This window comes from Odocoileus virginianus, chromosome 16 (genome assembly GCF_023699985.2).
Source record: "Odocoileus virginianus isolate 20LAN1187 ecotype Illinois chromosome 16, Ovbor_1.2, whole genome shotgun sequence".
In the NCBI taxonomy this organism is placed as follows: Eukaryota; Metazoa; Chordata; class Mammalia; order Artiodactyla; family Cervidae; genus Odocoileus; species Odocoileus virginianus.
In genome coordinates, this window is record NC_069689.1 from 14,539,170 (window position 1) to 14,611,258 (window position 72,089).

The 72,089-nt window shown below is 43.5% G+C and overlaps 1 non-coding gene across 1 annotated transcript; it reads right to left on the minus strand.

Moving 5' to 3' along the window:
• Window positions 1–36,976: 36,976 nt before the first annotated feature.
• LOC139038872 (U1 spliceosomal RNA) lies at window positions 36,977–37,138 on the minus strand. The gene has a single exon (XR_011492009.1). It is a non-coding gene; the product is annotated as a U1 spliceosomal RNA (small nuclear RNA).
• Between the last annotated feature and the right edge of the window lie 34,951 nt (window positions 37,139–72,089).

Below are 72,089 nucleotides of genomic sequence, written 5' to 3' on the forward strand. Positions count from 1 at the left end.
CCAGCACCCTTCCCCCTGATTCTGAAGAAGGTTTTCAGCAGACTGAGTCATAGCCGGTAGGAAGGATCAGGCAACACCCCCAGCCCCCGACCAAACAGGCCATTCCACTGCCCCCAGCCAGGAGTTTTAATAGAGAGGATAAATGATCTGAATCTTCAGTGCCAAGAAGCATTTAAGTTTAGGGCTTTCCGAGACAATATGCAAAATGATAATGCGAGTGGCCATCAATCATAATTATTTTAAAATTCAATAAACATTTAGTGAGTACTTTCTTTGTGTCAGGGCACCGTGCCAGGGGCTGAAAAAGCCTTACTTTATTTAATCCTCTCAATGCAGATATTTAAGAGAGGCACGTGTGTTCACGTTTTGAGGTCACCGACGTTTAGAGAAGTAAATGATGCCGCCTCATGTCCGAGAATCAGGGTGAGAGACAGGGTCCCACGCAGGTACGCCAAGGCTGTGTGCTCCCTTCAGTTATCTGGATGCAGACACCAAGGGCATTAATTAAAAATTAATTAAGAGAGGATGGCATAGCCAAACAGTGGCATTTATTAGAGCAGTATCAGTTCATCATGAAGAGAGGTATCTGAATTAACATATTCAGAGAAGTCTTTTAGATGAAAGGAAAAATCTGTTAGGCTGAGAATAATGACCATGCTTATGACAATAAACACAGCAAAATCTAGCATGTGTTGAGTGCTTGCTCCATGCAGGCACAGTTTTTTGAATCTTTTATAGGTGCTGACTCATGTAATCATCACAAAAATTAAAAGGTAAAGGCACTGCTGCTGTCCCATTCTATAGGTCACAAAACTGAGTCCCAGAATGGCAGAGCCATGAAGAACAGTGGTGATGGCTTTCCTCTTAGAGAATGACGTGATCGTTTAAAGTCCAAAGATGCTTCATCTTTGGTGGGTCAGTGGTTAAGAATCCGCCTGCCAGTGCAGGGAATGGGGATAAGATCCCAGGTCTGGAAGGATTCCACATGCTATGGAGCAACTAGGCCCATGATCCACAATTTCTGAGCCCACGCTCTAGAGCCTGGGAGCTTAATTGTTGAAGCCTGCCTGCCCTACAGCCCATGTTCTGCAACAAGAGAAGCCACAGCAATGACAAGCCGTAAACCTCAACTAGAGTAGCCCTCCACACTCACCGCAACTAGGGGAAGCTCATGGGCAGCAACGAAGACTCGGTGCAGTCAACAATAGACAAATACATACTGCAAAAAAAAAAAGATGTGAAAAGATATTTTCAATATTTATATAATTAAGTGAAATTGGCTTTCTTGTTTGCAAAAGTATTCATCTGAAAAGTGATTTTTTTTTCTCTTTTCCAAACACACAAGCCCCAGACCCTGACAACAAGAACCACACCTTCAGATGGACGATAAGATGGCCATCATTGTCTGCTCCAAGGCTGGGAATAATACTGAATAGCTCGCATCCACAGAGGGGTTGTCACCGATTTCAAGACTTGATATCCATGGAGAACTTCTCAGAGAATCCAAAGGGGGCATCCAGGGAAAACCAAACTGGAACTTTGGAATACATGGAGTTAAAACATGCTTGATCTCATTGATCACAGAAACCAAAGAGGCAGAAGGATTCCATCAATTCAGTGCTTATTACTCTCCATTTCGGGGCTTCTCTGTCTGCCCCATCCCACCTTGCATCCTCTCGGGCCCCTGAAACAGAGGCATCCAAGCCTCTATTCTCTTAATTCTCTGACCTTAGCTAGCTCTGGGGGTCAGGTCCTGTAGATTCCAAATCCTCAGCACCACTTGCAGCTTGCAGACCCCCTTGCTCCAATTTGAAGATATTCTCGAGGCTGTCACCAAGGAACTTTGCACTCTGAATCTGTCATTATCTCTCTCCCAAATATTCAATGGCTCCTCAATGCTTTTCCAGGAAAAAATAATCTTCTTGGCCTGACTTTTGAGTCTCTCCAAGGTGTAGCCCAAATTATGTATTCTATCTTATTTCTCTTTTCCTTTTTTGTTGTTGCTCAAGTCAAACCACACAACTCTCCTTCTCACATTTATCTAAACAAGATTTAGTTTTCTAAATAGGCATCATAAAAATATTACACTGTGGTTCACAATGGACGATTTACAAAATACAGAGGAAAAAGAAAAAAAAAAATTCCACAGTCTGAACATCCAGCTAGAATCCTTAAAATATAATAGGCTGGTTTAAATATCTGTATGTATATGCATGCTAAGTCACTTCAATCGTGTCTGACTCTTTGAGACCCTATGGACAGCAGACTGTCAGGCTCCTCTGTCCATGGGATTCTCCAGGCAAGAATTCTGGAGCGGGTTGCCATGCCCTCCTCCAGGGGATCTTCCTGACCAGGGATCAAACCTGAGTCTTATGTCTCTTGAATTGGCAGGTGGATTCTTTACCACTAGCGCCACCTGCAAAGCCCATATGTGTATATAACATATAAATATCAACATATACAACAAATCTGAGATCACTGTGTAAAAGCAATTCTGTATTCTAGTTTTTTCCATCTAGCAACATTGTATGAGCATTTTGTCATATCCTTAAATATTCTTAACAACCGTTCTCAAGGATTTTGAAGGATTTTTTATTGAAGGAGCTATTTTAGAGCAGTGTCTGGGATTTAGCAGGAGGTACGTGATAAATATTAGAATGTCAGCTCTCATCATTAATATGAGCTAGTATTCTCTGAAAATGGGATATTTAATAATTGTATAACATTTGATTATATGGATATTCAGCCATTAATTTGAAATATCTCTTGTTAAACATTCAGCTTGTTCCTAATGTGATGTTAACATAAACAGTCTTGCAATGAATCTCCACATGTCTGTGCATACGTGCATATGCATGTGTGTATATATGTGTAGGTGTGTGTGCTTCCATGTGCACATATGTATGCATGTCCTGTGTTGTGCTTAGTCACTCAGTTATGTCCGACTCTTTGCAACCCCATGGACTGTAGCCCACCGGGCTCCTCTGTCCATTAGGATTTTCCAGGCAAGAATACTGCTGTAGGTTGCCATGACCTCCTCCAGGGGATCTTCCCAAATTTCTGATCAGAATGTTTGAAGAGCTTTCTGTTGCCCATAAATTTTCTTTTTCCTTCTTCAACCATTCTGAGTTGATTTTTTGCACTTAACAACTTGAAAGATACCTGACCCAATAAAAGTGAAATTGTTAGTTGCTCAGCGTGTCCAACTCTTTGCGACCTCATGGACTGTAGCCTACCAGGCTTCTCCGTCCATGGGATTTTCCAGGCCAGGGTACTGGAGTGGGTTGTGATTTCTTTCTCCAGGGGATCTTCCCGACCCAGGAATCAAACCCAGGTTTCTTGCATTGCAGGCAGATGCTTTACCCTCTGAGCCACCAGGGAAGCCCTGTTAGTTGCTCAGTTTTGTCCAACTCTTTGAGATCCCACAGGCTGTAGCCCGCCAGGCTCCTCTGTCCATGGAACTCTCCAGGCAAGAATACTGGAGTGGGTTGCCATTCCCTTCTCCAGGGAATCTTCCTGATCCAGGGATCGAACCTGGGTCTCCTGCATTTCAGGCAGATTCTTTACCATCTGAGACACCAGGGAAGCTCCATCTGACCCAATGCCTTTGCTCAAAGTCACAAATCTAGAGGGTGAAAATCTGCTTTGCGGGAAGGTTCTACTGGCTTAGTATCCCCCTTTAGTGGGTCAGAGTCTTAAGAGTTTTTGTCCAGGGTTGGGTGCCTAGTGCTGGCTGGGGAGAGGGCAGGGCTGCCGCCTGGCTGCAAGGGTAGAATCCTCCAGAAGAAAAGAATTGCCCCCAAAATGAGGATGTGGATAGGACATGCAAGAGCTTCCCTGGGGATCAGAGCGGGGGGTTGGGGGGGGTGGTTTTGGACAGTGGAGTCTGGAGGCAGGAGGGACATCAATTATAATTTTCTTTTGACCAAGCCTGTGGGTGGGAAGGGAGTGAATGAGGATGTCAAGGCAATCAGGAAGCCCACCAGGAGTTTCTAAGATGCCCAATCACAGGCCTCTTACTTGCACTGTTATCATTTGGCCAATTTGATCAATATAAATCAGCAAGTCTTTATAATTCAATTTTATCCCCTTGATTAACCATGACATAGGGTTTTCTTGATATAAACATGTCGCTTTGTATTTCTTCACTGCAGGCAGAACTGTCTGCATAATGTGCAGGACTCGGTACAAAAGGAGAGTGTGGAAGCTCCTTGTTCAGATTATTAAGAATTTCAAGATGGTGACAGGAAAGAATTAACCCAACATGGGTTAATTTCCAAGCACAAGGCCTGTGCAACTTTCCAGTCACACACATAAAACTGGTCCTGACTACAGGTCATAGTCATGTTTTTGACCATCTTTATATTATCATCCTCCTTTTTCTTGATTTTTCCAAGCTCTTTATATAGCAAGCATATTGATATTTTGCTACGTTCCTAACGAAAGTCATGTTTTCCATAAGAACATGTGGTATTTGTTTAAACAATTAGCTAATAGGGCTGAAGCTGAAGCTCCAATACTTGGGCCACCTGATGTGAAGAGCCAACTCATTGGAAAAGATCCTGATGCTGAGAAAGATTGAGGGCAGGAGGAGAAGGGGATGACCGAGAACAAGATGGTTGGATGGCATCACCAACTCAATGGACATGAGTTTGAGCAAGCTCTGGGAGATAGCGAAAGACAGGAAAGCTTGGCATGTTGCAGTTTGTGGGGGCGCTAAGTCAGACACGACTTAGCGACTGAACAACAGCAACAGTTATTGAGCTTCCTGGATCCTAGGCACAGAGCATTTTGAATAGATGAGGCTCTTGGGGATCAGAGAAATCAAGAGACTCACCCAGTGTTAGAAAGCCAAAGCTGGGACTGGGACCCTCAACTGGCTGACTCCAGGTGAGGCTTTTCAGGGACCATTTCTTGGGCAAAACAACAGCATCCCAGACCCTGGACAAGGTGCTGGGAGGGCCCTGGTCTTTTGGGACTCAGAGCTTGAGGGAGGAAAAAGTATCTCCAAGGGACAGTTACAGTTCACGCAGACAGAAGCAACAGCAGAGGCCAGGAGGCTCTGTGCAGCTCCTGAAACACAGAGCCTGGGTCCTAAGGAGGAGACGGGTGAGTGGATCAGGAAAACCTCCCCAGGACATGCTTCTTTCTACAGACCACTGTCATGGTCAAACTCGGACATCTGTGAATTCAGTAGACTGCTTGAGCTAGAGAAATTGCCCCACAAAATTATTCATTCTATTCTTGGACTTGAGAGATTCACCTTTCATCTACTACTGAACCATTAATTCACCCACCTGTTAATCAATCAATCACATACTCATTTACCTACCCATCCATCAATCCATCCCTCCACCCACTTTCTTCACTTATTCATTTCCTTCCTCATTCATTCCTTCATTGATTTGTTAAAACATATTATTAGGTTCCCACTGTTGCAGAAATGGATTCAGACAACCAGGAAAATGTGTGACTAAAATTAACATTTAAACAAAACAAATTCCAGAAATAAAAAGTTCCTGCCTGTTCCTGATATGTTACCACTGCTCAATCCAGCAAATTAAGAATCATGTGATTTTTAGACACTGTAGCTAAATCAAGTTGAGCACATGTTCATCCAGCAAGTACTTTGATGAAATGATCTCCAAAATATTTTATATTTTCAAGCCCCAAGCACTCTCTCTAATCCACATGGCATCTTCTAGTTACCTACTGTAAAACCTTCCAAAGTCCTTCAGATAATGATCAACATACAGTGTCCTTTTTTATTTTTTTTTAACAAATTACTGTTATTCAAAAACAAAATTAAAGACCCTTCAAGTTATGAATCTTTAACTTAAGGTACTGTAATGTTATTGATAATAAGTCATAAAATAAACAAAGGTAATTTAAAGATTTAAAGATTGTCTCTCCTGCGCTTACATTCAGTTTGACATACACCAGTATTATACTGGTTTTCTGTAATTTAATAAAGAAAAGGTTCAAACATCTCTGATACACCCTCTCAACATAAAATGAGGGGGAAAAAAAGAGCAAAATGTCGTATCAACCTCTTTTAATTGGTATCTCATCTTTACTTAAATTACATGTCAGTACAAACTATTTTAAGGAGAATATTGATATTTTATCCCTATCACTTTTTTTCCTGTGGAAGGAATAAAACATTAAAACAGTGATTATATATGAATCACATCTTATACATCGGAGGTATAATTAGAAAAATAATTTTTACCACTTGTAATACAGTTTTACAAGACAGAGCCACCCTTCCATCGTAAGCTGTGTTTAACTCAAAAAATTCAACTGGATGACTTGTTCCAGAGATGCTGAAAGAAATGACTTCCACGAAACTCGTGTCTTGTGCTACCTGCGTGGTGAGAAGTATCTTTAACCCCATCACTGCATCAGTCAGTCTGGAGGATAGGAAATGGATGCTGTTTTCTCCGAAGTTAGACTGGGATTCTCTGCAGCCACTGAGACCCAGGGCAGGGCTAAGAATGAATGCAGAAAAGAGATCTGAAGCTCCCTAAGGAGGTCAGGTTGGGAACTGATGCCCCATTTCTGTAGATGGAAGACAGAACTCCGGGAAAGAGAAACCATTCTGAGCCCCCTCCTTCAGGGTGACGTGACTTACCTCCCACTCACCAACCCATTCATTCATTCACACAGGCAACTTGGAATGGGTTTCTGTTTCTTTCTGATTTCCCATATTGTTTACATTTTTTCCAATGCGTATTAGCATTTCTACAGAGATAGTGAAGCTACTTTTGTCCTTTAATGAGATTAGGAAGATAGTACAAATCAGAGGAAACAGGAGGCAAAAGGACACGTTTGCCTCAGGTGAAAGGGGGTGAGAATCTAGAGGCAGGGACGACATTGACGCGGGGGGATGGGGGGTGTCGGAATCACTGTACCGGAAGTACAGGGGATCTAGACTGCGCATGCCCCGTGCGCAGGGCTCCATCGCTTTACTACGCAAACGCCCAAACCAGATGTTGACTTAAGAAGCTTTTCCCGGATGTGATCCCAGTATACCTAGGGTTTTGCAAGTATGATAGTCTAATTTGTATCATGATTAGTTATGAAAGCACGACTCGGTCCTGCCCCTCACTCTTATTCCGCAGCAGATCTCCCGACCGCGACGGAGTATCGGGAAAGATTTTAATGTCCGAACAATGCACGTTTGAGTCTTGAGCTTCCTTTACTTCCTTATATTGATATAAGGGGCCTCACAGTGACACCCATCCTACCTCCAAGGGTTATTTCGAGAATCAAATGAGAGCTAACACAAGCAAAACTGTCAGTGCGGCAACTGGCATGTCATAGCTTGTTTATTGTATGTTTATTTTTACTTCTCATTTCTGAGTCTCCACTACCCAACACAATGCCTTGCATAATGAAGGTAAGCAACAAATGTTTGTTGAATTTGGTTGACTAGAGATTGGATCCAATTGCAGAACTCAAAAAAAAAAAAAAAAAGGGAAATCCATACTTTTAAAATTCAGCTTTTAAACCTCCTGGCAAAAGCAGGCTTACTATGTTGACTGATAAAAAAAACAAAAAAACAAAAACTGCTTATTAAGATCCTACTGTGTGTTCCACAAAGTACTGGGGACACAGAGATACCAGAGTTATCAGTCTGTCTCCCCAGAGGTCACAGTCTGATAGGCAAGGTAGACGTCAAATAAATAAATGGCCTCAGGCATTGGAAGGACCAAGGATGTTAGAATAGGGCAAGTTGGGCATAAAGAGGGCAGGGTCAGGTCCCCCTGAAAAACTAAAATTCTTCTCATGACCCACAAGTACACTCACTCCTACTACATCGAGGACATCCTTTCCCACCATCCTGCCTTTGAGCACCATTCTCCCTCTGCTGTCCTCATGCCTGTCCTCAAGGGCCCACCCCAGGGCCTTTGCATCTGCTGTTCTCTCTGCCTGCTCTTTCCTTTACACCTGCATGTCTCACTCCCCCAGAGGCTGATTTCATGTGTCAAGTGGACTGGACCATGTGGTGCCATGATGTCTGATCAAACATTATTGTGAATGTGCCTGCGAGTGTGTTTCTAGATGAGATTAGTGTTTGAATCAGTAGGTTGAGAATAGCCGGTTGCCTTCCCCAATGTAGGTGGGCCTCATCCAATCAGTTGAAAGTCTGGACAGAACCAAAGACTGCGGAAGAGGAAACTCCTCCTGGCTGACTCATTGAGCTGGGACATTAGCTTTTTTATATACTGTCTTCAAACCTAAACTGAAACATCAACTCTTACTGGGTTTTGGACCTATCAGCTTTTGGATGGAACTTATACTGGGACCTCAGGCCTTCAGACTCCAATGAGGGCTCTACCACCAGCTTTCCTGGGTCTCCAGCTTGCCAACTGCAGGTCATTGGATTTGTCAGCCTCCATCATTATGTAACCAATTCTTTATAATAAATCTTATATATATTATGTATATTGGAGAAGGAAATGGCAACCCACTCCACTGTTCTTGCCTGGAGAATCCCATGCACAGAGGAACCTGGCAGGCTACTGTCCATGAGGTGCAAGAGTTGGACACGACTTAGTGACAAAACCATATTATGTATATACACACATATGTACCAGCACATCATACTGCTCACACACATGTGGACACACATCCTATTGGTTCTGTTTCTCCAGAGAACACTGACTGACACATCCTTTTACTTCCCTGCCAAGCATCTAAAATAGCAGCTCTTCCTACCCTCCAGCACTTCCCTGCTCTTTCCCTTCATAAATGACACAACCCAGCACCCCACAGCACATGTATTTGTTTGTCTGTCATTGCCTGGTACCCCTAGTGGAATATCAGTGAGATATCCCATGAGTGAAAGGACTTTACCTGTTTGGTTCATTAATACATACCGAGTACCTGGGATTGTGCCAGGCACACTGCAGGCACTCATAAATGTCTGATGAATGAAGGGCTGATTGAAAGTTGCAGTGGGAGCTGGGCTGAAAAACTTCTGTCATCGTTGTGATTCAGAACAAGTTTGGTCCAGAGATGCACCCCAGTGTTCACAGCAGCACTATGTGCAGTAGCCAAGATTTGGAAGCAACCTGTGTCCATCAACAGATGAATATATAAAGATGTGGCATATATATATATATAAATCAATATAAATTATAGAATACTACTCAGCCATAAAAAAGAATGAAATATTGCCGTCCGCAGCAACAGGGATGAACTTGGAGGGCATTATAATAAGTGAAATAAGTCAGAGAAAGACAAGTACTGTATATCACTTATATGTGAAATCTAAAAAATACAGCATACAGTGAGTGTAACAAAAAAGAAGCAGACCCACAGATACAAAGAACAAACTAGTAGTTATCCCTGGGTGGGGGGAGCAATATAGAGGTGGGGGAGTGGAAGGTATAAACTCTTGGATACAAGATGCGATCGGGTATATCGTACAACACAAGGAATATAGTCAATATCTTGCAATAATTGTAATGGAAAGTAATCTTTAAAATAGTGTAAAAATTTAAAAAATAAGGGTCCAGAGAGAAAGAGATGCTGTTACCTTCTTCCTGGTTCCACATTTCAGGAAGGAAATAAAGTTTGCCAAACAAAACAGATTCCTCAACGATGAAATGGATTGTGGTGTTGGGGCTATTTCTTCTTCCTTTCTTCAGGAAGCTTTAAGGAGAACTCTGTTTATCTTGTTCCCAAGCACTGTCAGGGGTAGGCTGTAAATAGGAAAGAGGACATAAAGTTGATGAGTACTAACCTTCTCTTCCCCACTGAGGCTTCTGCTTGGGCCTGCTTAGCATTTCAATCTATATAAACTCAATGGGCCATACAACCCTCTTTTATATGCACTCACCAATTAACATTATTCTTTAATAGAAAGAAGTTTAGGAGATTTTTTTTTTTAAGTCGGATTCAAAGTAACATGCTTAATCACGAAAACCTGATGCTAATGAATGCAGTGGGATGGAAGGCAGTTTGGGAAGTTATACTCAGCATTTTTATGTTTGTTTTTCAGCAACTTTACAGATGCCTATAAAAGAGCCTCCTTGGATGGCTTGTAAGACCTTCCATGATCTGACCCTCAACTATCTCTGCCACATTCCCCTTACTCCATCTCTGTGGGTTTTCTAAACTCTTGTCACAAAGAAATTTACTGATCCTTTGGCACACTGTTCAACAACATGCTTCATGATTTTTCTGATACCATTCCTTGGATCCTTTATCCCTCTCGGGCCACCAACATGACTTTTAATCCTTCAATATTCATACTCCACACAGACGTCGAATGCCACGGTTGGTCATCCTGGCTCCCCCAGCATGACTCTGTGCCCCTATCATACCTTCCCCTCTGTTTTTCACAACAACTGTTTATTTCCAGGTCTGCCTCACTGTAGGTAATGGAGATATATCATTGGCCTTCCCAGGAGAAACCTCCTTTACCCCACAAAAGCCTCAACTCCCATCTGTGCATCCCTAGCCTCCCCACCTTCAGTTCAAGTGTTCTAGGTGGGGCTGCCCAAGGCCTAAACCAGTCAGTTCTCAGAGACCTACTCTCTGTTGATTGGCTTGAGGATGGATATGTAACCTATGTTGGTCCTGTCAAAGAGCAGTCTTAGGACGAATGTCAGAGCTTGTGCTCAGTTGCTTAGCTGTGTCTGACTCTTTTGCGACACCATGGACTGTAGCCTGCCAGGCTCCTCTGCCGAAGGGATTTCCCAGGCAAGAACACTGGAGTGGGTTGCCATTTCCTTAGCTAATTGCCAAAGCTGCCAAAGGAGAAATTGAAAGGGGTGGGATGAGATCTGGAGGAGCCATTTTGCTATCACTTGGGCAGAATAAGAACAAACAGAAAAGGCACAGAGACTCAGCAAAAAACAAGACCCTACCAACATTTAGTGCCTGAACCCAGCCATGACCAGATCTACCCTTGAACTTTCCAATTAAGTAAGCTGGAAAAGTAATGTCCTTTGCCGTAGAAGCTGTCCAACTGAGATGCCCACCACTGACCATGAGGTTAGAAGCTTCTAGAAGACAGGATGTGTATCCAGTTGACCATAGCATATTCCTACCCATTTAGTATAATGCCTTCCACATAGCAAGTGCTCACTTAATGCTTATTAAATATATTCCATGCACTTTTAAAAATTGCTTTTTAATAACTTGGCTGTGCTCACCAGGTGAAATTGCCCAAGTTTTCATTTGAAGTAATTATGAAATAACACCTTCAACCAATGTAGTGTATAAAAAGTGCTGGTAAGGACATTCTTCTTCATTTAAGGGTTTCTTAAATATTATTTGTCCTGCTTGTGGGAGGAAAAAATATTCAACTGCATTAATTTTTTTGTGTGTTGAATATGAGATGAAGCTCCTAAAGACTAATTTTCCAGATTACTTATTTTATATTTAGTGCCATTAATTCCACATGTGTGAAAAACATATAATTAGGCCCACACTATTAGTACTGAATAAAATTCTGTATTATTCAAGTGTAGTAATAGATAAATTGGCACTAGACTCATGTACACAAATGAGGCTTTTGAACTTTAGTGTGATTTCAATTATCTCACTTTAGCATCAAAAGTGCTCAGCAAAATGCCTAGATTCTGCATCTGCTAAATATTTCTCCACTTCTACCCTTATTCCAGTAAAAGAACCCTCAGGATAAATTGCTGTGGACACAGGACATTTTGCAGTCTGTGAAAGGTGTGTGTTCTTTCACAAGGGATGGCAACAGGAGAGTGGTTCTCAAATTCTGTTTCAGAGAACACTAGTGCTTTGAGATGTTCCTGGAATAAAGAACTGCACCAGGGACTTCCCTGGTGGTCCAGTGATTAAGAATTCATCAGTTAATGCAGGGAACATGGGTTCCATCCCTGGTCTGGGAAGATTCCTACCATCTAGAGCTGGTACTCTGCACCAAGAGAAGCTACCACAATTTGAACAAAGAGTAGCCCACACTCGCCGCAACTAGAGAAAGCCCACCCACAGCAATGAAGACTCTGCACAATCAGAAAGAGAAATGAAAAAAAAAAAAGAACTGCACAGTCAAATGGGTTGGTGCTCCATAGGACACCCCCTTTTAAACTGTCATGAGGCACAGTAGTATATTAAAAGCTCTGAGAAGTCCTGCATCAAGAAACCCACCAATGTTGTTCCAGCAGTGTTCTTCATGCTTTGCTGACCATGGGGACCCTTTTTGGCTCAGGGGACCATTTGACCATTTGACCCTTTTTGTCCCTTTTTAACATTTATCAATGGTTTGGGAGATGGTCCCCTCCCAACTGAATATTAGCTGGACATTTGTCTTCCCTGCCTATTTGTAGCTCCAGGGAGCTGAGCCACCCTCATCTCTTCTGGGCTGATTCCTCAAGATGAACAAGTGTGAAAAAATAAATTGGGGGGGGTAGTAATTATTTGAAGAAAAAATGAGGAATCTGGTCAGCCTGCCCCATAGAACAGAGTTCTCCATTTGTTCTCCTTCTCCCCACGCCAATAGAGAAGGAATGCTTTCTTGAGTGCTGTCGATGCTCTGGTGAGGATGCTGAGTCACGTGCCAGCGGGGCCATCTCAGCCCCTCCTGGGTTTAGTTAACCTGTTCAAGCCCCCAGCCTCTGCCCTCTGCATATCCCAGGCAGACCCTCTCCAACTACATACTCCTATTCACAGGCACTGTCTCTCTTTCACTCCAACATAGAACTCAGGCCTTTTACTGCTTTTCAGGGGAAAAAAAAATGATCCACTGCAGGATGGGGACATGGCTGTAGGTGTGGACGTGTCATAGGAACATGTGCTGAAGGTCGGTCCTTACTAAGTTTGAGCTCTTACTACAGCTCCCCAAGGAAGGTGATCACAGGAAGGATCCCAGGGGTGCACAGGTTTGTGTGGAATCCAGGGAGGGCAGTCCACCCTTACCCACTGGCCGCCGGAAGGGCTTTCCCCAGACCATGACCTTCATTCAACCTCAGTGGACGTGTAGGATTTAGTTATTCCCCTGGGAGTTTGACCCTTCCCTGGTGGCTCAGGCAGTGAAGAATCTGCCTGCAATGCGGGAGACCTGGGTTTGATCCCTGGGTTGGGAAGATCCTCTGGAGAGGAGAATGGCAACCCACTCTAGTATTCTTGCCTGGAGAATTCCAAGGACAGAGGCGCCTGTTTCTTGGAAACTCTCAGCTTCTGATGGGTATCAGCGAGGCTAAGGGAGAGTCCCCACTGAGACTGAACACTGAGCCCTCGCAGGCTCTGTGTTCCTCCAGGGAGGAGTCCCCCAGATGCCAGAGACTCCTGGGACTCTGCGCTGGGGAAATCTTTTCCAGCTGAGGCCCTGATGACTCCCCTTCGGCCTGCTGGCCGGCCCCTCCTCCCGGCCTTCCCCCATCACGTCCACCTGCGGGCATCACCTCTCGCTCAGCACTTTGGCTCCTGGAGGACACGCCCCAGAGAACTTCAGATGGAGCCGGTGAGACGAGCAGCAAGGTCAACTTCCTGTTTCATTCCCCCCAGCACTCAGACCTCCACCCTGCTCTGGCTCCAAGTGAAAGAGCAATTTAATGGTGCTCTGGGATACAAAGGGAAAAAATAAAATTAAAAGAAGACGAGACTAATCTCAAACCAAGAATCTGAAAGTAAGGCCACCAGAGGTCAAAGCATGACATTCAAATTCTAAAATCTGTAGGGAACGAGAACCTACTATATAGCACAGGGAACTCTACCCAGTGCTCTGTGGTGGTCTGAATGGGACGGAAATCCAAAAAAGAGGGGATAGATGTATATGTATAGCTGACTGAAACCAACACCACTGTAAAGGAACTATACTTTGAGAAAAATTTAAAATAAATAAATAAAATTTGCATGGACCTAGTAAGAACTCGGCACAATAAAACTGGACTTTTCAGGATATCGTCCATGGTCAATTGAGTCTATATCATAATGAGGTAGGGGTGACTTACTCTGAACAATGATGGAAAATCAAATATACCCGTGTTCCTTCACCTCCCATTTACAGATAAATTTAGACACATAAAAACTCAACCAAGATATAAAAGTTTATGAAAATCATTCAAGAGCTTTTCATGCATTCACTTACTCATGAAATATTTATGCCATGCCAAATATTTGTTCCAAGCACCATAACTCCCTGTCATGTCCTTATTCATTTTTGTGTCTCTGGTTTTGGGTGGGGGACCACAGGAGAAGGTAGTTCACACAGCAATCACTCATGATGATTCTGAAAGTCAAATGTTAGTTTTCTGTCAAAAATAATACTATGAGAAAATGATACATTGCTCATCAACTCAGATTTCAAAATCTAGGATGATGGTGGAGGGTCAAGAGGCCCCAAATATTCTATCTAAGCATCCTCTTGTCCTTTAGTGGACTTCTTGGGCTTCCCTTGTGGCTTAGCGGGTAAAGAATACGCCTGTAATGTGAGAGACCTGGGTGGGTTTGATCCCTGGGTTGGGAAGATCCCCTGGAGAAGGGAAAGGCTACGCACTCCAGTATTCTGGCCTGGAGAATTCCATGGACTGTAGTCCATGGGATCACAAAGAGTCGGACACGACTGAGTGACTTTCTCTTTCACTTTCCTTTAATTCATCACCATTGCAATGGCTCCTGAGCACACTGTCTGCTCTGTAGCACTTTAGACAAAACATGAATACAAAGCTTCTGGAAGGTTCTATTAAAATCAAAGAAGTTAGACTTTTCTACATAGTGTGCTGGAAAATAAACACAGATACTGCAAGAAACATCAATTCAGCCCAGCGGGTAGGGTCTGGCCTCTGACCCATGACCCTCCGTCTTCCATACCCGGTCCATTTCTCACTCAGTCAGAGGAGGACCATGCTCTAGCATCAAATCACAGTTACTCTGCCTGGTTCCTTGCTTCCTGGCCTGTGCCCGGCTTCATTGCTGTGGGGCCGCATTTTAAGAAATATGCCCCCAGGAACTGCTCTCTGATTTCTCTCCGTGCACATACGGGTTTCCTGTGACTGTTGTGATAAATTACCACCAACTTAGTGACTCTGCTGTTGTTTTGTCCCTCAGTCGTGTCCGACTCTCTGTGACCCCGTGGACTGCAGCACGCCGGGCTTCCCTGTCCTTCACCGTCTCCCAGAGTCAGTGATGCCATCCAACCAGCTCATCCTCTGCTGCTCCCTTCTCCTGCCCTCAATCTTGACCCACATCAGGGGCTTCTCCAGTGAGTCAGCTCTTCGCATCACGTGGCCAAAGTATTAGGGCTTCAGCTTCAGCATCAGTCCTTCCAATGAATATTCAGGGTTGATTTCCTTTAGGATTGACTCATTTGCTCTCCTTGCAGTCCAAGGGACTATAAACAGCATAAATCTATTCTCTCTCTCTTACAGGTTCTGGAGGTCAGAAGTTCAAGGTGAGTCTTACAAGGCTTAAGTCAAGGTGTTGGCAGAGCTGCGTCCCTTCTAGGAGCTCTATGCGAAAATCTGGCCCTTGCCTTTTCCAGCTTACTGAGGTTGCCTGCATCAGTGTCTCTATGATCACACACTTTCTGATTCTAATCCTTCTGCTCCCCTCTTCTAAGGACCTTTGTGATGATATTGGGTTCTCCGGATGAGCCACCATCATTTCCCATTTTAAGAGCCTTATCTTAATCACACCTTCAAATTCCCTTTTGTCAAGCAAGGCAACATAGTCCCAGATATTAGGAGTAAGGATGGATACATCTTTGGGGAGGGGGGCATTTTTCTGCTGATGTCAATGGACAGGGTCAAAGAGAGAATATGAACTGAATGTTTGAAAGTGAAAGTGAAAGTTGCTCAGTCGTGTCTGACTCTCTGCGACCACAAGGACTGTATAGTCCATGGAATTCTCCAGGCCAGAATACTGGAGTGGGTAGCCTTTCCCTTCTCCAGGGGATCTTCCCAACCCAGGAATTGAACCAGGGTCTCCGGCACTGCAGGCGGATTCTTTACCAACTGAGCTGTGAGGGCAGCCCCCCTGAATGTTTGAGTCTCCCCCAAATTCGCATGCTGAAATCCTATCCTGCCCCTGCCAATGTGATGATGTTAGGAGGTGGCGGGTTTGGGAGGTAACTAGGGTTTGATGAGGTCAGCAGGGCGGGGCCTGCAGAATGAGACTAGAGCCTTTGTAACAGTTATTAGAGAGCTTGCTTCTCTGCTCTGTTCTCTGCCTGTGTGGACACAGAGAAAAGCTAGCAATCTGGAAGCGGGAAGAAGATCGTCACCAGAACCCAGCCACACTGGCACCCTGATCTCGGATTTCCAGCATGCAGGGCTGTGAGAAATAAATCTCTGCTGTGTCTATGACCCCAGCCTGTGGTGTTTGGCTAGAGCAGCGCTAATGGACTGAGACACTGTCTATGCTACCAGAGCTTGGCTGACCTTCCAGGCTGACCCTACGTCACTGTCATTTCATTTCTATTTTCCAGCACCCCACAAGGCTGTACTTCCTGGACTCCTTGTTCGTGGGCAAATTCACACGACCAGTTCTGGCCAATGAGTTACAAGCAACATAATGTGTTTTCTCTTCTGGCTGGAGCGTTGAGCTACCAATGTGAGATCTTTGGGAACTCTCTTCTTATCTGGTACCCAGGTGAACAGAAGCCCCTGCAGACCACAGTGGATATACAGTGGGAGTTGGCCTGCTCAAAAAGATACAGGATGTCTGGTTCAATTTGAATTTCACATAAACATGCCATTTACAATATTTTGTTGTTCAGTCGCTCAGTCCCATCTGACTCTTTGCAACCCCATGGACTGCAGCACACCAGGCTTCCCTGTCCTTCACTGTCTCCAGAGTTTGCTTAAACTCGTGTCCATTGAGTCAGTGATGCCATCCAACCATCTCATCCTCTGCCACCTCCTTCTCCTCTTGCCCTCAATCTTAGGGCATATTTGGCATATTTATACTAAAATATGTGCTTGTTATTTTTCTGAAATTCAAATTTAATTGGGCATCCTGTATTTTTATTGGCTAAGTCTAGCACCCCTAAGTGCTGGTGAGAAATGAACCTTTGTCAGCGCACTGAGATTTAGGGGTTATTTGTCACTGCAGTATAGCTTAAGCATTCTGACTGTCACAGGCCACTTGCTGCAGTGACAGACAAGTCACATCACTCTTCTAAGTGCAAGGAGTGTCCTCACCAGCCTACAAGGCCAAAAGCACATCTCAGTCCCCAGCTTTTACAGCACCACAGTACCATGTCTGGCCCATACTGAGGGCATGGCAAGCCACTCCAGTATTCTTGCCTGGAGAATCCCAAGGACAGAGGAGACTGGCGGGCTGCAGTTCATAGGATCTCAAAGAGTTGGACATGAGTGAAGTGACAGAGCACGCACTCACGCACACACAGTATCTAGATGCCTACAAGGCACCACCTGCATCTGTGTCCACTCACGAAGGTCAAGTGGTGATGCCCTTTTCTTATTTTGCAGACAAAGAAAAAAGGATGGGGGTGCATTCTCAACAGTCAAAATTGCCCCATAAATGTCAATATTTCCCCATGATTTTTACTTAAACCTCCTGTGTCCACTTCCACTAGGATCACTTAGCAGGTGAAATGCAATTTAGCACAATTTGATATATTTTGTCAGTTTCAGTTTAATACATCAGTATCTCACAATGCAGGCCAAGAAACCCTGGTAGAGTGTTTTAAATAAGAAAGCACTTTCATATCCACGGTGTGATGAGCCCTCTCCTTGACTGATGAGGGCCACACTTGTTGTAAAATGCTTTTTAAAGCCATCCAAACTGCATCTGACAGTCATCCGATTTAAGTGAGCTTGCAGCTACTGTTGGAAAAACAACGATGCCCAAAGCACAGAGTTTTAACTGAAACTTAAAGACAAGGGAACATGGCTGGCTTCTTTGGACACTCATTTCCCTGGAAGCTGGATAGATGGATCGGAAAAAGCTTTTGAGTGAGGACCATGTTCTTAAGGGCACAGCGAAGCCTCTGGCTGCTGCCCGTTTTAAAGATCTAAGTTTTCAAGCCACATGTGGCAATTTTCATTCCTGATAGAAGTGTCCCTTACTAAAGTGTGAGAACATCTGATGTGATGTGTGGTAGAAATTGTTCTAGATGTGACGCCCAGACAAGCAGGCACAGAGCAACACACGTCACCTTGCAGGGTGTGGTGGCGATGCATGGCGTTGCCTGTTGTGTTTTGTTTTGTCTTGTGTCTTGAAGCTGTAAACATGAAAATCTGAATTGTAGAGGCTCCTGCAGCCCCTCCGACCGCCTCTGCCCCACCCCAACTCTGTGGGGAACAGACAGCATCAGGCTAAAACACCATGGTTCAGCCGATTGTCTTAGGGGATCTTGAAATGCAGAGGAGATGCTTTTAAAAGAATCTGATCCAGGATCTGTTAATAACACGTACTGGGAGCGTCATGGTTGTCAATTTCCTCTATCCTTCTAGGATCAGTTCATCAGATGCTGGTATAAAGACTTTGTATTGAAACGTAGACCTTTAAAAATCATCCAAAAGTTTTAAATCCCCTGACATGGAAATCCAACCACAGATGCTGAGGTCTCTGATTGCCTGGGTCATTTGCCCAAAAAGATGTTGATGAGTCGTTCAAGAAGATGCAACAAACACCCAAGAAATGATGGCAGAACCATACCTTCTGAAGAACATAACTGACTAGTAAGTGGGTTGTTTGTAACAAGGATTTACCGTTGTTCAGTGGTTAAATCATGTCTGACTCTGCGACCCCATGAACTGCAGCACACCAAGCTTCTCTGTTCTTCACCGTCTCTCAGAGCTTGCTCAAACCCATGTCCATTGAGTTGGTGATGCCATCCAACCATCTTGTCCTCTGTCGTCCCCTTCTCCTCCTGTCCTCAATCTTTTACAACATCAGGGTCTTTTCCAATGAGTTGACTGCTTGCATCAGGTGGCCAAAGTATTGGAGTTTCAGCTTCAGCATCAGTCCTTCCAAAGAATATTCAGGGTTAATGTCCTTTAGGATTGGCTAGTTTTATCTCCCTGTAGTCCAGGGACTCTTAAGAGTCTTCTCCAACACCACAGTTCAAAAGCATCAATTCTTCAGCACTCAGCCTTCTTTACGGTTCAACTCTCACATCCCTACATGACTACTGGATAGCATAAACTCTTCCAAATTTAGTGAATGGAGAAATGAACTAGGCTGCTTCAGGCAATGGCTGAATGGCTATATTCAGCCCTTGGATGAAGCCAGTGATTGGGAGAGGCAGAGAGAAGAAGAAAGGGTGACAGATGGAATCAGCAAAGAGTCAGCAAAGGAATGGCAGAAGTACTGTGTCCAGCGTCTGAAAAGCCAAGGATTATAGGACAATTGGAGTTGGAAGGGATTGTGCCAATCAGGTTTATCTGAGCTGCACTGTGCTTAATAGCTCAGTCATGTCCAACTCTTTTCAACTCCATGGACTATAGCCCTCCAGGCTCCTCTGTCCATGGGGATTCTCCAAGCAACAATACTGGAGTGGGTTACCATGCCCTCCTCCAGGGCATCTTCCCAACGCAGGTCTCCTGCATTGCAGGCAGATTCTTTACTGCCTGAGTCACCGGGGAAGCCCAAGAATATTGGAGTGGGTAGCCTTTCACTTCTCCAGGGGATCTTCTTGACCCAGGAATCAATCTGGGGTCTTCTGCGTTGCAGGCGGATTCTTTACCAGCTAAGCTACCATGTTTGTCTAACATACTTGTGAAAACAACCTCAGCTGTGACGTGGGGAAAGCCTACACGTGTCAGGAACCCTGCTGGGTGCCTTGCAAACACTTTCTCACCTAATCCTTTGCAGCAGTTCTACATAAAAGGTCTTGCTTTTCTCGCTGCGTCATTCCTCTCTAGGGGGTGCTGCGCCCTGCTCAATCCCTTCCAAGAACAGGACTCTGCTCACACATGCAGTAGCCGGTTCTTCCGTGGAATGCCTGCTATGCCCAGTTCAGTCAAAGTTCTGACCCCAGCTGGCCATGGAACAGACTGGGAAGGCAAGTAGAGCCTGGATCAGACAGATCTGAGTTCTTTTTAATCCACTTGTTTATTTTACTTTGGCTGTGCTGGGCCTTTGATTCTGTGCTTGGGCTTTCTCTAGTTGTGGCGAGGGGGTCTACTTTCTTGTTGCAAGGCATGGGGTTCTCACTGTGGGGGCTTCTCTTTTTGCAGAGCATGGGCTCCAGGGTGCATGAGCTTCAGTAGCTGGGACGCATGGGCTTAGTTGCCCCCTGGCAGGTGGAATCTTCTGAGACCAGGGAATCGAACCTGTGTCCCCCGCGTTAGCAGGTGGATCCCTAACCGCTGGACCACTGGGCAAGACCCTGACCTGAGTCTGAATTCCAGCCATCTCAGCTATGCAACTCAGAAAAAGTGTCTGTATTTATGTCTCTCTAAGCCTCGGTTTCCCCATTCTTGAAATTGGCCCCCTGCTCCCTAAGAGACAGGTGCTCTGACAACTTGCTGAGATGATGCCGGCAAGCAGGCAAGTTCAAGCCAATCATTCATATTTAACGACTGTGTCATGCTTTGCAGAAAACCACGATAAATGTAGTCCTTCTCATGATATTTCTTCAAGGTAGATAAAAGGACGGTAGCCTTCCAGTGGCCTCCCTGTCTGAGGAAAGCCTATAACTCCTGATTAATGAAAACCCTGAACTGAGTCTTGGCGACCACCTCTTTCCTTCCCATGTGTCACCAACCATCTGTTAAATAATGCCTTCCTGATTTTGCCAGACACTTAAGTCAACTTGTCTGACCTGTTCTTTGTGCAAAATCAGAATGTGTGCCCACCTCCTGTCTCTTATGGTATTTTCTGCATGGTGTTTCCAATGTTGACAATGTCAACCTCAGCTATAATTTCCATTAGTCAGTTTCTAAGGTGTGTTTAAAAAATCTAGACCAGAGCACGTTAATCAAGTTTAAGTCAGGGCTGGGTTTCACAGAAAACCCCATGTGCACGTCTATATGGCTGATAAGAGCCTTGCTATCCAAAATGTGGTCCAGAATCCAACTGCTTTAGCATCCCAGGACCTCATTAGAAATGCAAGGTTGTCCTGGCCCATCTATCTCCTTTCCTCTTCCTGTCCCTTCCCCATTCCAGACCTACTGATTCAGAATCTATATTTTAAACAGATCTTGGGGTGAGCATGAGCCATGCACACACATTACAGGTTGAGAAGTGCTGAGCTAAGAAGCAGTAGTTCTTAGACTTGACTACACTTTAGAATTAACTGAGAAATTTTCAAAAATGTTTTCGGTTCAGTTCCTTATTCCTAGCTAATCTGTTTTAACTTGTCCAGGGCAGTGCTCAAGAGCAAGTCCTTTTTAAAAGAATAGGCAGTGATTCTAACATGTAGCCAGGAAGCGAACACCACCCCACCCCTTGGATCAGAACACTTCCATTAGGATGGGCATGACCTCGTATATCAGGACCACACCAGGCGCCACCCCTTGGATCAGAACACTTCCATTAGGATGGGCATGACCTCGTATACCAGGACCACATCAGGCGCCACCCCTTGGATCAGAACACTTCCATTAGGATGGGCATGACCTCGTATACCAGGACCACACCAGGCGCCACCCCTTGGATCAGAACACTTCCATTAGGATGGGCATGACCTCGTATACCAGGACCACACCAGGCGCCACCCCTTGGATCAGAACACTTCCATTAGGATGGGCATGACCTCGTATACCAGGACCACACCAGGCGCCACCCCTTGGATCAGAACACTTCCATTAGGATGGGCATGACCTTGTATATCAGGACCACACCAGGCGTGCAGCTGGAGGTCACAGGGCTGCCAGTTGTAGAGAGAGAAGTGCCCCAGAAACTGGGGACCTAGAATGGCTTGACGAATATATCCTCATAAACACGCGTACATTTATGCAGTCTCATTAAAGTATAGTCACATGCTGTGTTTATAACGATAGAGTTGCCAAAAAATGGGCGTCAGTAAAACAAATCGTATTGTCACAATGGTTATTATTATTGTAACAAAACTTTAACATTTCTTAGCCCTCTGCCAATGCAATCACAATGCATAATGCATTTGAGATTACTTCCAGCTGTCTCCTACTCCATGAATGGGGACATTTCCTTGCACACAGCATTCAGACGCCGTGTACATTTGCATGATAAGCAGCCATCTTCCCATTCATGAGTAGAGGCTCAGAACTGGAGATGGCCCTTCAGCAGCCACTCTGATGACCTCAAACTTTCAAGGAGGCCCTCTGCCTGAGCCTGATGGGCCAGTACTGTTGGGAGGTGAGTGAGGCATGCGCTAAAGCAGAAAGGATCTCGAACCAGAAAATCACATTTCAAGTTCTTGTTATGCCACCTATAACCCTGATTAAAGTGATGAATTGTGCCCTGATCTGTAACTGAGGTGACTATACTTGTTCTGGGGCTATCCCGGTGACTTACATGGTAAAGAATCTGCCTGTAATGCGGGAGATGTGGGTTAAATCCCTGAGTCAGGAAGATCCCCTTGAGAAGGGGATGGCGACCCACTCCAATGTTCTTGCCTGGAAATTTCCATGGGCAGAGGAGCCTGGAAGGCTGCAGTCCATGGGGTCACAAAGAGTCAGACATGGCTGAGCAAGTAACACAAACACACCCGTACTGACTACCGGAAGTGACTATTGTGAGGCTCAAGTAAAACAGTGCAAACCAAAATGAGTTCTATAGAAGCAGAAGACTCTAATGCTACAGGAGTAGGTACTAAGTGTTGTATTAGTAGCAATAGTAGTGACAATAGCTGTGTTACCACCCCAAAGGGAGGGAGAAGAATCTGTCTTCAAAATCCTTGTCGTTTTCTGGGTTTTTTTTTTTTAAGAGAGAATAGATAGCTAGATGAAGGGATGGAAGAATGGATGGCTGAATGGAGGAAGAGGTAGATGGATGGATGGAAGAGCAGGTGGAGGGATAAATAGATAAAAGGAAAGAAAGAAGGAAGGAATTAATGAATAGATGATGGGTGAACATGTGGATAAATGAATAGCTGGACAGATGGATGGATGGATGGGTGGGTAGATGGGTGAGTGGGTGGAAAGAAGGAAGGAAGGAATAAAGCAAGGAAAAGCAGGTAGGTGGGTGGTGGGGGGATGGGCCGGTAGAGAGTTGGATAGATGATAGGCAGACAGAGGGTGGATAATTGAATTTATAAATGAATGAATGTATACAGGTGAATGGATAGAGGGATGGATGGCTGGAAGGATGATGGGTAGATGGATGGGTGGAGGGAGGGATGGATAGATGGATGGCTGGAAGAATGGATGGGTAGATGGATGGGTGGAGGAATGGATGGATGGATGGGTGGAGGGATGGATGGATGGATGGGTGGGTGGAGGGATGGATGGATGGATGGGTGGAGGGATGATGGGTAGATGGATGGGTGGAGGCAAGTATGGGTGGATGGATGGGTGGATAGATCGAGGCATGGATGGATAAATGGATGAGTGGAGGGATGGATGGATGGATGGATAGATGGAAGAATGGATGGATGGATAGATGGATTGGTGGAGGGATGGATGGATGGATGGATGGGTAGAGGGATGGGTGGATGGATGGATAGATGGAAGAATGGGTGGATGGATGGACGGGTGGATGCATGGATGGATAGATGCGTAGGTAGAAGAATGGATGAGTAGTTGATGGGTGGAGGAATGGATAAATGCAGTGCTGCTTCACATGCAGCCCACCTCCCAGTCTTTCTACTTGGCCTCTCACGACTTTAAATTACTCATCTGAATGCCTTTGGGGTCAAGTACAACCATTTTAGTACAGCCTGCAAGCCCTTTCTTATCTGTCCAAAGCTATCCTCTCCACCCTCACTTGGTTCTGTTCCGCATGCTTTCCCACCACCCCACAGCCTGTGCTTTCCCATCTCTGTTTCTTGGCTGTTACTGCTCTTGACTCTGCAAGCCAAACTAGGTGCCAAGCCCAGCTTCTACTTGGAAGCCTTCCCTGCTTCAGTCAGTCCAAAGGAATCCCTCCCTCCTCTCTCAACATGGTGCCTTACTTGTTTCCATCCCACAGACTGTCTACCTTTCTGCAGAATGTGGATTACCTCCCTCACTGAAAGGAGAGGGAAGGAGCTAGCGTGCAGTGAGCATCTACCTGGGCACCCTCATGCAATCCTAGTACCAACCCTGCAAGGGATGTGCAGGTCTTGTTTTTCCCAAGCAGTGACTCAGGCTCTCAGAGGCTGACTGACTTGTCTGAGGCAGATTAGTGGTGGAACTGGGGTTTGAACCCAGGTCTTCTGACTCCATTTGTCCACCTTTCCCTCCACTATAGTCTAAACCCCTAGACTATCTGGATGATAGGTAGAGGGTGGAGGAAAGAATGTATAAATGGATGAATGGATGCAGTTGGATGGATGGAGGAATGGATGGGTAGATGGACCTGTGGAGGGATAAATGGATACTTACATCATCAGTGATTCACCTGCAAAATGGAGGTAATTCTAGCAGTGAGGTTACACAGCCTTGGAAGAGTACCTGGTCATGTAATGTGCTGTGCTTAGTCGCTAAGTTGTGTCCAACTCTTTGCAAACCCAGGGACTGTAGCAAGCCAGACGCCTCTGTCCATAGTATTTTCCAGGAAGAATACTGGAGTGGGTTGCCATTTGATACTAGAGAGGGTGTTCCAGACTCAGGGATCAAACCCATGTCTCTTGCGTCTCCTGCATTGGCAGGCAGATTCTATACCACTGTACCACTTGGGAAAATCAAGCACTGGCTGTAGATTTCTTTAATTCCTCCAGCAAACTGCCTGTGCTGAAAGTGGAAGTGGGGGTCAAGAAGAAGAGACCAGCTTGGGAGCTGGCTTGGTCTGGATCTGTATCTCTTCTTCTTGTTCAGTTGCTCAGTCATGTCCAACTCTTTGCGACCCCATGGACCGCAGCACGCCAGGCTTCTCTTTCCTCCATTATCTTTTGGACTTTGCTCAAACTCACATTCATTGAGTCGGTGATGCCATCCAACCATCTCATCCTCTGTTGCCCTCTTCTCCTTTTGCCCTCAGTCTTTCCCATCATCAGGATCTTTTTCAATGAGTCAGTTCTTCGCATCAGGTAGTCAAAGTATTGGAGCTTCAGCTTCAGCTTCAGTCCTTCCAATGAACATTCAGGGTTGATTTTCTTTAGAATTGACTGGTTTGACATCTCTACATCATCTCTTATTAGCTGTGTGACCTTGAGCAAGCCACCTTTCCTCTTGGTGAAAATGGTGATGCCACCGATCTTGCCAAACTTTTGCTGGGAACTGAGACTAAACAGAGAAGGTGCTGAGCACATCATAGATGCTCCCCAAACAGGAGCTGATGCTACAATTTTAATCCTTGGGATTTCTGATACCTCAACTTGCGTTAAGTGGGTGCAGAGAGCATTCTTAGCTCTCCCCCTCCCCTACATGAAGAATTCTCTGAGTACCCTTTACAAAATTAGCATTTATAAACCCTTCAGAGCCTCAAAAACCTGAGACCACTTACCCTGTTTGCACTTGCAAATTGTTTTCCTTTGAATCTGAAAAAAAGTGCACACGTGCAAGTATACTATTAGGATCTGCTACAGTATACAAATGGAAGGTCAGACCCACCCTCTCTGGTTTCAGGCAACACTCCTATTTTAATTGCAAATCCATAAGCCTCTTCTGTGAATTGCATTTGGTTTTTAAAGGAAAAGGGGTGCATATGTCACAGGATCATTTGCGGAAGCCACATCACAGAGGCATTTTCTAATGCACATAACCGGATAATATGGTAATCAAACTAAATCGGTGGCAAAATGCTTTGAAACCTTAAATAAGATCTAAATCACAATTGTTCTAACATTTATAGTTGATAGAATTTTTTAGCCTAAGTCACATTGAAACGTATTCTCTTTGTTTTTCATTTTGGCAGAAACAGGGAGTGACTTGCGAGTTAATCTTTTAGAAGATGTTTGACTGTAGCAAGCTGCAATAAAATATGCATAATATGAACTTAATAAAAAGTAACACCTCTGCTATAAATTGCTTCATTGAGATATAAGAACATATTATAACCCCTAAAATGCATACAAGAAATGGAATGAAACCGAAGTTACCTTTATTGTCAGTTTTTATTTCTGGAATAGTCTAAAATTGAAGATAATGATTACTCATGGAAAAAAAAAAACTTTGTCAAATGCAACATCAACATTGTTGGTGGCATTTTCTGACTCATGGGTGGATTTGTGGTCCTGGAGAGGTGCCTAGACATTGTAATTCACAAGAATTATAATTAACAAGGAAAAATTACTCATTTATTTACATTCCCATTTGAACACTAGATAAATTATTTGCTAAAAGTCCCTTAATGATCCCAAAGTACGTAATTATCTAGTACATTGGTCCCAGTTTCAGAGGATAAAAACTATAGCGAAATGACTTTTTTCCCCTTAAAAACTGTTCCCTCACAACTCCTGCTAGACATTTCTTTTATGGTTTTTTAAAAGTTATATTGGTTTTTTTAAATATCAAAATATTTTATGCAAAATATTTCATTTTTAAAAAATTCACTCTCGCTCTCGGGAGAGTGTATATGCAATTGTTAAAGATGTAGTGCAGATTGCAATAAATTCTGAAATTAACACTGAATATATTTTCATATTATGTTTACATATGGGAAGGGTTTTTTTTAGCCTCCCTATCTTTTTTAGATTTATGAGATTCTCTACAATAAGATTTTGTGTGAGTATATTTAAATTTCATATGTGTATATATTTATACACACACAGAGCAAGATTACATACTTGCTTTAATTTCTCCCAATCTTAAAAACTCATAAAATATTTAAGCTGTTTCAGGACCAGAATAGTAATGCTTCAAACTGTTGTTTAAAATTACATCCAACCTTCACCTACCCGTGCTGATGAATAGGGCGGAGCAGCTGTGAGGAATATCCATCAAAAGTAACCAACGCGGCACAGGCTCAGGGGTCAACCCTGTGTTCTGTCCACTCCCCCCTCCCTCCCCATCCTGCTTGACCTTAGGCTACGGCCACTCCGCAAATGACTCACGGGTCCCCTTCCTTGTCTCCTACCATCCGACTGATGAAACTTCTAGTTGGGAATAAGATGATCAAAGGGTGAGCAGAAGGAATCATCTGTAAATGGAGGCAAACAGGGAAGGGCCCATTGATTTTAAGGTTTCCATGCCTTTATTCATTTATTCAGCAAACACTTATTGAGCACTTAATATGTGTGATGCATTGGTGAGTGATTGGGTTCACCAGTGGGTTCCAACAAAGAATGTGTTGAATGCTTCCCTGCTTGTATGGTGTCGGCAGTATAGGAGAGGAGGCAGGCTCCCAAACACACAACTGTAGGATGAATAACAACCTTGGAAAGAAGAATAAGAAAAAACACAGTATGTGTATATACAGTAAAGTAAGTATATACCTGGGGGTATAACCTAGTCTGCATGAGGCGGGTGAGATGGCCAAGACATATTATTTGCCAGGAATTTCCTCATGCTAATAGAACAGGTAGATGGTAGGAGTGGAGGGGTCCAGGCAAGAGATACAGCCCGCATGAAAACACTGAACAAAATGAAACTCTTTAAGCTTAACTGATTCTTTAGCTAATCATATTAGGATTGACCCCACAGTCTTTCAACTGAGATCATCTCCTATTTAAAAACCACCAGAGAGTTTGGGGTTTTTGAGCCACCAATTTTCCTTGCTTAGCCCTGCAACAAATCTTTCTCGGCTCCAAAAGCCAATGGTTTGGTTTGTTTGGCCTCACTGTACATTGGTTTGCTTAGATTCACGCCCATTAAGTTGGTGATGCTATCTAATCCTCTTGTCCTTTGCATTCCCTTCTCATTTTGCCTTCAATCTTTCCCAGATGCAGGGTCTTTTCCAATGAGTCAGCTCTTTGCATCAGGTGGCCAAAGTATTAGAGCTTCAGTAGCAGTGCTTCCAATGAACATTCAGGGTTAATTTCCTTTAGGATTGACTGGCTTGTTCCCTTTGCAGTCCAAGGCGCTCTCGAGAGTCTTCTCCATTGGGTCCTGCTTGCTTTCAGTACCTCAGAATGTAATTGTAAGGACCTAGGCTTTAAAAAGAGATAACTAAGTTGCAATGAGGCCATTAGAGTCTGTCCTAGTTCAATCTGATAGGTATCTCTATGAGAACGGAACATTAGGGTGCAGAGAGAGACACCAGGGGTTCAAGCCCAGGTGAAGAGGCAGCAAGAGGGGGCATCTGGAAACGAAGAGGAGGCCTTGGGAGAAACCAGGCCCGCCGACACCTTCGTCTTGGACCTCCATGCCTTCAGAACCATGAGAAAATACTTTTCTGTTGTTTCAGCTCCTCAATCTATACTGCTTTTTGATGACAACCCGAGCAAACTAGTAGAACATCCATACAGAATCCATCAGTGTGAGATTTGTAAGATAAGGCAAATAGCAATGATGAACACTCTTCCGTTGTAGCTCACATATGGATTAATGAAACACATGCTCTTTGTGGCTATGGCCTTCCAAGGATAACCAGCTGGGATTTCCTTAGTGGCCAGTGAGAAGGGTAAAAATGAGGGAGAATCAGAGACGAACTAGAAAACCTTCCAATCAGGACGCATTATGGACACTGAGCTAAGGAAACAGGGTGGCAGCCTCTGCCAGAAGTCTCTGTGGTGGACTTGATACAGAAACAAATTGATATGAAAATCTGTATCAGGAAAAGGAAAAAAGTCTGTGTTTTACACATCTGTCCATTTATCCATGCTTTTACCCATCCCTTTGTCCATTTTCTTGTTGCTGCTGCATTTCAAAATAAATTGCAGACATCAGAACACTTCATCCATAAACACTGCATCATGCCTATCCTTAACTCAAGATCAACCTTTGCTTTTGGTTCTTTTTATAAGTGAAATTTACATAAAGTGAAAGGAGCAAACTTTAAAAAGAAACTTACACAGTGTTATTGGAACTTAACTGACATGCAATAAACAACATATTTGAAAGATATTTTGATAAGTGTTTATATATGCACACACTCCTGAGACTATTTTCCATGATCAAGGCAATGAACATATCCATCACCCCAAGACTTTTGTGCCCCTTTATAAGCTCTTCCTCCCTGCCTACCCCAGGCAAGAAAAGATATGACTTATGCCACTATGGAATAATTTTTATTTTCTATAATTTTATATAAGTAGAATCATATGGTATAAAATCTTGTTTTGCTTGGCTTAAACCCCACACACACACACTTTTTAATTATATATTGGCTAGAGAAGACTTTTGAGAGCCCTTTGAACTTATAAGATCAAACCAATCAATCCTAAAGGAAGTCAACCCTGAGTATTCTTTTTTTTTTATTCCTTCCCCTATTTACTAGACATTCATTCATGCTTAAAGCACCCTTGTACTTCTTCTCTTTTTTTTTTAATTAATTAATTTATTTATTTTTATTAGTTGGAGGCTAATTACCTTACAACATTGCAGTGGTTTTTGTCATACATTGACATGAATCAGCCATGGATTTACATGTATTCGCCATCCCGGTCCCCCCTCCCACTTCCCTCTCCACCCGATCCCTCTGGGTCTTCCCAGTGCACCAGGCTGGAGCACTTGTCTCATGCATCCAACCTGGGCTGGTGATCTGTTTCACCCTAGATAATATACATGTTTCGATGCTGTTCTCTTGAAACATCCCACCCTCCCCTTCTCCCACAGAGTCCACAAGTCTGTTCTATACATCTGAGTCTCTTTTTCTGTTTTGCATATAGGGTTATCATTACCATCTTTCTAAATTCCATATATATGTGTTAGTATACTGTAATGGTCTTTCTCTTTCTGGCTTACTTCGCTCTGTATAATGGGCTCCAGTTTCATCCATCTCATCAGAACTGATTCAAATGAATTCTTTTTAATGGCTGAGTAATATTCCATGGTGTATATGTACCACAGCTTCCTCATCCATTCGTCTGCTGATGGGCATCTAGGTTGCTTCCATATCCTGGCTATTATAAACAGTGCTGCGATGAACATTGGGGTACACGTGTCTCTTTCAGATCTGGTTTCCTCGGTGTGTATGCCCAGAAGTGGGATTGCTGGGTCATATGGCAGTTCTATTTCCAGCTTTTTAAGAAATCTCCACACTGTTTTCCATAGTGGCTGTACTAATTTGCAAACCCTGAGTATTCATTGGAAGGACTGATACAGAAGCTGAAGCTCCAATACTTTGGCCACCAGATGTGAAGAGCTGACTCATTGGAAAAGACCCTGATATTGGAAAAGATTGAAGGCAAAAGGAGAAGAGGGTGGCAGAGGATGAGATGGTTAGACAGCATCACCAACTCAATGGACAGGACCTTGAGCAAACTCCAGGAGATAGTGGAGGACAGGAAAGCCTGGTGCACTGAAGTCCGTGGGGTCACAAAGAGTCGGACATGACTTGGGGACTGAGCAACAGTGTTGAAGGATAGCCTATTAATAATGTTGTAGTAGTTTCAAGTGGACAGCAAAGGGACTAGCTCTTTTTTTTAACTCGGCATAATCATTTTGAAACATCTAAATAGCTTATCAATAGTTTATTCATTTTATTGCTGGGATTCAAGTACAGGTAGGGGCTTCCCAGGTGGCTCAGGGGGTAAAGAATTCACCTGTGATGCAAGAGATGCAGAAGACACTGGGTTGAGGAGGCCCTCTGGAGGAAGGCATGGCAACCCACTCCAGTATTCTTGCCTGGAGAATCCCATGGGCAGGAGAGTCTGGCGGGTTACAGTCCATAGGGTGGCAAAGAGGCAGACACAGCCGAAGCAACTGAGCACACACACACAAAAGTCTGCAGTGAACATTCATGTCCATCTGTTTATTTGGTCATGTGCTTTCCTCTCTCTTGGGCAAATGCCTAGAAGTGGAATGGCTAGGTCATAAAATGGGTGAATGATGCAATTTTTAAGAAACTGGCAAAGTGTTTTTCAAAGTCATTGTACCTACTTGAAGTGTATGAGAATTCTGGTTGCTCCACATCCTTGATAACATTTTCTTTTTATGAATCCTTTAAATTTCAGCTGTGCAAATAGGTGTACTTTGGTATCTTATTGTGGTTTTAACCTGTATTTCCTTAATGACGAATAATGTGTAGCATATTTTCATGTGCTTATTTGAGGTATGTCTTCTTCAATGAAGGGTCTATTGAAATCTGTTGTTTATTTTTTTATTGGGTTTTTGTGTTCTTAGCAATGAGTTTTGAGAGTTCTTTACTACATTCTGAGTACAAACCCTTTATCAGATGACTTGACAATAGTTTCTCCTAGACTGTGGCTTAACTTTTCATCGTCTCAACAGCATTTTTCCAAGAAGCAGATGATACGGATTTAAAAATTTTGGCAATTTGTTCTTTTATGAATCATGTTTTTGTATCTAAGAAATCTTTGCCTAATCCAAGGTAACAACTGTTTTTACTTCTAAAAGTTTTATAAATTTTTAGGTTTTTAAAATATATGTCATATGGCCCAACATTAGTTATTTTTGTTATAATGCAAGGTATAAATTGAAGTCTTTCTTCTTTTTTTGTACGTGGATAAACTAAGCTTCCTAAACTCTGTATTCTATTCCATTGATCCATTTGTCTCTCTTGATAGCTGCAGCTTTATAAGAAGGCTTGAAATCAGGTTATGTTAGCCAACCAACATTGTTTGTTCCTCTTTTTGAAAGCTGTTTGGGCTATTCTAGATTATTTCCATTTCCATATGAACTTCATAATCAGCTCATCCATTTCTCTCAGTAAGTCTGTTGTGATTTAGATTTCATTAAATCTGTAGGTCAATTTTGGGAATACATATTCTTTAATAATAATGAAGAGTCTTCCAAAGACTCTTCATTGATTAGACCATTTACACTTAGTGTAATCACTGGTATGGTCAAGTTTTTCCATCTACCCTTCTTTGTTTCCCTTTTTCTCTTTCTATTTTGAGTTCATTGAATTGATTTAATAATTTAATTTATTCTCTTTGTTGGTCTATTAGCTACAACTCCTTGATTTTTTATTTTAAACCATTATTTTAACGGTTGCTTTACTGTTTACAATGTACATCTTTAATTTAGCACAGTCTGCCTTTATGTGATATCACGCCATGAAGCATATAAACCTTACAACCTCCATTCCCGTCTTCCCAACATTTGTGTATTGTCATACATTTTACTCTTGTATGTGTTATAGGCACCACACTACATTGGTACTGTGTTTTTTAAAGTATTTATCTTTTTAAAGAGGTTTAAATAATAAGGGGGCTTCCCTGATAGCTCAGTTGGTAAAGAATCCACCTGCAATACAGGAGATCCCGGTTTGATTCCTGGGTCAGGAGGATCTGCTGGAGAAGGGATGGGCTACCCACTCCAGTGTTCTTGGGTTTCTCTTGTGACTCTACATTCACCTATAGCATCCAAGCAGCCACAATGTCCAATGCCTTTCATTCCTCTGTGCAGTCTCATATTTTTAGCTGGAATCATTTTCTTCTAACTAAAGGATTTTCTTTAACCTTTTTTTTTTTTTTTTAGTATAGGTCTGTTTTTGTTGAGTCGCTAAGTCATGTCCAACTCTTTGTGACCCCATGGACTAGTGTAGGTCTGTGCTTAGTCACTCAGTTGTGTCTGACTCTTTGCAACCTAATGGACTGTAGCCTGCCAGACTCCTCTGTCCTTGGGGATTCTTCAGGCAAGAATACTGGAATGGGTTGTCATGCCCTCCTCCACGGGATCTTCCCAACCCAAGTCTCCCACATTGCATTCTTTACTGACTGATACATCTGGGAAGTGTAGGTCTACTTATGATAATTTCCACGTCCAAAATATAAAAAAGTTATAGTTGTTCCTCATCCGTGATTAAACTGGATAATTATCCTTTTTTTTCACTTAAAGTTTCTAATCGGTGTATAGAGGTTTCTATCTCATTATTTATTCACATTTCCCAAATAACTAATGATGTTGAGAATATTTTCCTGGGCTATTCCATCATTCATAATGTTTCCTTTATGAAGTATCTGTTTAACTCTGTCACCCATATTGTGGTTACTTATAATTTTCAAAGTTCCCTGAAAATACTGAGATGATACACAATCTGCAGGATTAAACAATATCTAGACACATGCATGGAATTTCAAGAAATTGCCTGTGAATCCACCTAGATGGAGCAAAAAACAAATTCTATCTAATGACATTGCTTATCACTCTGCAGATGGTCATAAAATACATTTTTTAGATGTTTTTTCTGGCAATTTTCAAACTTACATGAAAGTAGAAAGAAAAGTGAAAAAATTCCTATGTAATCATCATCCAGCTTTAACAAGTACCAACATTTTGCTGAACTTGTTCATTTCCAACCTCTTTATTGCTTTTGCTGGTCTATTTTATAACAAACTCCAGATGTCATATAATTCCATCCATCAATGGCACACCATTTTGACAGCTAGAACTCAAGCTAGTCATTTAGAATTCTCATTTGATTATAAGTATAGGACCAGGAGATCTTAATGGAAAGAGGTCCAGGTTCAAAATTCTTCCCTTATTAGAGAGTGGGGCCATATGACTTGAAACAAGCTTTGACACTTGACTGAGCCACAAAGCCCACGTCATAATAATACTATCCCTTGATACCACCTGTTGTCCTTGCTCTCTTCAAAAGGGAAAGAAGGTAAGATACACTTTATTTTTTTCAGTTTAGTAAAAATTCTGTCAAGGGACTTTCCTGGTGGTCCAGTGGCTTAGACTCCGAGCTCCCATGCAGGGGACCCAGGTTTGATCCCTGGTCAGAGAGCTAGATCCCACGTGTCTCAGCTATGAGTTCACATGCTGCACCTAAAGATCCTGCATGCCACAAGGAAGATGCAAGATCCTGTGTGTGCAACTAAGACCCAGTGCAGCCAAATAAACAAATAATTTTAAAAATTCAGTTGAAAATTAAGGTTCATTAATAACCTATAATGGAATATAATCTGCAAAAAAAAAAAAAAAAGATTCACCATGGTGTACACCTGAAATTAACACATTACCATAAATAAACTATATCCTGATTTAAAAAAAAGAAAATTAAGGCTCACTTACTTCAAGAATGAAAGTGTATGTTATCCCTTATACCCCATGTATGATTAACAGTTATTTTTTAATTCTGTGGTTTCACATCTTAAGAGGGAAAGAAAGTGTTCAACGTTCTAAGAGTATTATAGAAAATCTCCATCTCTTAAGATACCCAAAAGCAGAAAATATGATATGCCTCCTTTCTTTCTTCTATAGCAGAGTTCTCAACCACAACAGTACAGACATTTGATTCTGATCATTCTAATGTGCAGGGGGCTGTGTTGAGCACTGTAGGACATATAGCAGCAATGCTGGCTTCTACCTATTATTTGCTAGTAGCAGTTTCCTGGTGGTGACCACCAAATGTCTCCAGATATTTCCAAACATCATCCCTAGGGGAGGGCAACAAGTCACCTCTGGTTGAGAACCCCAGTTCTATAGATATGATCTTTTGTGCAGACACAGGTTCCTTGCTCAGATGAGAGTCAGTGTCTCACAGCCTCAGTTTCTTTACCTGTGAAATAGGAATGATTTTGATTTTGTTAAATCTAGAGATTCATTATGGAATCAATATACTTTAATAATAATGACTCTTCCCATGAAGGTGCTTAGACCGTTTACGTTTAGACCATCAGTATAATTATTGATATGGCTGAATTTCAGCCTACAAAATTGCTACTAATTTGTTTTTATTTGTCCTTTGTTCTCATTTTCTTTTTTCTGCTTTTTTTTTTTTTTTAGTTCATTGAATTTATTTAACAATTTCATTTGGTCTCCAGAAGAGGGTCGGATACTTGTGAACACACGATATAAAAGCCACAAAACGGTTAACTGATCGTGAAAGGGTTAAGGTGGAGGTCTGCCCTGCTTCAGGTCTTCCTCTGCACAGAGAGGAAACGGATCTGTAAGAAAGTGCTGAGCGGGCCTGCACACTCCAAATGCTTCCAGTGAAAAGAAGAAATAACTGGGCTGGGTCTGTACCAGACCCTCAGCGCTGGGCCAGGAACTGCAGGGACTCATATGCACAAGATGGGGTCCGCACTTTTCAGGAATCATACAAGATGGTTCGTGACCACGTCTATGAAGGTGCCTCGCCCAGCCGGGCACACATAAGTCTTCACCACGTGGGATGATGAGAATGAGGATGAATCAGACCTAAGGGACATGGCAGAGATGGTGTGTGCCCTTCAAGAGGACGACAAGCCCGTATCACTGGGCACACTGCCAGGAGGTGGGACAGTCTAACGGCAGCATGGACGTCAAAGTCCAATAAGGTTTGCATTGAAAGCCCTCATCTGCCCCTTATTATTGCCTGTGCGGTTTGGAGCAAGTTACTAATCCTTTCTTTGACCAATCTCTATCAAACACATCATGATTCCTACTTACAGATCTACTGTGTCTAAAGTGTCTAGCTTAGCGCGTAGAACGTGGATAGCACAAAATGTTTTCTGTTGTTGCTCAGTCGTTAAGTCCTGTCCTACTCTTTGCGACCTCATGGACTGTTGCCTGCCAGGCTCCTCTGCCCAAGGGGTTTCCCAGGGAAGAATACTGGAGTGGGTTGAGATTTCCTTCTCCAAGGATTCGTCTCAACCCAGGGATCGAGCCCACATCTCCTGCCTTAGCAGGTGGAGTCTTTACTGCTGAGCCGCCAGGGAAGCCCTGTTTTCTATTAGCATTTACTAATATAATTGCTATCATTTCAAACCATTGGTTTGAAATGTAACAGTAGTTACATAAGTGTTGGAATGACACATTTTCAGTGAGTCATAGTGATTTAGAACTGGTTAATGTAAACAGTGAAATTTAATGGAGATTTGAAGAAAGATAAAGAGAGAGAGCAAGGAGAGACAGGCCAGCTACTTCATCCATCCTGAAGGAGAGATGAAATCCCCCAGAAACGTGGGAATAGTTGGAAGTGGGCAATCGTCCAACACAGGACAGCAGGATCTGGGTGGACCAGAAATCAGGGGCTGGTTTTCAGACTCTATTGAGACATTTGGAGTTTTTCAACAGCAGGGATTCAGAACAGTCAATACCAAACTTAACGATAGTGCTGATTTTAAACCCAAGGTTTGTGGAAAACCCAGAATGAAGGGAATCAGGTGAAACACGCCCTCGCCCCGGGCTTCTCCTGTCTATCTCCTGTGGTCTGTCTGTCCCCTTCAGTGACTTTATGGGGTCCCCTGCAAGCCTAGTTTTGAATTTCCCTGCATTAGTCTCAGTTTAGCCTCTCGGAACCTGTGGTTATCAGTACATTACCAAGGAAACTCCTCATTTGAAGTGGGAACCACCTCTATAGGCTATAAATACAAAGTAATTAGCCTCTCAAGTGCCTTATTATAAAACATATCAAGGACACCTACATGGCCTCCCAGATTAGACGATGGAATTTCTGTCGAGAGAAGGCCCTTTTTTAAAGGTTGACTTTTTAATAGAATGCAGGGGGTAAGAAAGAACAAACCCATAGATAATAAAAAACCTATCTCAATCAGCAAATTTGGGCCAGGTTTTTATTATTTTTCATTCTCCAAATCCTTGATTCATTGAACAGCCATTTCTAGGGTCAAGTCTGCTTGTAGTTACCCAAATAAAAGCACAGAGGTCTTTTGGTGCTCAATAAGTAGTGGAAATAATTTGTTAAAGGAGGGTAGATAATACAACCTTTGGGGAAAGTAATCTGCTGATGTTTCTTAATTTTAAAATATTTCTTAATTGACAAATTTAAAATACACATACTCTTTGACCCAGAAATTCCACCTTTGGAAATGTATTCTACAGCAATGAGAGTGAACCTACCAGAATATATGTGCATAAACACGTGGTTACTGAAGAATTATTTGTTGTAGCAAAAAACAAAACACTGTAAACTATAGACTAACCATCAACAGTGAAATGGACAGATGTGCTCGGGCACGTCCATCATGTGGAATACCATGCAGTTATTTTTTAATGTAGGGGAGAGTGCAAATGCAGTCACCCCATTACCACAAAGTATGCAGTCTAGCTTCCCATGTTTGGGGAAATTGCAGGGGTTGGCCTATCTGGACTGCAATTGATAGACCTCCCCTGGGAGAACCACCTTTGAGTTTGTGGTGACTCCTCTGCTGGATAAGTATCACACAACTACTTTTATTTATTTATTTATTTTTAAATTTTTTATTGACATACAGTTGATTTACAATGCTGTGTTACTTTCTGCTATATAGCAGAGTGATTCAGTTATACGTATATACATTCTTTTTTAATATTTGCTTTAATTACACATTGTATTCTGTATTCTGGTATTCTTAAAGAGATGGGAATACCAGACCACCTGAACCTGCCTCCTGAGAAATCTGTCTGCAGGTCAAGAAACAACAGTTAGAACTGGACATTCAACAGCAGACTGGTTCCAAATTGGGAAGGGAGTACATCAAGGCTGTATATTGTCACTCTGCTTATTTAACTTATATGAAGTGTACATCATGTGAAATGCTGGGCTGGATGAAGCAGAAGCTGGAATCAAGAATGCCAGGAGAAATATCAATAACCCCAGATATGCACATGACACCATCCTTATGGCAGGAAGTGAAGAACTAAAGAGCCTCTTGATGAAAGCAAAAGAGGAGAGTGAAAAAGTCGGCTTAAAACTCAACATTCAGAAAACTATGGTCATGGCATCTGGTTCCATCACTTCATGATGAATATATGGGGAAACAATGGAAATAGTGATAGACTTTACTTTGGGGGGCTCCAAAATCACTGCAGATGGTGACTGTAGCCATGAAATTAAAAGACGCTTGCTACTTGGAAGAAAGCTATGACTAACCTAGACAGCATATTAAAAAGCAGAGTCATTACTTTGCCAGCAAAGGTCTGTCTAGTCAAAGCTATGGTTTCTCCAGTAGTCACGTGTGGATGTGACAGCTGGACTGTAAAGACAGCTGAGCATCAAGGAATTGATACATTTGAACTGTGGGGCTGGAGAAGACTCTTGACAGTCCCTTGGGCAGCAAGGAGATCCAACCAGTCCATCCTAAAGGAAATCAGTCCTGAATATTCATTGGAAGGACTGATGCTGAAGCTAAAACTCCAATAGTTTGGCTAGCTGATGTGAAGAACTGACTCATTTGAAAAGACCCTGATGCTGGGAAAGATTGAAGGCGAGAGGAGAAGGGGAAGACAGAGGATGAGATGGTTGGATGGCATCACTGACTTGATGGACATGAGTTTGAGCAAGCTCTGGGAGTTGGTGATGGACAGGGAGCCCTGGCATGCTGCAGTCCGTGGGGTCGCAAAGAGTTGAATATGACTGAGCGACTGAACTGAACATTAATCATAGGATACTGAATACAGTCTCCTATCCTATACAGTTTTGGACCTTGTTGTTAATCCATTCCATATATTATAGCTTATATCTGCTATTCCCAAACTCCCAATCCATCCCTCCTTCACTTTTCCCCCTCGGCAACTGTAGTCTGTATTCTTAGTCCATGAGTCTGTTTCTATTTCATAGATAAGTTCATTTGTGTCATATTTTAGATTCCACATACAAGTATTATCTTAATATTGGTCTTTCTCTCGCTGACTTACTTCACTTAACATGATCATCTCTAAGCCCATCCATGTTGCTACAAATGGTATTGTTTCATTCTTTTTTCCGGCTGAGAAATATTCCACGATATATATGCACCACATCTGCTTTATCCACTCCTTGGTCAATGGACATTTAAGATGCTTCCTTGTCTTGGCTATTGTGAATAGTGCCATACATTTGTATTTATGTATGTATGCATTTGGGTTGCACTGACTCTCCGTTGCTGAGTGCTGGCTTTCTCTTCTTGTAGCAGGCAGGGGCTTCTCTTGCATTGGAGCCCAGGCCCTAGGTGTGAGGGCCTCAGTGGTTGTGACTCTTGGGCTTGGTTGCCCTGTTGTAGGTGGAGTCTTCCGAGACCAGGGATGGAACCCATGACCCCTGCTCTGGCAGGCAGATTCCTACCCACTGTACTACCAGGGAAGTCGGCTTGCAGTTATTTTTAATCGAATCAGAATGGCATGAATTAGGCTCATGTGTACTTACTGTGAAAACAGCAAGCTTAGGAGGATCACTCATATGATCATCTTTATAAAAGAGGAAACAAAAATGAAAAGAAAGAAAGAGAGGGCAGGAGAGAGGGGGGAAATGCCTGTTCTTACCCAAATCCTCAGCCTCACCCCTGCTCATCCTTGCCGACAGAGCCCCAGTGCCCTTTGTAGATTGCTGTGTATACAACAGGGTCCACTCAGGGAAGCAGAGAGCAAGCTGGATACTCCAAGCAGAGGGGATGTATCACAGTGAGTTGGTGTTGCAGCCGAGAGAAGAAGCTGAGGAACAGAACAGAGGAAGTAAGGTAGCCAGAGGTTAGCAGATGCCCTCTCCTCCCAGGACTAGAGGGACACGGGGAGGTGGGGTTGGGGAGAATCAGGACCACCTGATGGGGGGATGATGGCCCCACTGGGAGCAAGGACCACAGAGGAAGAAAGGAGATGAGATGTATTTCTTGGGATTACTATGTACCAAGTGATTGATAACACCTGTGGTTATTGATATTGTTATTGATAATGATAATGATGATATTAATAATACTTTTAAAGTTAGTCCTATGTATTTTCAAATGGGTATTTCAAATTTTGTTATTCACAGTTCCCATTTACTGATCACCTATTCTGTGCCAAGCACTTAGTTTTTTACGAGTCTTAATCATTGTGACGGGCTTCCCTTGTGGCTCAGCTGGTAAAAGAATCGGCCTGCAATGTGGGAGACCTGGGTTCAATCCCTGGGTTGGGAAGATCCCCTGGAGAAGGGAAAGGCTACCCACTCCTGTATTCTAGCTTAAAGAATTCCATGGACTGTATAGTCTATGGCGTTGCAAAGAGTCGGACACGACTGAGCAACTTCCACAATCATTGTGACAAGGTTAGAATGGTTGCTTCTTCATTTTAAAAATAAGACCCAGAGAGGTAGGTAAGTTTGTCTGATATTAAATGCTGAATAAGAAAAGATTTGAGAACTTGAAATCAACTCTACCACTCAATCCTCAAGGAAATCAATCTTGAATATTCATTGGAAGCACTGATGCTAAAGCTGAAGCTTCAACACTTGATGCAAATAGCTTACTCGCTGGAAAAGACCCGGATGTTGGGAAAGACTGTGAGAGGATGAGATGGTTAGATAGCTTCACTGACTCAATGGACATGAATTTGGGCAAACTCCAGGAAACAGTGGAGGACAGAGGCGCCTGGCATGTTACAGTCCCAGGGTCACAAACAGTGGGACAGGACTTAGCAAGTGAACAACAACATATATGTAGATAGCTATATATTTTTATTCTATTCTATTACAGGTTATTACAACATATTGAATACGGTTCCCTGTAGCATAGAGTAAATCCTTGTCGTTCACCTGTATGGTAAAGTGCATCTGTTAATCTTCTAATCTCACTTATCCCTCCCCCACTTTCCCTTTGGTAACCATAAGTTTTCTGTATCTGTGAGCCTGTTCAGTTCTGTTCATTGGCACTATTTTTCAGATTCCACATACAAGGGATATCACATGATATTTGTCTTTCTCAAATGTAAGGTTTTCTTGAAGGCGTTGCTGGAGAGGAATTATTTGTATTGTGACTCATAACATTTTCAAGGCAGAAAGAGCTGGAAAGGAGCCACGGAAACTTTGGGGGCTCAGCTGATGGTGAGATGAGAATGTCCCTTGGAAACTCATTTCCACCGTCTGATCTGAATTCCTGCATCGAGGTGAGTGCCTGAACAGAATGCTTTGTACAGAGCACCGGGGACGTTGTGCTTCCTGGCCAAGTCTATCCCCAGTTGTAGATAGTAATTTGGTGTCTGGCGAAGAGAGGACACCTCGCAAAGCAAATGCACAAATAAATTTTACTGGATAATTAGAATCATAACTGGAAGTGAATAAGCTGGCATCCGGCTTTCAAGCCCAAGCTCAGTGTAGTGGACTGGCATAGGTCAGCCTGGCAGGGCCTCATAGATCCACCTGGTTCCATGAACAGGGGAGAAGTATGCCAGGACAAGCCCTGCGGGGGCCTCTGTGAACCAGTTGCCTAGTGACAACTGCTCTTTTACTCTGCTTCATCTGCAGATGAAGAGAGCTAAACACTTAGTGAGGTTCAAACTGCCTGCCAGGCCCTATAGTGATGTCTAATAAAGGAGGTGTTTTTTATCCCCTTTTAAGGAAAACTGAGGCCCAGAGCAGACCTGCTCAAGCCCATTTTCCAGGAAGCAGCAAGGCCAGCCTTGAGCCCACCTCTCTCTGGGGTCCCTTCACCTGGGGCACGGCCCCTCTGCTTTCTTCTCTCTAGAAGGCTGGTCTGTGCCCTCCCAATGCACGGACTGGATGAACCGAGGATGGTAACAGGCATCATCCCTGTACTACTCTGATCACTTGTTGGAGGCCATCTCAAAACAGATTCCAGGGGCTTCCCCGGGTGGTCCAGTGGTTAAGAATCCGCCTTGCAAGGCAGGGGACAAGGGCTTGATCTCTGGTCCGGGGAGATCCCACATGCCGTGGGGCGACTACACCTGTGTGCCACAATTTCTGAGCCTGAGCACCTAGAACTGTTGCTTCAAAACCACAGAGAAGCCACCGCAAGAAGTCCATGCACTGCAATGAAGAGTAGCCCGCGCTGGTCCCACCTAGAGGAAGCAACAAAGACCTGCCACAGCCAAAAAGTAAAATCGGTCTTCCAAATGGGGGGATTCCGAAGGGGAGTCTATCGCGGACTAACAAAGGCTGTCACCGGTGCTATCTGGGGGCTGGGGATAAAACTCCCACTTAGTCGCTCCCCTCCTCTAAATTTCACTCCAGACATGACCACTGGAAAGCAGTGACTGGAAAGAAAGAAGACCAGAGGAAGCCAGATGGCAATAGAGTCAGTGGAAAAATACAATACTGACAGTGCTTTTGAGAGCTTTGGCCATAAAAATGAAGAGAAAAGTAAGGCTGCAGCTGAAGGGGACCTGGAGTCGGGAGAGGGGTTTGGGATTACTTTCCAGGTAGGAGAGACTGGGAATCTTGAGGGGCAGGAAACACCAGCTCTTAAACATGCTGGTGCAGCTTGGTGATTAATTCCAAACCACAGCGCATCCTTTAAGATAGGGTCGTTTTCACGAGACAGAAGCAGGTTCACAGCGAACCTGGGGTTAAACACAATGCCAGTGCTTCAAGATTCCCTGGGCGATCCTGGGGCCATTGGAATTCTTATGTTAAATATATCTTAAGTTGAGAGGTTTAGGAAGGTGTTGGGTTTGGTCAGCTTTAACCTATAAATGACTTCTTTTTACTTCTTTAGAAAACAGTTCTTAGGAACATGTTACATATCAGTGTAAGTTTCCCCAAAACAAACAAAAGTGACTTTAGATAGATCTATTTAGGTTAAAATGGAAGAAGCAAATGGAAGGCTCACTGTCATTGTACATAGACAATTGTTTCTTTATTTTATTCAAGTTGCTCAGTCGTGTCTGACTCTTTGAGACCCCATGGACTGCAGCCCACCGGGCTCCTCTGTCCATGGAATTCTCCAGGCAAGAATACTGTAGTGGGTAGCCATTCCCTTCTCCAGGGGATCTTCCTGACTCAGGGATCGAACCCAGGTCTCCTGCATTGCAGGCAGATTTTTTACCGCCTGAGCCACCAGGGAAGTTATTTAGTAATGTTGTGTCAGTTTCTAGGGTACAACAAAGTGATTCAGTTACACATATATGTCAATCTATGTGTATCAAATCAATCTTTTTCCTGTTTTTTTCATTGTGGTTTATCACAGAATGCTGAATATAGTTCCCTGTGCTATACAGTAGGATCTTGTTGTTTATCCATCCTGTATATGCAGACTCTTAAGTTTGCATCTGCTAATCTCATCCTTTCCCCCCACCCCCCCCTCCTTCTTGGCAAACACAAGTCTGTTCTCTATGTCTGTGAATCTGTTTCTGTTTCATGGATAAGTTCATTTGTGTAAATAGACTTTTTAAAATTTGAGTCAGGTCCAGGTATGATAATACAGCTGGACAGAACGTGCATCAATGCCAAAATGCCTTGTCCTAAGATTACAGGATGAGATATGTGTGTGCTCACTTAGTGGTGTCCAGCTCTTTGTGACACCGTGGACTGTAGCCTGCCAGGCTCCTCTGTCCATGGGGTTTTTCCCACAAAAATACTGGAGTGGGTTGTCATTTCCTCCTCCAGGAGATCTTCCTGACCCCAGGATCGAACCCTCACCTCCAGCATCTCCTTACAGCTAGATGAGCCTGTTCTACCCACCACACAATTTGCCTTCCTCACTGGATGATCAAACATTCTTTAATTGTTCAGTCCTGTCTAACTCTGTGACCCCATGGACTGTAGCCCACCAGGCTCCTCTGTCCATGGAGATTCTCCAAAGAAAGAATACTGGAGTGGGTTTCCATGCCCTCCTGCAAGGGATCTTCCCAACCCAGGGATCGAACCTAGGTCTCCCACATTGCAGGTGGATTCTTTACCATCTGAGCCACCAGGGAAGATCTGATGAAATTCAAACGGGAGAAAGATTTCGGAGCAGTCAGCCTGGTGCCAGGGAGCACAAAATCAGTTATGACCTTGACTTTGTCTCACTTTGGCCCATCGCCTCCCCTGCCCCAGGCAAAAGGAAGAACAGGGACTTGGTGTGGATGTCGCAGTGGAAGGAACATACTCAGAGAAGATAAGAACAGAGGAAGTCTGAGGACCCTATAGCAGGAGCTACACGGCCTTGTTGTCATTTGGAGGAAGCCACTCTGTCCACTCCTGCCCCCGTCCTGGCTCATCGAGACCCAAACTCAAAGTTGACAGAGGGAGACAGAGAGAGAGAGAGAGTAAATATCTGATTGGCTCACCTTGGTTCACAAATTCATACATAAAAGGAGGGGCACGAGACAGGCCAACAAGACCTCCGACAGTGGGTGGGGGCAGTTCTCCAAAATAGTCGAGCTATATCCAAGAGGAAAATGCAGCTAGCTGTCCCAACACTGACTACAAAATGCCTTGAGAGCTCAGGTCCCAAGTGTGGTTTTTGAGTCCATGTCTCAAAAAGGCTGTCAGTTTCCATGAAATTACATTACAGCTGAGAAAAAGTTCAAGGAGTTGACTTCATGATGCAATAAAGAACGATATTCGTTAATCCTTCTACAAATGTCATAAGGAGCTGACTTCAATCCCAGCACAAAAACCCAAGTTCAGAGAAGGCAACCAGAAAACGGCTCCCCAAAGACTCTATGCTGAAGAAATGAAAATCAGACAAACCTCCAGGATAAGAAACAAGGGACAAGAAAACCAGATTTTCTGAGACTATTCAGGCGGAGAGGGAGAGAGCTCCCACTTCAGGGGGCCACACTCCCCAAAACACAGTTGTCAAAGTTATCCGGGGGGCATTTCTTACCTAAGGGTAAAGAATTCAACCCCGATTTCATCTCTCACTGACTCTGTGCATTTCTACCTTAATACTGCAAAAATCTATATTTGGATTAAAAAAAAAACTAGGTTGGATGGGGAAAATAGGCAAGATATAAAATAGTTACTAATTTTAACACATTTTTTATAATGAAGGCGCTGCTTTGAAAATCTTCTGTTTCCACATATGTGGCTGATTTAAGTTGACTTATTAACTTCAGTAGAACTGAAAGATGTTTTTACTTCTGACAACTCCTAGGTTCTGAACGTTACACAGCTCGGCTCACAGCTGTCACTGCGTGACCCCGGAAGGAGCCACCTTGCATGGATTTATTTAGAAAATCCTGAAAGGTGTGCAAAGGGGCTTTGCAGACACCATCATCGTGCCCCAGAACTTTTCATCGGGGCAAGGTCGCTGGTCGATCTCGCAGCAGCGGAATACCATTCTTAAACAGACAGCCTCTGACACTGGAATGTGAAAAGAAACAGACCCTGGCAACTCTGATTTTCATGTCAAAAATTTCTGGAAGAAGAAAAAATTTTTTTCTGGAAGTATTGATAGGGTACTCTGAATCCTCATCGGCCTAGCATCGCCCAAGGGGCTGCAACCAGATGACACCGGTGCTCCGTTGGCAAGAGTTGGAGAGAAAAAAGAATTAATTCCTAAAAATGAACTTTTCACCATCATTTGGATTTCTGTTCCTGCAAATTCCCCGGCAAGGGCGATCAAAGGCAATCATGCCATTTCATGTCTCATCACACGTCCAGCAAAACCACCCCGAGCACTTTTCCAACTAGAAGAGTTGACAAACGAATCAAGCATGACATGCATTGGATGGATACTCATTCCCTTTGCAGCCTAACCCTGCACTCCTGGGATCGGCTGCTGGAACCTGCGAGTTCTGTCGGAATCCCCTGACCTCGAGGAAACCTGAATCATTTTAAAGTCAAGGGGTGCCCTTGAAGCCTGCCTACTGCCACCCCCATTCCACATCCAGCCAGGAGTCCTGGATCAGCACAAGGACACCTTGGAAGTGCTTCTCCTGGCAATGAGGGGAACTAGCCTGACCTTGCGGTGACCACAGTGGGGTCCTCTTCAGCAGGCTTTCTGCAGAGGATCCCCCACAAGATGTGACAATTTAGAGGCATGAGACACAGCCTGGCAGTGAGCCCCTAACATCCTCTGTCCTGAAGTGCAGGTGATATCTCTCCCTGAAACAACACCAAATTGACAACTTCGGCAGAACTCAAAGAAGTTTGCACAATTGCACAAACTGAGCTATCTCCTTATAGTTGAAGATTTTATTATCCCTACCTCCTCAAGATGCTTCTCTATAAAATCCATGGGAAGGGAAACTGTCTGTGGTTGGTTGCTACTGTAACAGGGAAGAAAGAGCAGGTGATAAGAAGATGGGGAAGTTTACACCAGGAAAGAGAAGAGATGGGGCATGTAACAGCTTTCTTTCAAGGACTGAAGACCTAATGGAGAGCGTGGATTAGGGATCTCAAACTCAAGGGCCTGCCAGGGCCAGGTGGGTAAGCTTCTGAGTATAACAAAAACTCTCACTGGAGGAGGCACGCTCATCCCAAGAGGACCACTGCTACCTGGCCTTGTGGCCTTTGCAGTTGCCAAAAATCCAACTGATGCTGTGAAATCTAATCCTAAAAAATATCAGCATACACACTACTATATATAGAACAGATAATTAACAAGGACCTACTGTATAGCACAGGAAACTCTATTCAATATTCCATAATAACCCATATGGGAAAGGAATCTGAAACAGAATAGATATATGTATGTGTTATAACTGAATCACTTTACCATATACCTGAAACTAGCACAATATTGTCAGTCAACTATACTCAAATAGAAACTAAAAATTTTAAAAATTTAAATAAAAATATCAACAAATTCACCTTTTAAAAATCTGATTGACTGGGTCGAAATCGGGAAGCCAAGATAAAGCTGGTGGTTCCAAACTGAAACTCAGCCCTGACACCTTTAGAAGAGACTAATGATGTATATGGGCTTCCCAGGTGGCACTAGGTGTAAAGAACCTGCCTGCCAATGACATGAGATACATGGGTTTGATCCCTGGGTTGGGAAGATCCCCTGGAGGAAGGCATGCAACCCATTCCAGTATTCTTGCCTGAAGCATCCCATGAACGAAGGAGCCTGGTGGGCTGTGATCCATAGAGTCATAAAGAGTCAGACACGACTGAAGTAACTGAGCATGCATGCAATGATGCATATAATACCAGAGGTCCAACTGGGAGCAAGGGACACGGCCTCCAAAGTGGTCCATTTGGCATCAACATCAGGAGGCCGTTTCTCCCAGTGGAATTCTCTATCTCAGAAGGAAAGGAGTCCACTTTGAAAATGGACAGCAAATGGAGAAATGGCAGGCAGGCTCGTAACGGAACCATAAAATCTCTTCTAATAAAGGCTAAAATTTTTATTAAGTTCTTATTATGTGCCAGACACTGCTCGAGAGCATATATCTATGTAACATTTTAGTTCTATAATTAACCCTAGTGAACTTGACCATCATTTCGCAAAGAAATGACTCCTTCCCTCTACACAGAGCAAAGGTTAAGACTTAGCAGCACATTCAGACAATTGAAGGAAGGTTGTGTCCCTCCACCCCCAGAGGGATGGCGGGGGCGCGGCTGGAGGGCTGCAGCTGCCAGACCATGCTGGCCCTGAGGGTTTGGTAACAACTCCAAAGGGTTGTGAGAAGTCAGGGATTAAAGGACAGGAGGGCTTAGCTCAGATGCGCATCTGGAAAGATTTTCTTGATTTGACTACAAATGTGATCGTGAACCTGGAGGACCGAGAGGGTTGGGTCTTTACCTTCTCATTTTTTCCCACTCTCAGGCTCTGCCTGGAGCCTTGCCCATTCAGAATAAGCAGAAAGGAACATTGTATATAGAGTAAAATAAGGGGTTTCCCTCATGGCGCAGTCAGTAAAGGATCTGCCTGCAGTGCAGGAGATCTGCGTTGGATCCCTGGGTCGGGAAAATCCCTTGGAGAAGGAAATGGCTACCCACTCCAGTCCTCTTGCTGGAGAACCCCATGGACAGAGGAGCCTGGCAGAGTACAGTCCAAGGGGTCACAAGGAATCGGACCAGACTGGCGACTGAGCTCACACGTCCACATGTTCATGTCAGCCCCCACGCTTCTGTCTCGCGCTTTTTATCTTTTGCCTTGTGTTTTGTATCTTGTTTAAGAAAACTTCCCCCAAAGGTCATGAAGATATTCTCCCATGAGTTTAATTGTTGCCACTTACATCCTAAATCCTCTTGGAAGTGAATTTTTGTGTGTGGTATGAAACAGAGAAATATACTAATGGTCCCAAATTCCCAAATTCAATCACTTCCACAGTGTTTCTCAGTACCTGCTTTATCGTAAGTCAAGTTCCCACATATGTGTGAGTTAATGTCCAGGCTCTCTATTCTATTCCACTAGTCTGTTTTTCTATTTCTGCACCAATAACTCGCTGGGTCTTTGATAACTTAAAAGTAAGTTTTTCTACTTGAAGAAAAGTAGAAAGATCAAGCTTTCTACTTTAAGCTTTAAGATCAAGCTTCCCCATTTAATTTTCTTCTTCCAAAGTGTGTTGACTCTTCTTGACGCTTCCTCTTCCATATACCTTTTAGAATCAGCTTCCTGTCTTTAAAAAAAAACCCTGGCACTTAGACTGGAAATTCATCATATCTATACATCAAGAGTATTGAGTCTTTCTCTTTAAGAATATGTCTTTAATTGGGTAACTTTAATTTCTTTCAGTAAAATTTTATTATTTCCTCAATACAGGGCTTACCCATGTGCTATCAAATTCATTTTTTTGAAATTTTATAAACTATTTGCTATAAATAAATTTTGCCTGCATTTCCTAAGACCTTTTGTTGATTTAAGGAAATGCAACTGACTCTTGCATTTTGAGTTGGAGGTCTATCAATCTCACTTTCTAATTAATTCTCACAATTTATTTGTGGACTTGGGTTTTTTTTAATATAGACTATTACGCCACCTGTAAGTAATGAGAATTTTATTTCTGTATTTTCAATCTTTGTACTTCATTTCTTTTCCTTCTCACTGGCAACACGTTCAACACAAAACTGACTGCTCTGATGATTCTATCCTCCTTGCTGCCTTGTTCCCGACTTAAAGACACAGCTTTCAGGATTTAGTCATTAAATGTGATATTTTCTGTGGAAGTTTTTAGATGTCCTGTGTCATATAAAGAAAACTCTCTTTGATTCCAATTTAATTAGAATATTTTTTATTTCTTTCAAAGAGGTGTGGCTTTTTATTCAAGATATTACCTGCATGTATTGTGATTATCATATAGGTTTTCTCTTTTATTTGATTAACGTGGTGAATTCCATTGACTAACTTTTTTGCCACTGAAAGATCAATCTTGCATCCCTAGGATAAACCCAACTTCTTCACAATGTGTTACATGTTTGATATATTCCTGGGTTTGTTCTACCAATAAATTTTGTTAAACATTTTTGCATCTATGTTCATGAGTGGGGCTGAGTTGTAATTTTTTTTAACTTTTTTGTTGTTCCTGATCTGGTTTTGCCATCAAAGTGAGGACCATTTCACAAAATGAGTTGAGGATTATTCTTTCCTTTTCATTTTCTGTTAAGAGTTTGTATAAACTGAAATTATTGGTTCCTTAAATATTTGATAGAACTTCCCTTTCAAATCATCTGGTTCTATTGCTCTCCTTATGAAAAAGATTTTTAACCACAGATTCAATTTCCTTAATGGTTAATAGAACTGCTTCCTCTTGAATCAGTTATGATAAGTTATATTTTTTTTTCCTGGTATTTTATTCATTTAATTGAGGACTTCAAATTTATTGGCATCCATGTTTTATTCATAGTATCATCAATTTAATCTCTGTATCATCTTTTTATTACTAAAATCATTTGTTTGTGCCTTCCTTCTCTATTTTTCTTAATTAACTTTGAAAGAGTTTTGTCAATTTTATTAATCTTCTCAGACAATCAACTCTTGGCTTTGTTTGTCCTCTCTAATTGTATGCTTATTTTCTATTCTATCGACTTCTGAAACTCCCACTTTGCCTGCTAGTTTCTTTGGATTTAATCTGCTATTCTTTATCTCTGTTCTTAAATTTAATTTCTCATTAATTTTGTCTCTTACTTTTCTAATCTAAGTAGATTTCTCTCTTTTTACTGCTGCAGCTTCATTCCACACACCATGATTTACAGACATTTGTCATCAAACAGCTCTAGACAGTTAATCATTCTCTTTTTATTTACTTTTTGTTCCATATATTGTGCAGAAGTGTAGTTTTAAGATTCCAAATGCATGACTCTTTCCAGTTAAATTTTTCATGATCCTGATTTCTCAGTTAATTGCAATCTGATCAGAGATGGTGGCCTATCTTATTCAGTGCTTCGAAATCAGTTGGGGCTACTTTAAGCTAGAGCAGTGGTTCACAACCTGGACTGAGTATTAGAACCACCTTGGTAGATTTTAGTCCTGGTTCCCAGGACATACGCCATTCCAACTACATCACAATGCCAGATGTTCCTTGCTTTTATAATAAAACCCCCCCGGTGAGTCCAACATGAAGCCTCATTTGAGAATCAGAGGCATACATGTGACCAGTTTCAAAACTGTTCCATGTATGCTCCCAAACAACGCGTGTTCTTCAGTTTGGGTACACAGCGGTGCCACATTCTAAATACAGCCCTTGGATCCACTTGTCAGTTGTTTACATCTTCTGCTTTCCTGTTTAATCAATAACTCAAGGGTGGGTTTTGGGGGGGATATCTGTGGATCTGTCAATTTCTTCTTATAGTGCTCAAAGAAATTATCTTTTAAGTTCTACATACCTGTTAGATTTTATACCTAGAACTGTTAAACCTAAAACTATTATATCATTCTTGAGACTTGTTTTATTCATAGGAAATGACCATCTTTTAACTCCAGTGAATCTATTTTATCTGATATTAACATTGAATATCAGCTCATTTTCAGGGTTTGGGGGTAGTACTTAATATTCTTCTTCTTCTGTGCCTTTATGTCTATTTTAAACATATCACTATCTACTAATAATTGTTATCAAACCTATACTAAGCCTGAATATCAGTTTAGTATCCTTTCCTAACTGTGCACTGAAATAAAACTAATCTGCCTTTTAAAGAACATTTCAGCAGGCATTCCCTGGTTGGTCTGGTGGTTAGGACTCCCACTCTCACTGCCGAGGGCCTGGGTTAGATTTTGGTCTGGGAACTATGATTCCACAAGCCTCAGGACATGACCAAAAAAATAAATAAATAAAAGTAAAAAGCATTTCAGAGTCAGACTCTTCTCCAATTATTCCAAATAGTCAAAATTATGATATGAGATTTCCAAAACACATAGTCTCATTAACCAGGCTTCCCCACTCAGAGGACCTGGAGATCATTATTACTTAACAAAATACAAGTCTGATTCCCCCTCTCACATTTGTAAAATCATTACGGTCCTCATCAACGGCAAACACGCAAGCACCTTTCAAAACAGCCAGGTTTTATTTGAGTGAGCATTAAAAATTTAATGTAAATGCAATCCTCAGTGATTGAAGGAGCAAAGCAGAACACTGATCCTGGGCAGCCTCTCTGTCTCGGTTGAGCCCGATCCTCATCGTCCACCTCCTAGGCCGGCGGGAGACTCTCCTGGTTGTGCGTGAGCTTTAAATCAGCCGGTGGGATGCTCTTCAAGGGTGCAATTAGCATGCCAACAGCCAAGACTGTATTTAAGAAGTCAGAGTTCAGACAATTCCAAACTTGAAAATGCTTTTACATGCCGTCATTCAAATGCTTATTTTCTTTTTTTTTTACAATTAATAAATTGTTTTCAAGGCACCTGTTGCCAATACCTAATTTTCATTGAGCAGTTTTCGAGAGAATGTGGCCAAGTGTCAGTATGTAGTGCCTGCTTGGTGTTGCGTATAATTTTTCGGATATTCTGAATGGCATGTGCTAATTATTTAGTACAATAGCTAATTTTATGGCGCTGAAAGACTGGAACAGAAGGGCTGTAATTACTTATAATAGGAATGTCTCGTTTTTTGTTAAAACCAAAGTGTGGGAGGCAGAGAAGAAAATAAAGGATAATTTTACACTCTCTTTGGAAGAATGAAATAGTTAATATTTTCAAGACTTTGTTACTAGTAACACTGGAAGACTAACCATATGTCCTCGACTTCTAAGGAAAACATTGTAGCTTCGTGAAATTTACAGCAGTTTCTGAAAAACGTGTTTAGATTTTATTTCCCAAAGCAAATGAAAATTCTTTTTAAATGGCGTCTTATGCCACCAGTCTCCAGGATAGCATAGACCTTCTTGAGCAAAAGGGGGAGAAAAGTTTTCCAGATTTTCATTAGCAAGAGGGCCTTAGCCGAGGTGAATGGAAACGATGTAAGTAGGCAGTGTTGCTTTAAGAGCTGTCTACGGAAGATTGTGTCCATACCACAGAACTCACAGGTTCCTTCTCATGACAGCCTTGTCATAAGGGCAGGGGGGAAACTGACGCCTAACACACTCTGCAAATGGGACTGAGAGTTCTAAACTCTTCATGCCTCCCAATACAGGCATTCCATTTCTAGGGATCGACACCAAAAAACAATCATCCACGTGACCTCCAATTAATATATCAAATAAGACGCTTCCCTCCGTGTTTTTACAATCGTGAAAAATGAGAAGCCATCTAAATAGCTGGAAAGGTTATTCAGTTATGACACACCTAACCAGGGATCTCAAGCTGTCATTAAAATGATATTTTAGTGAAGAGGGCCCAGGAAGGGGAAAGGCTCATGATTTAATACAAAATTCAAGACCAGGACACAAAGTCAAAGAAAAATCTGTAAACAGAGTATTATATATGGACAGAGTATTATATGTGAACATAGCAGAAGAAACTACTTAGAAGGAACATATCTGAATGTTCATAATTATCCTGGGTGGTGAGGGTACAGGGTGAGGGAACAGATAGTGTTTTTTTTTTCCTACAGTAAATTTTTAATAGATATTATTTACAAATGCAAGCTTTAAGGAGGTATCTTGCGGTCAAAGGCAGAGAGCTGAGCCTGACTCCTGAAACCTTCCCAGGATCCATTTTTTTTTTCAGAATCACAAGCATCTGTGGACTCTTCCCATTTGAGCACATCCTAAGGCAGCATCCTTTTCTGTCTCTTGCTATTTTCTTTCCCCTAACCCCTTCCTCACTTCCCAGCACTGTTTCCCCTCATTTCAGCCCTTTTTTTCTTCCTAACAGTCCCTCCATTCCTTGCTCCTTCTCTTTACTCTGCTCAGGAACTGTCCAGTGGCCAGTTCCCACTCTGCTGGGGAATTCAGAGCCCAGGGGTCATATGTATATGTATATAGTGCTACACATATATGTAGATAGCTAGCTAGATGGTGGGTTTCCTGATTTTATATATATATATATATATATATATATATATATATATATATATATATAGTGGGTTTACTGATATATATATATATATATATATAGTGGGTTTACTGATAGCACTGATAGTGCTATATATATATATATGTAGATAGATAGCTAGATGATGGGTTTCCTAGGTAGCACTAGTGGAAAGAACCTGCCTGCCAATGCAGGAGACGTAAGAGACTCGGGTTCGATCCCTGGGTCAGGAAGATCCCCTGGAGGAGAGCATGGCAACCCGCTCCAGTATTCTTGCCTGGAGAGTCCCCATGGATACAGGAGCCTGGCGGGCGACAGCCCATAGGGTCATAGGGTCATAGGCCAAACACAACTGAAGTGACTCAGCACGCACGCAGACGGCAGCCACGGAGGGCACACCAGGCTTGGGTGTCTGAGTTGACGGGCACAGAGCAAGGGCTCCAGGTGCCTGGAAACCCGAGTGAGAGGGAGGAGACTGGGGTCCAGGACCGGGCCTAGCTCCATCACCTCTTCCCCAGGGTACCCTAAGCCACGTAACACAGGAACAGCATCTCCTCCATTTGCCCGCATGGGGACATCACATTTATTGAGCACCTGCTGCGTAGAGGGTGAAGGGCATACAGCAGTGGACAGATGAGGTCTCTGCCCTCACGGATCTGACGCACCAGCAACCTCAGAAACACATCCACGTAGGCTACAGTGCCAGGCGGGGATAGATGCTCTGAAGAAAAGCCAAACCAAGGAGAGGTGGAGAGCAACCTCAGGGTGGGTAGGTGCCATCTCGGGGCATAAGGAGGAACTTCCTGCAAAGGCAAAGCTGACAGAGACCTCAATTAAGTGGGAAGTGCAAATGCTTGGGAGGCAGAACATTTTCTACCTGTTTCTATTCTGAAGGTAGGACAGAAAAGATTTTCTTGAGTAGAATCAGGCACATAAGAGAAAGAGGAAGCAAGATATCTGGGGTAGACACAATGACCCCGTGGATGAGAAAGCAATTTATAGACTGTGAGGTACTAAGCCAAGAAAGGGGCTCAGTAGATAGTGAGTATCTGACAAAGTTTCAAGGAATGGTGTAGTTCCCACCTCCACAAAGCCCCTAGGCCTCTGACTTACCGGGCTCAGTCACTATGGCGATGACCACAATGATGGTGATATCCCCAGGCCCACATCTATGCATCCATCTACAGTTTTCCAAACACCTCCACTTTCCCGTTTCATTTTCACAACTACCTCATGGGTGGGCACCCCTTCAGAATTCTTCACAGGTGGTTTCCTGCAAGGCAGGTATCCAACTGGTGGGCCTCTCAACTATGAACATGATTTAATTCAGAAATGTTTTTCACTCTCCTGTATTCCTCTACTACTCAACATGGATGGACCTAGAGATGGTTATACTAAGTGAATTCAGACAAAGACAAATATATGTTATTGCATATATGCAGAATCTAAAAAAAAAAAAATGATACAAATGAACTTATTCACAAAACAGGAATAGACTCACAGACATAGAAAATACCTTTCTGGTTACCAAAGGGGAAAGGGGGTGGGGAGGAATAAATTAGGAATTAGGGATGGACACAACTACTGTATATAAAGTAGATTAACAAGGACCTATGGTGTAGCACAGGGAATGATATTAAATATCTTGTAATAAGCTATAACGCAAAAGAATTTGAAAAAGAAAAGATGTGTATGTATACATAACCATATCACTTTGCTATATACCTAAAACACTGTAAATCAACTCTATTTTAATTTCAAAAAGTCCTTGTAATGCTCATTCTTCTCATTCGATTTGACTTGAGTGAGCCCACAGACTTGTAGTCAGTTTATTGGATATGGGATAGGGATAATGAAGAAATACATGAAATGATGTTTCTGAATTTTAGACCTACAAAAGCTGCTTGTTTTTTATAGAAAAGAGATGGAGGTCTAGAAGTTGAAGACCCACCTGAGTACCAGAGCCAGGATTTGACCCTCTGGGGCATATGGCTCTCATCATCCGCAAGGTATGACCCAAAGAAGGGTTGATAACGTGGTCAATTTAAGGGAAAATGGTACAATGGAAAAAGGGGCAGTTCCTTCAACATTAAAAACCACATTTCTTAGGGAACCTTTTTATTTCTTTCTCTATGACCTCTTTCCTTTCTCTTCTTATTTACTACGCAAAAATAGCACAGCAGCCTGCATAAAAATCCTTGTCTGTAACCACCAGCATCTAGATTTCATTTTCCATATCTTTCCCACAAATCACAATCCATTTGCTTGCACAAATTACACCGAAAACTTCAATTTTCTCCCTTGTTTATTCCTCCCCATCTTCTAAAGTTGCATTACTTGTCGTTAATAACAATGGTTAAACCATTCAGTTGACTGTTTTATTATCAATTGCTATTTCTTGCAAACAAGCCTTCGGTTATTGTGTTATTTAAAAAGCATTTGGTAATGTGCTTCTGAAAAAACAACTCTGCAAAATAGTTTATTAGTGTATTAATTATATGACTCTTGAACCCCCCAAACAAATGTAATGATCATATGAAACATGCCAGCCAAATGCAGTGTGTGTGTGTGATGTTTCCTCATTCTATGTGCCAATAATATAAATAAGTTTGTTTTGGTAGGCAGGCATCTAAACTAGCAGATTCACTTCCAAATGGCCTTAATATTTATTATAATGCCAAAGTAATGTCAACATTATTTACAGATTATGAAAAATAATTTAAGGCTTGAGCAAACTTGCTGTTGGACTATAACAAGTTTCTTAATCACAGAAATATTTATTGTGATGCCGTCGGCACACACACTACTGTTTCCAATAATGAGCAAAGACGATTACGTTTTAACTGTTTTAAGTCTTGTCAAAATATTTTTCGAGAAGACTGGAAGCTTCTGAGGTACCGAGTCACACTATTGATTTTATTGTGGAGTTAGGAGAACCTCACCTTTTGTATCCAAAATTTTACGGTAAATTGTTAGCTTTTCCGAAGAGCAAATAAATCATTATACTAAATATAGGCTGTCAGGTTAGCTCAGTACTTAGCACAACCTTAAAAATTAGGCGTCTTATCTGTGCTTTTTGTAGAACTGCTACTTTATTTAGCGACACATTAAAATAAAGACTTTTTGATTGGCTCTGGAGGAAACAAAGGAAGGGAAGCCAAGAGATAAGAGGCATTAAAACATTTTAAAAAAAATCACACAATGCTGTATGTTAAAAACGCGCTCTGTTGGAATATTTGGGTCTCTGGGGTCTTTTATGTCTTGGTGCAAGTATAGTTGAAGTGTTCCCTAAAAAGCATCTAGAATGGCCTGTAAAAGAAAATAGCTTATCTCCAAGGTGGTTCGAATGACATATTTACCCAACAAGCAACCTGCCAATGTCAGCGACATGTTAGACATTTCATTTCCAGGATGGTCGCTCTGACTCCATCAAGTCCATGGAGTAGTACCACTTCTTCTTTCCTTTGACTTGACGATGATTATTTGCATGTTTGTTTGTTTCTGCTTTTTCAACCCTCCGGAGTCACATTCCTTAGCATAGAGTTTTCATTTGGTTCTATTCTTCTTTAAAACAGTCCAACCTGTTCAATTTTAAAGATGTCTTAATTAGTCTAATCCTTATTGGGTTCTTTCCAAAGCTCCTGTTGGCAGACTCAGATTTCAATTAACATTCCACTTCCATACTGCAAATGCCCTTGCTAGAATTTTTTTTTTAACGTGCTATTTTTTGGATGTCACCTCTCTTCAGCTTTATCCTGCCTCAGAAATCACACGGCTCCTAAAATGTTTCAAGGCACCAGGCACAGGGAAAAGTTCTGGCAATGACTTTTCACATTTTCAAGAAACACAATTGTGTTGACCAGCATCTTGTTCCCGTGATTGGAAGCTTCAGGTGATGAGGGATGTGTATTCTTCTGGTCCCTCCAAACCAGGCATCAGACCTTTTCTTTTGTGGATGGCAGAGAGTTTAAACAAAGGACATGGTCATACAATTCTGGCTTAGTTTATTAAGTAGCTAGTGAACAGGTAGGAAATGCTTTCAAGTATATTAGTACCTTCAGGCCCTACGTTCATCCTGTGAGGTAAACATTACCTGTGTCCATTTTATGGATGAAAATGCCTTGAATTCAGAATGCTTAACTGACTCTCACAAGACAACAGAGCCAAACTGATCAGGAGCATTTGAGATGAGATGGCCTTCCATTCGGCCACACTGATATGACTAAGTGAACAAGCCTAATTTTGAAGAATTCAGAGAGAGAAGAGAAGTGCAGTGGTTCCATGTTTACGCACCAGCAACTGAAAGATGAGAAATTGAACTTAAGCAGATGTTTTGGATAACTCTGCCTGTTCAAGGTAATGCCAAGCTTACTTCCACGAAGCCACACTCTCTCTATTATTGAGTCAGATGGCCTGAGTTTGAACCCCAGGTCCATGACCTTGGACAAATGCACCTAACTTCTCGAGACCTCAGTAATTCATCAGTAATATGGGGATTGTAATAAAGCTTCTTTCACAGGGTTGCTCTGAAGATTCCATGAGATGATCCTTGCAGATCTCGGCACACATGCCCAACACTCAGGGAACACCACGGACCCTTGACCACATGTTGGTTGTAGACAGCTGTTTCTCATCCTCAGAACTAGAGACAATCTGGGCTGGATAATTCTTTGCTTGAAGGGCTTTCCTACACGTTGGAGGAAATGTTTCGCCACATCCCTGGTCTGCACCCACTAGATGTCAGTGGCACTTCCTCCAGTCGTGACAACAAGAAGGCCTCCAGGTGTTACCCGATGCCCCCCAGAAGACACAGCAACACTGCTGTGGTGTGATGCCTCAGAGCAGCCCTGTCCGATATGGTCGCCACAAGCTACCTATGGTGGCTGAGCCCCTGAAATGTGGCTAATGTTCACGCTTTGAAGTAACGGCTGGACATACTGGGTTAAATAAAATGTATTATTAAAATGGGCTTCTCTGGTGGCTCAGTGGTGAAGAATCTGCCTGCCAATGCAAGAAATATAGGTTCAATTCCCGGTCTGGGAAGATCCCCTAGAGAAGGAAATGGCAACCCACTCCAATATCCTTCCCCGGAAGTCCCCATGGACAGAGGAGTCTGGGATGCTATGGTCTATGGGGTCATAAAGAGTCAGAATTAGTGACTGAACAACAACATTATTAAAATAATTTCACCTTTTTTAAATTATTTTTTTTCACCCCAGCCACTATAAACCTAAAAAATACACATGTGGTTTCCATCAGACTTCTGTTGGACAGCACCAGGCTAAAGGATTTCATCTCACTTCTAGGAAGTTCACTCCAGACAGTTATTTCAAGTCTGGATCCTTGTACTTGGCCATCAGCCACCTCCAGTTGCCTGTGAAGCTGTGAAGCTCAGTCGTGTCTGACTCTTTGCAACCCCATGGACTGTAGCCCACCAGGCACCTCTGTCCATGGTATTCTCCAGGCAAGAGTACTGGAGTGGGTAGCCATTCCCTTCTCCAGGGGATCTTCCTGACCCAGGGCTCACACCCAGGTCTCCTGCATTGCAGGCAGCTTCTTTACCTTCTGAGCCACCAGGGAAACCCCTCCAGTTGTCAAGCAGCTCACAAAACCCTTCATCTCTTCTCCATCCCACCTCAGTCAGCGGAACCACGGTTCTCTTCCCCAGTAACTAAAGCTCATACATCTGGTGTCATTTTTAACTCCTCCCTCCTACTCATCCCCTTCTCTCTGATCAAATCCCAGTATACCATTTCCCAGTCTGTTGCAGTGTTCTAAATGTGAAAAAGAAGCCAGCAAAGCACTGTTTACAGAGAAAACTGGAAACAGCCTCAATGCCAGTAGCGGGGAACCAGTGAGTAAATTGTAGTCCATCTCCACATTGCAACACCATGCAGCTATTAGAATCACGGGTGATAACATTTAATGCAGTTATAGGAGAGAATATTTCACAGGAAATATATTTATGTTTCACACAGAGAAGGAAATAGATTAGGACCAAAAGCACGGTCTTATTTTTGCCACAGAAGTATACCTATTGATATTCACATGGAGGTATGCATGAAAAACACTAACTATATTAATAGCAATTTGTTGATGGCAGGTGAGAACACAGATGAATTGTAGCTCAGCCTTGTAGCTTTGTTTTGCTCACACGTTTTCTGAGATGAACACATATTACTTCTGTAAGAAAAGAGATCTATGAGAAGAAAAGAAGAGGTAGAGTGTTGCCGTCTTTATTGTTACAAGGCATAATCCTATCTGACTAACTGCAGCAAAAGCACCGTAGTTGTGAAATCACTTCGTAAATACAGGGGCTGATCACTGTCATCCAGATGTTGGCATCAGACCATCTACAACAGTGTCGCCGCCCGGGGGTCCTCTGGGAATGCCTGGAGGCACTTTGATCGTCACAACTGGAAAAGACGCTACCAGCATCTAGCAAGTCAAAGTCAGGGACGTGGCGAAACATCCTGCAATTCACAGGACAGCCCAGCAAGCAAAGAACAATCCAACCTCAAAGGTCAACAATGGAGCTTGGTTTGATCAATATCACTGTCAAGAGACAGGGTCCACAGCTAACATTTATTCAAGGGGTTATGTTTATGTGACCAGAGAAGTAGTTACCCATAAGTTACAAGTCCAGATCAAACCCTCTAACTGTCCCTGGCTGCATCAGCCTGACACCAAACATTCCAATTAGAACAGAAATTTAATTAGTTATCCAATTACTAAGACACACGAGGTTAAGGCGATTTGCTGGAAGTAGCCTGGTCACCCACCGGCACGACAGTGAAGGGGAAGTAAACAGAAATTACCTTCTCACGCTACGAGGCGACGCCTGGGTCTGCCGCGAGGCTGGGAGGGCAGAGCCGTCTGCTGAGAGCAGTCCTGCTGGACCTGTTTTGTCGACAGTCTACAGTTTTGAACACGGTTTGTCTGGCGCCCTTCACAAGCACTACATTAACTTGAGTTCATTTGAAATTCATCATTTCCAAAGAGATACAAGACACTGGAGGTTTCGTTTCCAGGATTTTAAATGTCAGGCTTCCAAAATGTGCTGTGGAGACACAGCATCTGGAAGACGATGTTTTTGAAATTTATCTACAAACAGGAGCAGCTCCCCAGGCTAGGCTTTTTCAGAAAAACAAAAAACAAGCAACCCTCGGAACACACACGGCCAGAACCTTGACGGGCCTCCCTCTTCGAGAAACAGAAGAGTTCAAGTTTAAAAGGAAGACTTTTACTTCCGTGGTGGCTCAGATGGTAAAGAATCCTCTTGCAGTGCAGAAGACACAGGTTCAATCCCTGCGTTGGGAAGATCCCCTGGAGAAGGGCATGGCTACCCACTCCAGTATTCTTGCCTGGAGAATTCCATGGACAGAGGAGCCCTGGCAGGCTACAATCCATAGGGGATGCAAAGAGTCGGACGCAACTGGGAGGCTAACACACACACACTGCTTGAGGACTGACCTCTCAAAACCATAAGAGCAGCCAACATGCAGAAGTCTTCACCAAAAGATGGATTTTTCTTCCACGCTCAAGAAGAGATTGCATGGGTCTTCAGCCACACTGGCCTCCATGCTATTCCCCCAATGTGCCAGGTATACTCCGGCCTATTCACTGGCTTTTCCTTCTAGAATGTTCCTCCCCTGGATAACCACTTGGTTCCGTTCCATGGCCCTTTATATCTTTGCTCACTTTTCAATAAGGCCTGGCCTGACCCCACTCTTTAATACCACATTCTGTCCCTCCCGGACTCCCCCTTAGCCTGCTCTGATATTTGGTAGCATATACCTAATTCCATATTGATTATGTTTGCCTTTTATGCTTTTCCTCCTTGATGAGGGTAAGTTCTAAGAAGGCGGGGCTTCCTGTATTCACTGGGATCCCAAATGCCTACAGCAGTGCCAAGGAATTTACTGGTCATCTTTGTGCTCAGTGTGAAACAGCGCAGCTGAAACTGATCTCGCTTCCTTAAAATAGCATTATTGAGCAATCAAACCAGAGACAGCACTGCGCAAGTGTAAGATGGGAACCCAGGTCTCCAGGATGACCTCAGGTCCAAGAATCTTCAGTCTATGGAGCTCAAAGAATAGAAGTTTTGTCACAGGAGCCCTCCAGAAAGTGAGAAGTACTTCAATAAGGAAAATCCGGTTTCCAGCAGCTGATTATCATTTACAGACTGATTCTGAGATGAGCCAATCAGCTTATTCTCCTAACCACTTAAATTTGGCTTAGAATCCAGGATCAAAGAGACAGATTTGAGTGCTGCCTACTGTCTCTTTGCCAGCCGACCTACAATAAAGCTCTTTTTTTTTCTCTGAAGCTGGTGCCATCGTATTGGCTTCTGTGGGTATCAAGCAGTGAGTCCTTGTTGGGTAATGGATGAGAAGCTCAAAGTTGGAGGAAGAAGACCATATTAGCTCCTGCTGCCATGTTTAAGAAAACTGTGAGCCAAATGAAAATAGGAAAGTGTCCTGTGTAGTTATATCGGCTCAGAATGGTTTCTGTTGCTTGCAACCAAGAGGCATCTAACTGATAAGAGCCACCTGTCTGTGCTGCTTCTCATGGAATGCTGCAGGAATGGGAATTTGGGGAGGGGGGAACATGAACGCGGAGCTTCCCCAACGGTTCAGCGGTAAAGAATATGCCTGCCGGTGTAGGAGCTGCAGGAGACTCAGGTTCGATCCCTGGGTCGGAAATCTTGCTGGAGGAGGGTATGGCAACCCACTCCAGTAATCTTACCTGGAGAATCCCATGGACCTAGGAGCCTGGTGAGCTACAGTCCATAGGGTCACAAAGAGTTGGACATGACTGATGCGACTGAGCGTGCACGCATGAACATAAACACAAGCCAAGTCTTCATGGATGAACCGTGGATTCTCAAGTCCCGAAGCAGCCTGGGGAAGCACAGGTCTCTTGTTGAACGCCTGAATCCTCTTCTCTACTTCATCACCGAATTTTGATTGCCTCACGATCTACTCCTGTGAAGCTACTCCAGGACACCCCTGCAAACATCTAGAATCCAGAATGGAAACGCAGAATTCCAGGTGAAGATGGGTCATCCACAACCTGGGGCTCCCAGTAATGCAGCCACGCTGGCAGCCTCAGTCATGGCTCAGTCTACCAGCCCCGAGAAGATCTGCCTGGGGCCACTGGAAGGATTTCTTAAACAGAGCAGACAGGTGAGACCATTTCCTTTGAGGAAAATAGCAAATGTACAGGAATGAGCTCAGAGTCAGGGTTGATATTAGGCATCAGAGTTCTTCCTTCAAGGCTGGAACAGCAGCAGCAAGAGAACAAATTTCAGGAGAGTTCAGACCACAGGCTTGAAGCTGGAGCTGCCCCACAGCATCTGTGAGGTCTTAGGCAAGAGGTTTCAGCTCTCTGAGCCCCAGTCTCCTCCCTCGTGACATGGACTAATAACCCCCATGACCTCGTAGATTGTGTAGGGTTTAAATAAGATAATCCATGCAGGCCTAGGAGCTCAGAGGAAGCACTGCCTCTGATCAACTGCTACTATTATTACCCCAGCAGGAGGTCCACAGTCGGAAGCCACAGAGATAAAAATGCAGTTTTAGAAGAAACTCATCAGACAAGTATAAAAGAACGGAGGAAGTGATGCCACATGAGAAGCTACTGGAGCAATTGAGCTGCAACTTAATGAGGATGGCCGTGGATGGGAAACGGGGGCCAAAGGGACAGGACTGGGTGACAGATTAGGTGCTGAAGATGAGGGAAAGGGCAGAATTTAAGAAACAGCAGATTCTAGAGTCCTCTCTGTCCTGTTCCAAAAGCATATTAGCCTATTATGTCATCATCACTATAGCCCAGCCCCTTTAAAAGGTGAGCTAGGTGAAAGAAGCAAGCTATCTCGTCGTGGTCAGATCCCTCAATGCACCAAATGGTACCTGGCAACTAGCAGATGCTCAATAAATGCTGTTGAGTACATTTATGAATGATCTGTGTGTGTTTATAGATATAGATATAAATATAGAATATATATATTTTATACATGCATGTATGTATGTGCATGCAATAGTTGTATAAATACACGTGTACCTGTATATTATACCCAGTTAACTGCTGCTGCTGCTAAGTTGCTTCAGTTGTGTCTGACTGTACGACCCCATAGACAGCAGCCCACCAGGCTGCCCCGTCCCTGGGATTCTTCAGGCAAGAACACTGGAGTAGGTTGCCATTTCCTTCTCCAGTGCATGAAAGTGAAGTTGCTCAGTCGTGTCTGACTCGTAGTGACCCCATGGACTGCAGCCTACCAGGCTCCTCCGTCCATGGGATTTTCCAGGCAAGAGTACTGGAGTGGGGTGCCATTGCCTTCTCCAATATATAGTTAACATTTATTTCTAAATATAAAAATATATATATTTAACTTTAAAAAGGATTTAAAACTGTTTGTAAGAAAAGTAAACACATGGACTAGGACAAAAATTAAGAGAAAATAAAGATTCTGCCTTTAGGAAAAACTACTATGCCAGGAAGCTCCTTTCATAAATGATAACATGTAACTGTGAGCTCCCTACTGGCCAAGGTGATAAAGGAAAGCCACCATACTACTTATGCCCGTAGCCCCACCAAGAACCTACAAGTTTATTGGAAGAACAGACATGACCTTGAAGATATCTTGGGATGCATTTACCTCAACTCTTCACAACAGTGAGCAAAGTCATCCACAACTGTTTCCAAAAAATACAAAAATGTTCTGTAATTAGATTTTTTTAATATCAAAATCATCTTTAAAACTCAAGGGTATAGCATGAAATGAAAGCTCAGCATAGGCACATTTTCCCCCCAGTCACACTATTTTGAAAAATCATGAAGGGGATGCATTTCTTTTTTCTGCTACTGACTGTGACTTGGAGCTTCCAAGTCATAGGCCATGACCCCCACAATGACTGCCAGCTGATAACATGCTGTAGGAAAATGCTTCTGAAGAACATCACCCACCCTCCGTCTTCCATTTGCCTGGAGTCAACTTTTAATTCCTAGAGCTTGCAGCACATCCTATTGGACAGGTAGGCAATTGAGCAGATACCACTGTGCCACCGTGTGCAGGTTATGTCAGGAGTTGAGGGAAGCAAACAGTGGATAAGATGTGCGGCTGACCTTCCGTCACTCTGTGAGTTCTCCGGTGGCCTCAGTCAGTCACCCAACAAACCTCTAATCTCGAGGGAGATGGAACTGCCGACTGGGTGCTGAGCACTCCGGGGCACCTTTGTGCCCTCAGCTTCCTGACAGTCAGACCAGGACAGACAGAAGCTCTGGGAAGAGAGGTTACCACGGATGCTATGAATGCACATCAGGTTGGTTCCCACCTTCAAGCTTACCCACCAACAGAGGCAACATCTCCTCGGAGGGTGGAACACCACGGCACATGGCATAATTAAAAGAAACAACAAAAAAGACTACCTCCCCCCCTCCCCGCCTTGAAAATCAGAAACTCAGACAGCGTAAATAATGACAAGGAGTGTCTTTCAGGCACCAGTGACAAGTGGGGACGTTATGCTCCTGACAAAGGAGACGCACAATGGCAAGCTCTTGCATGAATAGGGACCACGTCTGTCTCACTTGTGTGGCACACCACAGGCTGCCAAGTACCTGTAGGTGCTTAATAAATGCCTTTGATGGGTGATGAATGCCGTCATTATTACATCTGCCATTATATTTTTAGTGAATGAACCTTCCTTATCAATCTTTATAACCACGATCTCCACGGTATTAATTCAGCCGTCTCCCATACCAAGTGCTTTTCTAAATTCCAGTCCTCAAACCTTGTCAAAAAACAATGCATTTGATTTTTGCCATGTCGCATGCCAGTTTTAAAGAAAATTTAACTTATAGGCTATCTTCTCAAATGGTTCCAGCATAATGTGACTCAGAAAGAATAGAAAAGACTTCTTTTCCACTTTCTGATCTGTAGCAATACTTGAATTTTTCACACGACATTGAAGACTCCTTTCAAAATGCTCTTTGAGATTAGCAATATGTGATTTTTGAAAACAAAAAGCTATTGTTTCTTGAAGTACTTGCTTCAAAAGTAAATACTTGGGAGATTGCTTGTGAACGACAATCATTTCCAATTTTTTTTTTTTTTTTAATGTTCGCAACTTAAATCAGGGTGGGTACAAAACCGAAAAACACACAGATGTCTTTTCATAAACCCCAAAAAGTGACTCCTTCTGTTCCACTGGTCATTTTGAACTGGAGTTACCTCCTTAGGCTTCGGAGTCAAGCTGAGGACCATTCACTGCTCAAATAATCTCTTCCTCTTCCGAAACTATCAAGTCTATCATTTCTAACACTCGTTTGACAAAACACATGAAAACTTCTCATTCCCTGTATCTGTTCCTCTCTCTTCATTGCCTCTTCATGCCTCCCTCCCTTCTTTCTTTCCCCCAACAAGGAGGCTACAGAGTGTGTATACAGACCTCAGGCTCAAAGTCCAGCGATGTGAATGGGACTCTGACAGTCCTGCTGGCAGAATGCGGGGCCACAGAGGGAAAACAGACCATCAGCAACAAAGCAGCATGCCACATGGGGAGGGCCAGGGATGCAGGCTGAGCAGAGTGCTGGAGAACTCAGAGTCGGGAGTCGGGAGTTTGGGGGGAACTTGGGGGTGAGAGGCATTGAAGACAGCGGGAGGATGCTATGACTGTTTCACAGGTGGAGGTGTGGGGAGGGGCTGGACATCCTAGGCAGAGGGGAGGGCCTGGTTAAAGGTGTGGAGACAAAAAAGTACACTTGGGAAGAGCAAGCAGCCCAGCTGACTCCAGTGAGATGGGGCAACGTGGGGTTCGGTCAGGTGATGAAGCAGTTACATCCCAGGCTAAGTGTCTGGATATTGTGTGTATATGTGCATGCTCAGTCCCAATCATGTCAGACTCTTTGAGACCCTGTGGACTACAGCCATCCAGGCTCCTAGGTCCACGGGATTTTCCAGGCAAGAATATTAAAGTGGGTTGCCATGTCCTCCTCCAGAGGATCTTCTGGATCCAGGGATAGAAGCCGCATCTCCTGCATCTTCTGCATTGGCAGGTGGATTCTTTACCATTGTGGTCGGGACATTACTTCCTCCAAACTCATGCACTGGGTGGCTCATAGCAGGTGTTCACTGTTCAAGACACTGGAGAGTCATCAAATTATTTAAACCACACCATGGCACAATTGGGGCAGATTCAAGTGTTATGGGGCCTGAAGCTTAAACAGTTTAGGTGAGGGGTGCTTTAAGAAAATGAACCTAAAATCATACAACCCTGGGAATAAGTGAAAGGGATCAAGGCAGGTGAGAGGTTCTGTCTTAAATTTCTTCAGCTTCCTCAGCTTCTGGGCATATGATTAATTATACCGGGCAAGAAGAAAATCCAGGCAAGGATGAGGAGGATGAATTAGAAAGGCAACCAGATTGCTGCCTCACAGCATATAGTTATTTCTCTCCTGTGCCATCCTGCGGGCATCGTGCTTGTTTATCACCCCAAATCGATGGTAAATTATATAGAAGCGTTGATGCCTCATTTTCATCCACTGCAGAACCGAGCACAATGCCTTGCGTGGAATATGTGCTACAGTAAGGCTGAGTAATTGATGAAGCATGACAGGTGGACATTTGGTATTAATATCTCCATCAACAAACTCTGCCTCTCTCATGTTTTGTTTTGTTTTGTTTTTTTCTGAAAAGAGTAGCTGAGCACATATTATGAACCAAGTGTTGGGAATACAGCATCCACTATGTGTCAAATAAATGAGAATAAATACTGATATTAATACAAAGGCATCTCTCACAGCCCCCGATAAGCTCACAGCCTATAAGAAGACAATGCTTTAATGATACTGAATATTGACTAAGTGCCTGCTGCAAGGCAATGTGGTTTGAATAACATATCTCATTGAAGCCTATCAATCCAAGAGTCAGGCAACATTATGACTCCCATCATACACATGAGGTCCCATGGTAAGGGAGTGTGGAGAATGTCAAAATGTGAACCCAGGAAATTTGCTTTCACGGTCCCCATTTATAACCACACACACAAGACAATTAGAATCTAACAGAAACGTAAAAATAAGGCAGCAGCAGAGGGCAATACATGCTCTGACATAGAGAGGTACATGGGGTGCACAGTAGGACGTGGCCAACTCTCGGAGGTCAGGAAAGGACGCAAAGAGGAAGGCTCGAGTCACGTCTTAAAGAATCATCAGTACATATAAAACAGAAAAGCAGTAAGAACCTGCTACGTGGCACAGGGAACCATATACAATATTCTGTAATAACCTGCAAAGGGAAAGAATCTGAAAAAGAATATATAGAGATTTCCCTGGGGATCCCATGGATAAGACTTCGCCTTCCAATGCAAGGGGTACAGATTCGATCCCTGGTCAGGAAGCTAAGAGCCCACATGCCTCGTGGCCAAAAAACCAAAACATAAAGCAGAAGCAATACCGTGACAAGTTCAACAAAGACTTTAAAAATGATCCACATCAAAAAAAATTTTAATGATACATATATAACCGAATTGCTTTGCTGTATACCGGAAACTAACATAACATTGTAAATCAACTGTACTTCAATTTTAAAAATCGTGCAATCAGCAGGAGTTCACAAAGCAGATGAAGAGCCGGTAAAAGCACTGTAGACAGAGGGAGCAGCAGATGCAAAACGAGCTCTGAACACCATGACCTGTAGTTTCAAGCTATGACAAAGCCACCTAGATAGGCCCTCACGTGTATCTGTGACAGAGAATAGGCACAGGACCTTTTCACAGCAAATCCTCAAGGCTGTGATTCACAGCTCCAATGGGTAACCGTGACAATGAGAAAGTGAATAGGGTAAGTGATCCCTTTGAGTGTAATTCTTTAGTAGCCCAAATGAGGCTAACAAAAGAGAAATTAAACACAGTGCTGGGTCAAGGCACTTTGACCCATGTGTCCACTTAGAATTTCAAATAAAATTAGAAGATCCTCTAATAATTATATAGGATGGCAAATAAGGTCTGGGGCAAGCACATGTGGCCAAAAGTGACTAATCGTGTTTTGCAAAAAAGCATTCAGGGCTGACCCTTCTTGGGATAATACTGCGGGGGAAGTCAAGACAGGAGAAAGGTTACCAGTGGTTAATGTGAAAGAGTAATCCATCCGCCACATGCCCCCACCCACTCCTCCATATTCATAAGAAACTTCCATCCATCCATATTCATTACTGTCCGCAGAGTCCGCAAGCTTGGAAGATTTCAGTTCTAATAAAAGTGCTTCCAGGGACGAATGTTGTTGGCATCACCCAGCAACTTCAAAATTAAACTCATAAAGGGAAATAGCAAGTGGGTGGGACTGGGACAAGCTGGGACAAGTCCGATTTTCCTTAAAACTTCAAGATGTGCCTCCCTGGATTGGGTGCTGTCTGGGTGCCAATCACTGTCCCCCGAGAGGTTCCAAGTGGAGTTCTGGGCTCCAATGGCCTGGGTGGAAACACAGCTCTACTGATTCCCTGGGATGGCAGGAGGGGCAGAAAAACTACACCCCAGTTCTCTGCCTCATCACTGCTTCTGTAACAGGGAAGAATAAGCCTGACTCCACAGTAGATCTGTCTCTTTTACACAGTAGTTTTGCTTCTTTTACTCGGACTTCCTTCAAAGGAGATTCTGCAAAGAACAGGACAGTTAAAGCTCTTGCAAGAACAGTTGTGTTATGTTAGTCGCTCGATCAGTCCAATTCTTTGCGATCCCACGGACAGTAGCCCACCAGGCTCCTCTGTCCATGGAATTCTCCAGGCAAGAATACTGGAGTGAGTTGGCATTCCCTTCTCCAGGGTATATTCCCAATCCGGAATCGAACCTGGGTCTCCCAAATTGCAGGCAGATTCTTTACCATCTGAGCCACCATGGAAATAAGAACAGTTGTTCAGTCGCTCAGTTGTGTCCGACTCTTTGCAACCCCATGAACTGCAAGACACGAGGCTTCCCCGTCCTTCTCCATCTCCAGAGCTTGCTCAAACTCATGTCCATAGAGTTGATGATGCCATCCAACAATCGAATCCTCTGTCGTCCCCTTCTCTACCTGCCTTCAGTCTTTCTCAGCATCTGGATCTTTTCTAAGGAATCAGCTCTTCACATCAGGTGGCCAAAGTATTCGAGCTACAGCTTCAGCATCAGTCCTTACAATGAATATTCAGGGTTGATTTCCTTTAGGATTGACGGGTTTGATCTCCTTGCTGTCCAAAGGACTCTCAAGAGTCTGCTCTAGCACCACAGTTCAAAAGCACCAGTTCTTCAGCACTCAGCCTTCTTTATGGTCCAACTCTCACAACCATACATGACTGCTGGAGAAACCATAACTTGGACTATACCAACCTTTGCCAGCAAAGTAATATCTCTGCTTTTTACTATGCTGTCTAGGCTTGTCATAGGTTTCCTTCCAAGGAGCAAGTGTCTTTTGATTTCATGGCTGCAGTCACAGTTAACTGCAAATATCCCCTCTGCCAGGAACCAGTGGATTTCAGCTTTTCCTTTCTCATTGACTTAGACTAACCAGTGAGACCCCTTCATCTTCCCATGTATACTGTGCCCCGACCTTCCTAATCGGGTGGCTCAACAGTAAAGAACCTGCCTGCAATGCAAAAGACCCAGGTTCAATCCCTGGTTCGGGAAGATCCCCAAGACGAAATGATAACCCACTTCAATATTCTTGTCTGGAAAATCCCACGGACAGGCTGTAGCCTGGCAGGCTACAGTCCATGGGTTTGCAGAATCATACAGGACTGAGTGATTAAACACCACCACCACCACCAACACCTTCCTAAAAGTGTCCTTATCCATATCACATAAAATCGGGTAATTTAAAATAAGTGCTTACAAATTTTCAAAATGCTTACAAATACATAACCATCTCCCGTCCTCACAAAGACTCCCCTTAGTCAAGGCAAGTACATATTACTATTTATCAATTTCATAGAAAAACTGAGACAAAAAAAAAAATTAAGGACTTTGCCTAAAAAGTCACACTATAGTAGAAGAATATCAGCTCAGGATTTTTGACCAGGGAGAAAGTGAATTTCAACCCACCACATATCTCCTTCCCCCCCTCCCCCCTTCCCCTTCCTCCCCCTCCCACTGTCCCCTCCTCACCCACCCCTGCAGGAAGCTTGGGGAGCTTCTTTGGAGCGATTACTGGGGCACTAGTCCAAGTTGAGTCAGGGTAGGAACCTTTAAAGCTCTTCCCCTCTGTCTTATGTAAGGATCTCAAGGGCCCGCTGTCTGCTTGGCTGTGATGCCTGGTCTTGTGGACAAGTAGGCGGTACTGCCCACAAGTGGGAAGTGCTCATTTCTGAGTCAGAGGAAACCATCAGGGACTCTAGGACTCAATACAAGGAGGAGGGCTGTGTGGTCAGGCAGGGTTGTGGGGCTAGAAATACATATACCTTAAATTAGACAAGGCAAACAAAGACATAGCTAAGCACGTGGAGGAATGTGCTAGGCACCCCAGACTTCTTTCAGACTGGTGTTGAACAAGGCGGCGAGGTAGGTCCCGAACAAAAACTCGCCCCCATCCCAACCCACACTCCCCAGATTTAGACTGACAAGAAATCTGAGTTCACTTGACCCTGAAATGAAACCCACCCTGGGGCAGTGGGCGGGAAGGTAGGCAGCAGAGACACCGGTTGCCCGGAGATCCGCAGAGGCATTGGCTGTGGCAGGTACTGAGTTGGTGACCCGGCTCGCTGCCTGTCTCCCCGTGGCCGCGCGCATCTCCGGGACCCTTCGGCCGCGTCCCCAACGCGTTCCCCACCGCAATTGCTCGCTGCGCCCCTCCTGAAATTCGCGGGAGATTAGAGGCGCTCCAGGAGGAAGGGTAGATTCGGAGAGGAAACGTGAGAAGAGTGAAAATATGTATCAAATCTAGTTAAACACACGAGAGACTGAAAATACCGCGCCCAGAAGCCAAACATCGAACTCCCATTTGGACTCCGCTGCATCCGCACCAGGCACGCAGGCCTGAGGTTCTGGGAAGCACTTTGGGGCCTCAGGTGGCCAGGACCCCAGGGGATACCTGCGCCCACCCCCCGCAATTCCGCCGCTGGAGACAAGAGTTGCCAAGCGCGGAGAACCGATCTTGTCAAATTAGCCCGCACTTCAGAAAGAGAAAAAGAAAAAAGTCGCAGTCCATAAGTTATACAGTCTGGGTGGACTTAGGAACCTGGGTCCGCGCGGCCCCCTACCGCCACCGCGCCCCACCCCAGCCCCGGGCACACTGCCCGAGGGAATCGCGAGGGGGACGGGCTCCCGCGCTGGTCCCACGCTGCCCCTGGCTGCCACCCCAACGCAGGGCGCCCTGGCACACATTCGAGTTTGCAAACCGTCTGAGGGTGAGAGGACGTCTCGGGGGGGGGGGGGGGGGGCGTCTCCGCTCCCGCTGCCTCCCAGGCAGACACTCATCAAGGAACCCCGAAACCTAGAGAGCCTGGGCGGATGCCGAGCTACTGCGCTTTTACGCTTGGGAAGGGCGCACCACCCCTGCGCGGGCCAGGCGATCCCGACACCGCAGGACTGATCTTGGCGGCCTGGCCTCACTTAGTCTTTTTTTAAAAAAAATGATTGTTGTTCAGTTCTTCTCCGGCCGCCACGAAGTGAAAATTCGGAGCCGAGCTGGGCTCTGGTCACCGCATTAGCCTTTCCGCCTCCTCCCCAGGAGACCAGAAAACTCTTTCCTCCTCCAGACTCTTCAGCTTTCGCCGGGTCTTCCTTTCCCCGCTTGACTTCAGGATTGCAAAGGCAGAAACTTTCCCCAGGGTCAACCACAGGTGGCTGGAGGCACTGGCTTCTACGGCAGATTGCCACCATCCCCTTTCGGAGTCCCTACCCTCTTTTCAGCGCCGGGCGGTAGCCTGTCGTTTCTTGACTAGAGTGCGCACTGCTGGGTGCTTCCTGCTGGTTCTGGCCTTGCTGATCCGGGCAGGGGCTTCCTGCTGTCCCTGAGCATTTTGTCTAGAAGGGATGCAAGACGAATTACTGAAGTGACATAAAAATCCCGCTTTGATTTAAAAATAGATTCATTAAACTATAAAAGCGTGATTTTTTTTTTCCCCTCCAGGGGCTTGGGTTGTTTTTTTTAATTTTTTAATGAGAGAATGCCAAACAGATAGCTCAAATAA